We start from the raw sequence: 72089 nt of genomic DNA on the forward strand, positions 1-72089 counted from the left end.
TTTTTTAAACAAAGAGCCCGAACGGTAAAGAAATGCCTAATACCGTTCGGATGAAACTGACTCAAATGCATCTGATACCACCGAAGCAGATCAACTAAGTCGGTCTGAAATGGAATCCTAACACCAGAGTGAAGATGCTCCACACAAACAATTACATACCCCGGGTCTACAGGGGCATTTATGGTTATACCCGGGGGAGACAACTCTAAAGTGTAATCGTCCGGAATCCTAAGTTTCGATCCTAAATAGTCCAAATAATGTTGGTTAAGCTCGGCAAATGTAGTCTCCATCATCACCCTCCTAACAGCGGCAGTTTTGGACTTCCTAGGTCTAACACGCCTAGGCCGAGCATAAGAAGTCGCTTCCGAACACACCAAATCATCTAACCTATTTTCACCAACAATACCATCTTCGGTATCTTCAACAGGATCACTATTACTACTACTAAGGTCCTCATCAATATTCATATCTAGGTCTCGCTCGGATAGGTTCTGAGAATCTTCTTCGCCTGACATTTATTTCACTAAAGGCCAAAAAGAAAAAACAACTAATCAACAGAAATAAACCCTAAGTATACAAGATCAACAAACAAATAAGCAAAAACAAGGACAAACAAAGACACAAATTAAAAACAAATCAAAAGGAATAAAAACGGGAAAACTTACGAGTATATCTTGAAGAAAAGGAAGAACAATAAGAACAGCAAGAACAGCAAGAAAAGCAAAAGAACAGGTGAGAGAGCAAAAGAAAATCAAGAGAAAAGAAAATGAGAAAATAAACAAAGAAAGGTTTTTATAGAAACCGAACAAGGGCAACTGAAGAGTCACCTCAAAAAACGCACCAAAACCAAAGGACACATCAATAAATGTGCTAGTGGGGGACAACATCTGTGACACAAACAGCAAAAAAACGACACGTGTAACAAAAGCGCTAGCAATAAATACACACAATAAAAGCAAAACACACTCGGACATAAAATCCTTGGACATAAATATCCAACACGCCAGGGGGGGACTTGTGATAAACAGATAAACGGACCGAGAACAGCAAAGGCCAATCCACAGCACATCTCGGACCCACCGAGATAGGCCAATCCACAGCACATCTCGGACCCACCGAGATAGGTCAAACATAACAAATAGAGCACACCAGGGGCGACTCACAACACATCTCGGACTCACCGAAGTACACCAAACACAACTAATAAGAATAAACCGGAATGTCACGACATCACAAACCGATCAGAGCGACAACCTAAAAATGAGCATATCCTTGTAGTCACCGAACACAACCACTCCGAACACACGGGACAAATCTGTCAGAACGTACTCTGACATTCCAGACAAAACAGCTGCACAGACAAAGAGAATGAAGTCAGACCTGTCGGCCCAGACAAAGAGAAACAAAGAACTTAGTATAAAAGGCAAAAGGAAAGTAGGTAAAAAGGTTAATTCTCTTTCTCTCTCTAAAACTCTTAGCCTCTTTTCACTTCTTATTCTTTCTCTCACTAAAACAGTTATTAACTAGACCGTCGGAGTGGTTTGCCGGAATCCCCTTCCGGCACCCTTCTCACGGTTGTTTTGTACCTTGTAGGTACGGCCTTGAAGTATTCATCAGAGCTAGCTACGATTCAAGATTACAAGTTATCAATTAGTTTACTAATTAGTTTAAATTTAAGTCTTTAAGTATTTTAATTATTAGGCTAACTATTAGTTTATTAATTAATTAGGTCAATTAATTGTTTAATTAGAATAATTTGTTAAGTTGGTTAATTTTTTATTTAGTTAATTCATTTAATTGTCTAATTTGTTGGTTAAAGTATATAATTAGTTAATTAAAATATTTATTAGTGCTAATTTGGTTAATTAATTTTGTTGTAATTGGATTGTATTGTTGGATTGTGGTATGAAATTTGCTTGCAGGACTTCCCTGAAAAATGGGTGATGCTCATTTTTAGGGGAAGTGCTGCCGAATTTTTATTAGATTTTTTTTATTATAATAATACGTGTTTTTTAAATGTGATAGGTTTGTATTCTCTGACACTCGCTCTGCATAGTGGTTCCGACTTATCTGGGCTTTTCATCTTCTCTTTGCGGTTCTGCCCTTCAACAAGTAGGTTTTATTGCTTATTTTGATTTATTTTAGTTGAAATAGATTTTATTTACAACATTCAACCTATAAATAAATCTCGATTTTATTCCCACCGAATAAAATCGCAAACCTAGCCTTAGAGTTCCCGTCTCGTGTGTTCAAGAGATTGAACGACACAGGATTGTACAGTTTGTACAGTTTGCAAAACTGGTCCTCCCGTAACTCGGTCACGAAAACCATATATGTCTAGTAGCGGTAGAAAAATATTTGGTTGTTTTCCAGCGTTTGTTCTCCGGGTGGATGTATAGTATATGTTTTGTAACGCTTATTCCTCGCGGAATATATAATTAGCGTTACAGCGCATATACTAAATATCGCACTGAAGGAGAACGACGCCGGAAGGCTGCCGAATATTTTTCTCCGTTGCTAGGCATATATCGTGGCCGAGTTAAGGGGAGCCAGTTTTGCGAATGGGATAGGTCCATACCTTTAAAGCAGTCAATTACATTGACTTTGCTATTCTTGAGCGAAAACCCTCCTAATTATCCGTGCTACAGAAATGGATACAGACCGAAGTTGGATGTACAGGCGGCTCCAGGGCGGGTTGCTGTACCCTGGTTTTGAGGAGCGCGTCCAAGAGTTTGTAAATTTCGCTTTACGCCATCCAGCGTGTATGAGCGGCCCCGATATTAAATGCCCTTGCCCTAGGGTGGGATGTAAAAATACGAGTTACCGAGATGTCGAAACAGTGAAGCTCCACATTTTGCAGAAAGGGTTTGTTAAAGATTATCAAGTTCGGATTTTTCATGGGGAGGGAAATGTTTTAAATCCCCGTCCTGTTACACAACTGCCGGAGTATGACGTTGACATGGAATATGAGGGGGGTGACGAGTTCAGCTCAGTTCAGAGAATGGTTATTGATGCTGCGGGTCCAGAAGTAGTGTTCACGGAGGAGGAGCCGAATAATGAAGCTAAACATTTTTATGATATGATGCGTGCGGCCGAAGAACCTGTATGCCCCGGTAATAGCAAACATTCTCCCTTGTCTGAACCTGTATGCCCCGGTAATAGCAAACATTCTCCCTGTTTTCTTGTAGTGTTAATTATGCGTTTTTGCTATTTTTGGCACATTTTCTGATAAAATCTGAACTCGAGAGAAACCTAGAGTTATGTCGCCGCCCTCTGTTGCGGCGCCATAGCCATTGTGGACTCTGCTTTATAAGGTGTTAGATCGTGTCACGTGTCCTAATTTGGGGAATTTAATCGAGATAACCCAAATTAAATTTATTTAATAAGAATTTAGACCGAAGTGGGTTTAATTATTTATCGTGAATTAATAATATAAATTAGAATTTCTATTGAATAAGAGCGGGGTGAATAGATTAAAGAAATTTAACAAAAATAAAAAAGAAACATAGGTCTCGGGCTAATTTTAATTATGCCAAATTCCGTTAATTATTTTTACAATATTATCGTTAAAGTTCTGTAAATTTACCAAATCGTTTTAAATTGGTTCGGACAATAATCGATGAATCGAGTCTAAAGTGTTATTTAACGCTTGAGTTAAAGTGGACCTTTACCCACCACTATATAAACTCCATCATCACCTCCATTTTGCCATTTTCATTTCATTTGACATAAAACTGAAACCCTAACCCTAGGTATTATCATCCCCGTCATCACCATCTTCAACCTTCCTTTAGTTTTCTTTAAACACAAATCACGGCGGAGAGCGTACCTTTGGTTTCCGACAACCGATTTCACAAATTCAAACTCGGTTGTAAAGCTAACTCACAGGCGGTCAAGGTAATGTGTTCAATTTTGGATTCAGTTGTGATTTTGATTAGTTATGTTGCGATTAAAAAGTGGGTTTGTTGTTTTAACAATTAGAGTTTGAAGCTAAGGTTTTTGATATTCATTTTGGAGAGTTGTGTTGACGTTTGATTAAGAGAATTCGGTTGCATGTCGCGTGAGCACGTTGGGTTGAGCCCCACCGAGCTCAGTTTTTCTCCGAGGAGCAGAACTGATTCTGCTCGCCCGAGTAGAATTTTGCTCACTGAGCAGAATGGCTCTGCCCAGCGAGCAGAACCAACTCTACTCACCTGAGCAGAACTGGGTAGTCCTTTGGGGACTGCTGGGGCAGTCCCCATCCGGCTTGGGGGAGCGGTTTTTGGATGATTTTCCGACCGCAACGCATTTTGAGTTCCATCCGAGTTTAAATGTAGTGGTTTGACGGAGCTGTAAGGATTTAATTCTAAAGGTTTAATTATTGTTTTAGCTATATTAAATGGGTGGAATTAAGACATTTTTATGCATGAAAAGTTGATTATAGAAGTTGAGTTTTAAATTGATGACTTATTAAAATAGTTATTTGATTAATCAATCAAATGACATTTGAGCTAAGGTTATTAAAATAAGGGCTAATATAAAAAAATGGGTTAATTACATATAAAATCACCATCTTTACATAAAATTGTAAAAATAACACGACCTTTAAAACGTGGCAATTTAGGGCACCACCTTTTATTTCTTTTCAAAAATAACACAGGCACATTTTTAGTGGCGTTTTTGCTGACGTGGCATGACACGTGGCACTTTTTTCGAGTGTCCAAGTCAGGAAAATTTTATCTAAAAACGTGTCCATGTTGCTTTTGAAAAGAAATGAAAGGTGATACCCTGAATTGACACGTTTTAAAAGTCATATTATTTTTGAGAATTCGTATAAAGGTGGTGACTTTATATGTAATTAACCCTAAAAAAATCACGAATTATACATATTATTTTTCATTTTAATCACGTAGTTTAAATTTTGTAATTTTCATGCACGTGCTACCATTTTTTCAAATTCATACACGGCGTTAAGGTGGCACTCATTCATTGGTGTAAAATGACCTCCACCTCAGCGAATTACACCAATGGAGCCTAGACACCTCAGCACCGTGTATGAATTTGAAAAATGATAGTTCGTGCATGAAAATGACAAAATTTAAATTGCGTGATTAAAATGAAAAAACATTTAAAATTCGTAATTTTTTTTGACATTATCCTTTAAAATAAAGGGGAAAGTGAGTTAAGAATTTAAGTATTATGTTAGTTTTATAATTACTTTATTAAGCTAGTTTAGCTAATTAAATACATTTGAACTAATATTATTTAAAGAAAGGATATATATATTTAAAGGTTATCGATTAAACATCGAGATTAGTACGATTCGAGTACGATGGGACTATAATCTATACATTTTTGTGTTTTGTGTTTTAGCATGTCTCTAGATTAGGATTCATTATAATTATATTTTATTATTAAATTCTATTTAGATCCATCGAGACAACTACCGAAGGGACCTAGAGCTCAAGGAGCGTAAAGAAGTTGCTTTGCTTGTTTGTTTTTGGGATAGCGTTATATGTGAGTTTATATATTTGCTTTTAAGTATTTAAAATGCAGCTGTTTATTGAAATGCTTTATTAAATTGCATATGCACGATTATTTGAAACCAATATCGATCTGATGAAACGTGCCTTCCTATTAGATGATAATAGGACTGCGTGGTCACCACTTTTTATTTGAGCTCTTGATGGTTATGTTTGTGAAATGGAAAAGTGAATTATGTTTGATAGATACGAGGTTAATTCGGTGGAATTATCTCGAGACCCGTATCTAGTGGGTTAACTCGGATGAACTATCTCAGGACCACAACTTGGGATTAAGCGATGGTAGCGGTTAACTCAGTTGAACTATCTCGGGACCATACCATTTGGATTAATATGATTTGATCCAATATGAAATGGTTATAATGGAAATCAGAATATGAATTATACATTTGGGTTTAAGGTTTTAATAGGGATCAGTAATTGGCTGCATATAAATGAAATGTTTATCGCATTTGGTTTATGTTTTATAAATGCTTAGTAAATTATATGAACTCACTCAGTATAACTGATCCGTAGATTTCAAACATTTTAGGTGAATAGTGTTTTGAAGTGGCGGACTTCCATTCTTGTTCTGGAAGTCTGCGGTATTTTGAAGTATGTAAAGAAGTAACCTTATACTTCATAGCGTCGCGGTAGTCAGTAGACGTCAGACCTTGGCTTATAATTTTATATCAAACGGTGTTATGTTTGCAAACTCTGATAAGTTAGAATGCATGTATGTAGTTTTATAAACTGCGCTTTTCAACTGTTTGATAGTTATACTAGTTGCATATGTTTGGAATTAGTTAAGTGTTGTGGAATGTATGTTTGGAATAGGGCAGTGCTTGATTGTTTTATCGCATAATAAGACCCTGGTTCCTATGGTTTAAACATCAGTTTTTTAAAGAATGTTTTCGACGCTTGTGACTTACTATTCCAAGAAATTTTATGAAAACGTTTTATGCATGATTATATGTTCGATTTGCGAAATGTTTGTAGTGGTTTTTAGGCTTGCTACGAATTTCGAAGCAACCACTCCCGTTCCCTACGCCGGTCGCGGCCCCATGATTTTGGGTCGTGCCAGCATCGTCACTGGTCATTGTGGCGCCATGTTCCTCTTCTCTTCATTACTTCCAAATCTTTGATTCAGAACCCAAAACTTGTTTTCACATTATCGGGCTCATTTGGGCTCAGAATTGCTTCCCGTTTAAACTGTTTGTAATATAATTAGTTGTAGGATTATTCTCTGTAATTTCCCAAAACCATTCCTAGTCATCATACTCACGCCATGTCAGTATCAATGCCATATGCCATGTCATCATGGAGCTTGAAGCCCAATATTTGGCCCAACAGCTTCTAGCAAAGATTTCCGCTTTGTTCGGACTTGGAATCGACTCCAATTTTAACTACTGGACTCGTGTCGACCAGAAGAACAACTTCTATATTTGATCTGACTATATGACAGACGAACAATAGACAACCGCCAGGCATTCAAGAAAGAGGTTCAAACGTTTTTTTAACCTTATATGTATATCAACTGTTGTTTGGGTATGTCAATATTGTTTACTGCTTTGAATGTATGTCCAGTTCCATTGTTAACAAGACTATTCATATAATCATGTTAATTAGTTCCAAGCTAATCAAACCACATAGAAATCCTAGGACTGCCATGAAAACTATAATTAGTGGTTATATGGGCATTGCAAGACGGTAAATATAAATCAATCACTTTTGTATCTCGTTTTGGTTTTATGCATGTAATTGGAATAAACTCCACCTTTGTCTGTTACATATTAGAAACCCCATGGTTAGATTTCTATTTTGGAGTACTTGCTTCTTGTTCACCATGCCAGTCTAATAGAGTTATATGCGAGTCATAAATGTAATTCATGTTTATTTCTGCACTTACTTTCTAGCTATTTATTTTCTAATCATTTACTGTATAATATCTTATTTTTGGACTTCCTTCTTTGATGAAATGATTATTTTCATTTGGTATATGCCTAATAAATCGATAAAATTAATAAACCAAGTAGAAGAGTTAATTGTGTCCATAAACCTAGGTCTTTCAGTCTGATGCACGACGTCTCATCCATAGGCCCGTGGGACATCTAGTCGGTAGAAAAGGCATTTCCTAGCTTAACTAGGTGGCAAATCCATTTTTCAACTGAAATCCCTAAGGTTTCCATAAGCCTGGGCGAGCCCGCCTATCACTCCACTCACTGTGGCGACTCCACTGTGTACTTTTTTAAAAAACTGGTTTTAAACATTCGGAAGCAAAAAAATGTTTTTAAAATGTTTTTTCTGGACATGATTACTAATCTTATCGATTTACCAAACATATCCAACACATGTTGCATTGTATTAGAAACTTCTCTTTTCATCTTACTCTCTATGAGTTCTTTTTATCAGCACCGATGCTCAAAGCCGATCTTACGTCCTGGCATTGAACTCCACGCAGTGACCAGGATGTCTTATACGGGGTAGCATCACTCACAGCCTCGTACCTCAGTCCTTGATACTCGTGATTGAGGAGACACATCAAAGGTATTTTTATTGAGGGGACCTAGGTCGGTTACTACCATTACCCTCCGACTCAGCACACATGCATTTCATCCTAGTCATTCTCTTTAGGAAAATATCCAATATAATATTTATGTTTCAGGCATATTAATGTAAGGGGCCAAAGCCCATTTTTAAAAATCCAGTGTGCAAGCGTTCTCAAGAACTAGCTTTTTCAAAACAAATTTGGATTTTCAAAACTTTCACCTTTTAAGCCAGACCTAACAAATTTCAACCAATGTTCAAATTTTATTTCCAAAATCATGTTTTAAGGTCGGGCCTAACGACTTTTATTCAATTTTCAAAAATACACCAAGTTTTCTAACAACTATCTAGTCTTGGTTAGGTAAAGTCCATCTCGTAAGGCTCAATTACCTTTTTTTTCAAATGAAAGCTTAGACCTTTAAGGTCACACTCATTTCAAATTCTAGATTTTGACCTTTGAGGTCACACTTATATACTTGAAACTTTAAAACTTTGACCTTATGGTCACCCTTTTATTCTAGATTTCAAATTATAATCTCTATGGTCACTAATCCTTTTTGTACACCTTTAACTAAGGGTGAACAACTCTTACATCAATAATGTTGCTTGTTTGTATTAGAACTGTTAGAAGTGAGTTTGCTTGTACACGTCGATAATAGTATTTCATATTCGACAGTTTATACCGAAAATCCTAGGAATTATGCCTCGTCTAGAAACGTGTGTGGGAGTAATCAGATTTGAAGGAAAAATATATCTTTGTGATATAAATTGTTATACGTGCTATGTGTTAACTAACAATGCACATCATAAGCATGCATATCATTCATATCATGCATCCCGTATGTCATGCACCAAAATGCTGACCCTTTGTGGATGCAACAAATAGGAAAGTTCGTCTGACTGCTCTTTGACAAAGACGACGGGGAAGATTGTTTAAGTAGTCCAATCCTACCAAGTCTTCTGCGACTCAAGCTTTGGTAACCCAAGTAGCCAGACTGATCATCAAACAGTTAAACAATGCTTCCTTTAGCAAAAGCTCCAGATTAGTCAATTCAGCCAATATGCCTGAATTAGCCGAAGAGGTGCTAACGATAGTTTCAATATGGATCAGCTAAAGAATGAACTCCTAGAAGGAAACTGATAAGATGAAGAAGTGGCTCATCGAGCATTTAAAGCCCTAAGGCGAGTCGAAAGTCGACCGGGAGAATGATCTAGTATTTTTTGCAAAGAGAACAAACTTTGCCTCTATCAACAACTATACTAAAGAGATACAGAGAAGAGATTAAGCTAAAAAGAAAAATAGGGAAGAGTATGACAGACTTAGAACTAAAGCGACCAACCAGCAAGTCGGTGATCAAAGTTGGTTCACTAATGCTTGTATGAAGAGCAACACAAGGCAGAAACTGAGAGCGGTATGATCAAGAATGTAAAAACTGAACGATTCCTCAAGAACCTCAGGACAACACATTCTGATCCCAATTAATATTTGGCTAAGAAGATAGAGAAAATACAAGCAAACATGCTAGGCAAGGATGGGAATTAGATTATCAACTTGGAAGAGTATTTGTTGGGTGAGGATGAAAAGCTACCTACTAAGCAATGATCATTGTAAACAACGTTCCCCCACATTAGGTTTAACGTCTCGAGAAAATGAATCCTAAGACTTCTGATGACCTACGTGAAGATGGAATGTAAGTAGAGGTGGGTCTGAGAAGAAGAGAAGTACATCGACATGAGGTTATTGATCGAACTATTAATCTGGGGGCAAGAGAGCTAGCGTGAATTTTGTCCAAAGACAGGGATCGGGCATGAGAAAGTTTTCAGAGTTCCCTATACCACTTACCAAAATCTTGGTTAGGCTGTTAAATTAAGATCTCATACAGTCTAGACCGCCCAAAAACCCTCTAAGCCCGAACACACCTAATTACAACCCCAATGCCTACTGCAATTTCCACCAAACACTGGGACATCACACTCATTCGTGTATCACTCTGAAATACGCCATCCAAGACCTGGTAGATAATGTAAAGATTACTAATCCATTATTAAATCATCCTAGTACACAAAAAAACCCAATGCCAAAATACCATAAGGCACCAGCCCGAGAGATTATATACCGTGAATTCTGACCTAACTCATGATGAGGTAGTAATTACTTATCTAAAACCTGTTCCACAAACCCAGCAAAATCGGAATGCAAACCTGAACCACCAAGTGAAAAGGCTATTCTAAGCTTGTTTAGGTAGTTGAGATCACAAGGTTGATAACCTTTCCCCCATGGAATGATAAGCTCTGAATAGCATAGAGAATTTGGTCATTCAATAGAGGATTGCACGAAGCTTAATGGCGTAATCTTAGAACGATTGAACAAAGAAGGATTGAAAAGCTCTCATTCCAGATAATGATGATTAACGGAGATCATAAGAATGAGAAAACTGAGAAAAAGGTCATGAACTCTTTTTATGATGTTAATTCCGCTAGACAAATGGGCTTACTAGGACAGTCATAAGGTAAATGTGATTTTCATGTATTTTAGAACTCCTTAATTAAATATCCCGATTGAAGAGATTGAGCTGACCAGCTGGGGTCCAAAATTTGATGATGAGTCGTCAAGGCTTCATAGTGTAAATTAGTTTGTGGTTCCGGACAAGCAGTTAGACTTAGAGAACTAGAATGTAAGTGTAATACCCCATACCTCTATGACGTCAATTGTTGACGTATGGCGTGTGAATTGTCATCATATGTTTATGACACGTGCTATAAATGAAGAGTTATGTGAAATCAAAGTTATATGGATTACGGATTTAGTAATTTATTGGAAATGGAAATGGAAATGCTATATGTTAAGCAAAGCAAGGAAACAAAATGTGAAAACATGTCACTCAACGATTTGATCACGGATAGAATAGAATTCCCTACATTCTTAAGGTGAGATGAATATGTATGAATCATATATGAAGTGGCATAGTGAGTGTTCAATTGGAGTTGATTCGAAATCGTTTCGATGCATTTTGAAGGAGTTTTCAGGACAGTGCGCAGGTGCTGCCTGCACACTGACACTGTTTAGTAATACGCCGATCTCTCCCAATTGAACTGTTCGATCAAGATGAAATTGGAAAGAGGTGTTCCTAAGAGGTAAATTTATAAACCGACCATTGGAAATTTAAATTTGCCAAGTTTTGAGTAGTGTGCGAACACACACAATAGGTGTGCGAACGCACACCATGAAATTTAAGGAGTGTGCGAACACACACTTACTAGGTCGGCAGCCGGGGTATAAATAGCCCCAATTTCGTGAAAATCATATCAGCTCATCATTTTGCTCGACCTAAACGTATAAAACTTAGGGTTTCTTCATTCCTTCACCAAATTTATCGATTCTTTCTCCTATCTTTTAGAAATTTGATCCTCTATCATCTAAAAGCTTGAAATCAAGGTGAGGAATCTGATTTTGGGTTGGATTTTATTATGTTCATGGGCTGTTTTGTGTATATTAGTTAAGTTTGAATCGATCTAGTCAGAAGTAAGTTAATTTTGACGTCTATGATGTAATTTGGATTGATATGCATGTTAAACCCATTCTGATAGCGGAATTGGAAGTTGTAGTAGGACGGCTTTGGCCCGAGAGGAAGGATTTAGGGCTGTACGTTGCACAGAGAAGCTGTGCGAGCGCACAACCATTATGCGCGAACGTACAGTCTCCCTTGTGAGGACTGTGCGAACGCACAAGCAGACCGTGCGAGCGCACAGTCTGTTATGTCGACATATAAGTATCTTGTTTGAAAACTCCTTGACGTTCTTGACCCGTAGTGGCATCGTACACTCGAGGGTGATTTGAGTGGATTAAAAGGATAATCAAAGATGTCTTGGATTAAGAATAATTAGGGTTTTAAATCCTGAGAGTGTATAAAATCCTTAAAGCAAAGTGTAACAAGAAAAAATAATTTTGGTTAAGTCCTAGACATAGGGTTTCATAGTAAGTTTGCGTTTATGAATTAAACCCATTCTGATACTATGATGTAACAGTGGACTCAACGAACTACGAGATTGACAAGTTCAAGTATTCGGGGGGAATCAATCGACATATTTATATATAGCTATGGTGGATAGTGTTTACTGTGAGTACACTTTATAACTCGTAGATATTTATAAATCCAAGTATTTTCATATACTAAAGGCTATATGAATAATATACTTTATGTTTAGATCGTATGTTATTTGGTATGTTTGAAAAATATTATGCTATTTATGCTTTGAAATGTTTATTTACCAAAAATATGTCATTTTAAGAATACCATAATTATATGATAGATAATTCAAGTATTAAAAGTACGGGGAAAGGACGAAGTAAATATAATAATCGAATATCGATAAAGGATAAACCAAGCATAATATGTAATATACAATATTGAACAATAAACAAGTAAGTAGACATAGTATGTTCCTATACGTACTATTAATTATAATGAATATCCATACGTGCGTGTGTTATTGATGTATGCTTGTAGATTGTACTGTGCATGTCATGGTCCAGATACGGATCAATATAACTAGAAATAAAGTACCGGAACAGTCAACAAAAGTAACGAAAACGTTGTGCTATTATATACTCAATAATAAGTTCCGAGACACGAGGTAACTCGGTAGGATTATCCCAGAACCTATATCTCACTAGCATTCAATAAAAGTCCTTGGGACTCATGTGAAAATAAAAAGTCAAACATAAAGTATTGAGAACCAATTATATAAACAATAATCATGACAGGAGAAATAAGATACATCGGTTGGGATTGCTATCGATGTCAGGTGATTGTAATACATCGGTTGGCTTTGCTATCGAAGTCCGGTATACGAAAACATCGGTTGGCGTTGCTATCGATGTCAGGCAAATAAAGTTAAAGAAATGTAACTAGAAATGAAAGATATCAAACATGAATAGAGAACGAAATACATATGTGATAGTTTTGAAGGTATACAGTACGTGAGTCTAAACGAAGTAAGAGTTTTGATATAATTAATATTGAGTATGATTTCAGAAGACTTTATTTTATATGAAGCGGATTTAAAATGTTTTCACCCTTTATGTAATATTTACTTGTAATATTTTGTACTCGCTCAGTTTTATACTGACCCCGTTGTTCCTTCAATTTTTTTCAGGTTTAGTGAGTTATGATCTGAAGAAGTAAGCTTCCGAAGTTTTCATTCCTCGGGAGTCACTTTATACGAGATTTGAAATAAAGATCCTTGTTTTAGAAGTTCGCAGTAGACTAGAGTTTCTTTGACCATGTAATTATATTTAAGTGTTTTAACTCTAATGCTTTTATAAATGGGGTCACATGTATTATGAAATTATTTTATGAATAAAAGTAAATTTTGAAAAGCGACAAATTTATAGTAGTTTTAGGCTTGTTACGGGTTTTGGAGCTACCACTCACATTCCCTAGCGCCGGTTGCGGCTCAATAATTTAGGTCGTGACAGTAAGGGCCGTCAGGGCTATTAATACGTGGTGCGACTCATATGGGGACGACACTGAGGAAGAAACTATGTTCAAAAAAGACTTAGGAATAAATCTGATTATGTCAACAATGTCGCTCAAAGCGGGAAACCAGATTAGCCAGAGAATAAAGAGTCATCGACGATCCTTAAGAAGGATCGGGATAAGGGTGAGAAATACACTCAAGGAGATGACTTGAAGGTAGAACAGCTTGAAAAGGTCAAAGGAGACAATACCATTTGGGATTTACTAATGCATTCCAAGGACAATTAGTAAACGATGGTACAAGCACTGTCCTAGATGTCTGTTGAGCAGAATGTAACCACTAAGCTCATGGTTAGCCAGTTGACAGAGAAGAAAGTTGGCACTATTATGTTTACAGAAGATGACCTACCTTTGGAGGGAAGACAACATAAAAAAGTGTTATTCGTCACAGCTAAAATTCTGAAAAAACGCACCAACACTACTATAATTGACGATGGATTTGCCATCAATGTCTGCTCAGCTCTGATTTTTCCAAGACTTTGTATGACCCTGAAACACTGAAACCGTCTGAGTTGGCTATTAGCGCCCATGACGAGACAAAGAGAGGAGTAGAAGGAACCTTCAATGCCCTGGTGAAAACCGGACCCATCGAGGCAAGGTGGAGTTCAATGTACTGGACATACCAGTTACTTTCTCACTGCTATTAAAAAGGCCATGATTTCACGATTTAGGAGGAGTTCCTTCTACACTACACCAGAAGATAAAAGTTCCATACGAGGGCAGAATAGCCACAATCGAGGGCGAGTCGAGCGAAATGATAAAATCGAAACAGAACCAGCAAAAAATTTAGGTAAAAAAAGTTAGGTATTTCGGTTAAAAAAACTTCGATTCGGTCGAAGATTTAGAAAATTTTGACACCGTCGGTTTAGTGGATTTTGAATCGAACCGAACTAAACCGATTGATTCTCATCCATATGGAAGTGCACGGCTCAGGGGAATCCGTGGATTGGGAAATCTCTGAAACTGTATCAAATGTCGGGGATTTCTAAAATTAGATCTCCAAAATCATACCATAAATTGGTTCAATTTAGTCATGGATTTTATTTTTTGTAAGGTTCGGTTGGAGATTTTGGTCTAGTTATTCGGTACAATTCGGTTATGAGATCACTAGAACCACTGATATTATTTAAAATAATAATATGTATTATTTCTAGGGATGCATAATCAAAGTGAAATCGTAAGAATATTATAATTCAAAAAACTTAGATATTTACATTTATATTTTTCCACTTTAAAAATAAACATTGAAAAAAATAATGACATTTGTAGTCTGAAATTTTCATCAAATCTAATCAACATCTTTGAAATAGAGACTTCATTTCCACTACAATAATTGAAAGAGCACAAATTATTATTATAGTAAAAAATATGCAAAACTCCACTATAATAATTGAAAAAGTAAGAACTACTAAATAACTACTAGTGTCGCTTTACGTGTTTTATATATGACTCGTAGTGTGACTCGTCAAATTATCAAATAAAATAAAATTTAAAATAGTTTATCTTATTAAAAACTTTAGATGACTATTTTAATTTTTTTAAAAAAATTAATTGGTATCAAATTTTATAATTATAGATAATTTTAATAAAAAATACAAGGTAAAAATTAAAATAGTAGTTACAGTTAAAAAATAATTAAAATAGTAATCACTAAATAGTCAAAGTAGTTTATTTTAATTAATACTCTATATGATTATATCAATATAGTAGTTTATTTTGTTTAGTACTCTAACTTATCTTAATATAGTAGTTTATTTTAGTTAGCACTCTAATTTTAATGATTATTTTAATAATTTTAATTAATAGTTAAAGTTCTCGTGCTTCTTAGGGGATCTACAAAACCCATGCACAGCGTGTAACATTTTAGCAAGAAACTCATTGTACTATAACATTTAAACTATTTTAGGGAAATTGTAAGAAATACTCCGTTTTTAAAAATATTTGCAAAAATACTCCGGTTTTTGAAAAATTATTTTTTTACCTTTTTTTTTGAAAATTTATTTTTTACTCCAAATTTTTTTATAAAAATACTTTTTTTTAAACTGTTTTAAACTGTAGTATAAACGGTTTCAAAGATGTCAAATTTTTTTAAAAATTGAAACCTTTTGAAACTGTAATTGAAACAGTTTTTTTAAAAATACTCCGTTATAAACGGTTTGAAACTCTATTAGAAACTGTATTTGAACCGTTTGGAACTCTACTTTTATGAAACCGTTATAAACCGTTTGAAATTTTTATTAGAAACTGTATTTGAAACCGTTTGAAACTCTATTAAAACGTTTTTATAAAACAGTTTCAAATTGTGTTTTTTGAAACTCTTTGCAACTGTTTGAAACTGCAGAGTAAAAATATAAATTGTGGAGTAAATTTTTTTTTTAGATACGCTTGTAAACTTTCAGTTTTTGAGGTAAATTTACAATTATTTATAATTTTTTTAAATATTCTCTTAAACTTCCCTTTATTTTAGGGTTAGTTACAAAAGTATTCAAAAAAGTAGAGAAAATAACATGCGGTACAATCCTTATTAGAATAAATAACATGCAGTACACTTTTTCCCTAAAATATTACATAAAGTACGAACTGAGGTCAGCAGACCTGACGCGCGAACATGTGCACCAGCACTGCTGGTGCACATGCTACACTGACCCGCGGGTGACGCGGGTCAGGTTACCTATTTCTTTTTTTTAAATAAAATATTTTACTTACTTACTCACTTATTTAATATCTAAAATTTACCTCACTTTTAAAATAAATGGTTTATTTAATTTTTTTCATCTTACCTATTTATTTACTTATTTATTATTTAAAATTCAAAATACTAATATTTAGTATTTAGTATTAATTTTAAAATTATAAATATATTAAATTTTAAAAATATATAAATACACAAATAATATTTTTACCGTCTCATAAAAATAGAAAAAATAAATATTTTTGTATACTATAAAAAATAGAAAAAGTAGCCTCATTTATTATTAATATAAAATAAAATTATCGAAGTACCCTCTATTTAAAAAAAATGTATGTATCGTGTATAAATTATGTATCAACGATTTATTTATTTAATATATTTTAAAAATGTATCTATCTTATATAATTTTATAAATTACTTATCGAACACATTATTTTTACACACCAAAACACGGATTTGATGCATTAAAAATATATTTATTATGCATAAATTATGTATTTACTAAGTATATTTAAAAAATATATTTATTAAATATATTTAAAAATAAATATATTATGTATAAATTGTGTATCAATGATTTATCTATTTAATACATTTTTAAAATGTATTTATCATATATATATAAATAAATTATGTATTATGGATATATCAAATATATATACAAAATATATATACAAAATATATATGAAATACATCTATTAAATTTTTTGATAACTCTCTAAGATGTATAAAAATATTAGTAATATAACTTAAAAAGACATAAAAAGTAAGGAAAAAGTTTCGAACAACGAACACGTATCAATTATGTACTGTATATGTATCATAGATGTATCAATTATGTACACTATATGTATCGGAGATGTATCAAATATGTATCGGACATGCATCAAATATATTTTTTAAATACCTTTTGTATATATCAAATATACATCATTTGATTCAATTAAATTGATAAAAATAAAAAAATAACAATTTAAAAAATTAAAAAATTAATTAATTCAATTAATTAAACTTCAATTTACTACGTCTAAAAAAATGTATATAGTAAATATATATGTAAAGCATGTATTAAAAATTTTGATAAGTTTTTGAGACGTATATTAATAATAGAACTTAAAAAAGACATAAAAAGTAAGAAAAAGGTTTAAAATAACGAAAATGTATCTAATATGTATCAGATATGTATTTGATATTTATTGGAGATGTATCAAATATGTATCGGATATTCATCAAATATATTTTTCAAAATACCAATTGTATGTATCATATATGCATCGGTTGATTCAATTAAAATTTTGACAAGTGGCTGATATGTATAAAAAAATTAGTAGTAGAACTTAAAAAAAGACATCAAAAATAAAAAAAAAATCAAAAAGCGAATATGTATCAAATATGTGTTGGAAATATTTTAAATGTCCTTTGTATGTATCGAATTGATTAAACTTCAAATTACTACATATAATTCACTTCTTGATCCATTACGCGGGTCAGTTTGCTGTTTATTAATACTTGTCACTTTAAAATACTAAAAAAACATTTATTACTATTTTTCCATATATATCCATCATTCATTCATTGAAAGAACACAAAAATACAAATAAAGAATTATAGTATTTAATTAACAAGTTTTAAAAATGACTAATTTAATAAAAACACATATAAATTTAGACATATTTAGTGCCTTTTTAATTTGTGTAAAAATGGCAAAAACAATAACTATTTCAAAGTGAAGGTAGTATTTTTTTAATTAATTCAATTAATTTTAATATTTTTTTAATTAAAATCAAAGTTAATATTTTTAATTTTATTTAGAATAGTTTAATTTTTAGTATAATTTAAATAAGTAAATATATAAATAATTATTTTTAAAAAAAAAATATAAATATATATTTTATATATTTTATAAATATATTTAATATATTTTGAATTGTGAAGTTGAACAATTCAAAAGTGCAGACCTTTTGAATTGTTCAACTTGAACAATTAAACTAAGAGAAAATTAGGAAAAATACTCTCTTTTTAAAAATAATAGGATTTCCTACCTCAAGAAAGAAAAGATAGAGAAAATACATCACCCTTTTACTATAATTATTTTTTTACTCTAAGACATATTTATATTATAATTATACCGATTTTTTATTATTATTTTACTCTAATCGTATTTCTTTTACTCTAATCATATATATACCATCTGTCACTTTTTTTCCCTTTCTCTTTCCTTTCTCTTTCTTCTTCTTTCTCTTCTCTGCTTTCTTTTTTTTTTCGCCATTTTTCTTCTTCTTCTTCTTCTTCTTCTTCTTCTTCTTTATTCTTCTTTTATTCTCCATTTTTATTCTTTTTTTCGTCATCGTTCCTTCATCAATCCGTTGTCGCTCCGCCATCGTTTCGTCGTCGCTCCGCCGTTCTTTCATATTTGATTTTAGCGATTTTTTTCTTAATTCGTGGTGATAAATACAATTCATTTTAACTTTCAGATCTAAATAAATTAATCTTGATTTTTTTCAATTTTAGATCTAAAAAGCTGCATGAAAAACGATTTTATGATAAAAAAAAACGATTTTCTGCAAACAAAACAACATCTGATTATCATATGAGTATCACTGCATTATCATCACATTATCATAACACTGCAGAAAAAATTATTTTTTTTATAAAAAAACAGCCTCTGATTATCATATGAGTATCACTGTATTATCATGTAGTTATCATAACATTGCGGGGAAAAAAATTCTGCATAAAATAATGTTTGATTATAAAATCATTATCATATTTCGTTATCATAACATTATCATATGATACCGAGATGATGATATTTATGGTATCAAGATGATAATGTTATGATAATATCTATGATTACGTTATGATAAAACAATATTTGATTATCATGTCAGTATCAGTATATTATCATGTTGTTATCATAACACTGCAGTAAGATAACTAGATGATAATGAAATATGATAATGTTATGATAATATCTATGATTATGTTATGATAAAATAGTATCTGATTATCATCTCAATATCAGTATATTATCATGTTGTTATCATAACACTGCTGTAAGATACCTAGATGATAATGAAATATGATAAGATTATGATAATTAGATGATAACGTGCGCAAAAATATAATTACAGAAGGATTTATGATAACCAGATGATAACGGAGTAAAATCATAAATATTTTTAAACCCAGAGTAAAAACATAAATCTGAAAAAAACGTGAGGTATTTTCTGCAACTTTTCTGTGTTGAGGTAAAATGTACAAATATTTTCATTTTTGGAGTAAATACCTAAATTTCCCTTAAACTAACTGACCCACGCGGATCAGTGTACACAGCGCGTCAGTTGGCCTGACGCTGACGCGCACGCTGATGTCGCGCATAGTGATGCGCGCTGACATCAGCAAAATGGTATTTATTGTAATGTTTTAGCGTTTTTTAGTACACATGTAATTTTTTAGAGAGAAAAGATAACTATGTTATTTGGGCCTAAAAAAAGGCCTAGATCTGTAATTATTCCTTTATTTTACTGCTGAGCAGTGATGGGTTTAACTTCCTCCGGACGTTATATGGTTCAGCCCATACAATATGAGCCAAATCAAAGAAATTGAACTAACCATAAAACAAAGAAACGGAACTTCTTAGAATCATCATCTTCTTCAATTTCTATATATACTCAAAACCACCACATCTCTGGTTTAATCCGTCTCCTATCATCAACAACCTTCAATTTTACTTTTAGCACCCCAACAAATCCCCACCCAACAATGCAAATCCTCATCAAAATCCCCGCAGAACAAACCCTAACCCTAGAAGTAACACCAACAGACACAATCACCAATCTAAAATCCAAAATTGAAGCCAAAAAACGCATACCACCAGCCCAACAGCGCTTAGTTTTCGCCACCGCGCAGCTCGAAGACGATAAAACCCTATCGCACTACAACATCAAAGACGACTCCTTGCTTCACGTGCTGCTCCGCCTCTGCGGCGGGGCGAAAAAGCGGAAGAAGAAGGTATTTACGACTCCGAAGAAGGAGAAACATGAGAAGGAGAAGGAGAAACTTGGGGTTCTGAAGATGTATAAGGTTGATGATGAGAGTGGTCAAGTTGAAAAGCTGAGGGCAGAGTGTCCTAAATGTGGACCTGGGAATTTTATGGCTAATCATGTTGATAGAGATTGCTGTGGTAAGTGTGGATTTACTAGTTTTTTTTCTCATCAAGTGGATGATTCTGCTGTTGCTGCTAGAATTTAATGTTAAATTTTTTTATGAGTTTTCATCTTAAATTGAATGTTTATAGAGTGAGCAATTTAAATCTCACTGATTTTCTTCTCATCAATGATATTAAATTTAATTTTTACAATTATGTCTTATTTACTAAATAGATGATATTTTTTGATAATATGAGGAGGGGAAGCGCTTGTGGGAGGAAACGAAACCACGACTTGGTGCTTATATATTCAGTTTGTTGGGCTATCTTTTTAAGTGTTGCCAAATATATTTACATCTTGTTTAGAACTAACGTGGCACAATATTATATATAAATGTGTATACAATTTATCCTATTTGATACTATAGTATATACAGTATTTCGCCGCATGAGTTACAAATTAAGTGTGGATATATTTGGCGATACGTAAAAAAAATGATGACCAAACTTGCAAAATTTTAAAATTATAGCCTATTTGACAAATGAAGTATAATAGTGAGTAGATTACTATATTTGTCGAATAATTTTAGTGTGACGTTAATTGATAATTAGAGAATTTGATTAAAGATTTTGATGAGAAACAAGAAAAAGTTAGAAACTGTGGTGAAAATTTGGCCATGTAGTTATGTATAAATAATTTTGATCGGTGTTAGCATTACATTCAAACATTCTGATTATATTTGCAGGGAAGTAATTCTTGATTTATCTGAAACTGTTGAATATGCAGCTGTCATACAATTAAGTAGCCTTCACTTCCATTGCTTCCTTCTTCTGAAGTTGAATTTCCTCTCAGTAGGTCTACCTAGAGAGTGAAAATCATATATTATCACTAAATATTAAATTAATTATGAAAAACTGAATTCTTTTCTTTAATCATTGAGCTCGAAATGAGATTGACTCGAAACCTCAAAGCTATGTTGTATGAAAATTTATCGAGTACAATCTTAAACTTCAAAAATGTTTATAAAATTCTGGATTCTATACTGGTTATTTATATATGGTAAAAAAAAACTGTTTTCTATTACATTAGTTTCAATCCTACCGTGTCCGTTTTTTAGTAACATATATAGCTTCGAAGTGGTTGAGATAATTTCATTACGAATCGAGTCACACTTCTGAATAACTAAATTTAATGTTGGAGTAGCTTACTGGTGAAATGGGGAGGAGAAATAGCATGAAAATATCGATGAAAGAATCCTCTGTTCTCTTCGAGAAGCCCTCTCCATACCGTAAGAGTGACCACCGGCTGAATATGAGCGTGTTTTGCTAGAGCTTTGATGCACTCATCTCTACTCATGTGAAAAGTCAGGCACCTCTCTATCAAATGTTGAACCTACGAAATTCAATAATTTTAAATGTATTGATCATATTATAAAACAAGAAGCTAATAAAGAGGGTAGTCCAATAGCATACTCATAAAACAAAAAATTATTTACCATTCTAATGTATTCTTGAGGTTGGCAATGCAAACAAGGGAGTTGATGCTCATGAACATGATTCATTTCTTTTGGGTACGAGAGAGAAAAAAAAAAGAATAGTGTAAGAAAAGTGTAGATATTTTGGTAGCAAAATATTTAATTTTGTTGAGTTTTTTTTTTATATATTTTGGTTGCATGAAAGTGGTAAGTAATATAAGGGAGCTTGTTATCCATAAATATCCAAGTGAAGGGCTAAAAGTGCAAGAGGAATCTACCTCATCCTCTAGTGATAAGCCCCTCTTTTCTTGTGCTTCTGTTTTTTGATGGTGCAATATGGGATTTTCTTGAGATGGGCAATGAAGATTGTGACCTTACGTATGCATTTCCTAATTTGCTACTAAAATATCCCCTATGGGCAATGCATAAATATGTAATGCCCAACAAAAATATCTTGCTACTAAAATATCTAAAATTCACTTTTTTCCCTTTTTTTGGTAATGCTCTAGGTTTTTAAAACCGATTTGTAATAGTAAATTCAATTGGTTCGATTCAAAATAAGAGATCAATTTGATTTGATTTTTTAATTGAAAAAATGATTAAATCTCTTTTGGATTGAAAATAAAAACTTATAGGAGTATAACATAAAAGACTATTAAAACGGAAAAATGGTAAAAATTTCATTTTTAATAAAAAATTAAATGTAGCTTTTCCTAAAATTATTTACTAACAAAAAAATTGGCCTAATAAAAAAATAAATTGAAATATTTTTGGGTGGTTGTAAAATTATACAAAACCTTTAATCTTTATAATAATATCCCAATTTTATTATTTTGTAAAAATTCTATCCAAATATTTTCTAATGAATTTAATTGTTTTAATTTCTAGTTAAAATTATAAATGAACTCAGTAATTAGTAAAATTTATGTTTTAGAATTTTAAAATTTAAATTCTAATATCAAAACAACCAAATAAAATGTTAAAATATAATTTATTTTTTAGAACTCAGTTTCAAACATTTTATAAAGGTTTGAAACAGTTTATAAAGATTTCCAAAAAACAGTTTCAAACAGTTCTAAACAATAATGATTTCAAACAAACAGTTTTAAGCAGTATATAAATGTTTCAAACAGTTTTAAAAATTTCAAAAAATAATTTTAAATAGTCTCAAAAATAGCAGTTTAACAAAAAAATGATTTCAACGGTTTATAAAGTTTTTAAACAGTTTTAAATAATTTCTAAAAAATAATTTCAAATTGTTTCTAAAATTAATTTAAAAACATTTAAAAACTAGGTCAAAACATCATTAATGATGAAAATGACGATTTCATTAAGAGAAATTAAAGAAATTGTCAGAAAATAATAATAAAATAATTCAAAACAATATAGAAAGAGGAAAAAAAAGATTCTGAATAATAGGATTTGTGATGGCATGGTAGAAATTTTTGTTATTTCAATTTTTTGAGATGAAACCGATCGAATTCTTCATCGCAAATTCTTCTTTATTTTGTATTTTTTGTTTCTTGTGTTATAGGTCAAAAATATTAGATGAATTTTAAAAATAAGAAATTTTATTGGAATGGGATAAAGAAAAAAAAACAGTAAAAAAAAGAAGAAAAACAAGATGAGAAAAAAGAAAAGGAGAAAAAAAAAAAGAGAAGAGAGAAAATGTTATATAGATGTTAAAAAAGAAGAAGAGTAAAATTTTAACACGTTAAATTTAATTAGAAATACAATTAAAAAGAATAGAAAAATAAAATAAAAAATACATTTTTAAAGTAAGGTATCCATAACAAATAAGTTATAAAAGGGAATTTGTTTTTTTGTAAATTTCTCTTCTTTTAATTCAGTTTTTAATTATAATTGTACATGTGTTTAATTCTTATGGTAACTCAGCTATCCACATATCTAGTTTGATTTCTAAATTAGTTTTTATCGTCCACTTTTTTGTCATTAATAGACCTACTTAATAGTCAAATTTTATTTATGATGAATATTTTTAAAATATCTCTTTTTGAAATATCTGTTTTAGAGTTTTAGTTTTAAAAATATCCTTTTTTTTTGTATTTTTTGATGGTATTTTTATAGTGTTTTTATAGTATTTTTATGATATTTTTTCTATAATGTTTTTATGATATTTTTTATAATATATTTATGGTGTAGTTCTATGATTTTTTTTGCTGAATACATAATTTGACCCCTGAACTTATACCTGTTTATCTATCTAACCCCTAAACTTAACGTCTCACCTATCGAACCTCTAAACTTGTTAAATAATCCGATTTGATCCCTAAACTTGATGAATACGTAAACATTGAACCCCTTCGTACACAATTTCTTCTAAAATGTTTCAAGTTTAACCGCTCTAGCTAGCATCGATGCTGACTTGCCTGCCTTTTCTTTTCTATGGATTCAATATTTACGTATTTATCAAGTTCATGGGTCAAATTGGATTATTTAACATATTCAGAGATTCGATAGATAAAACGTTAAGTTTAAATGTTAGATGGATAAAAGAGTACAAGTTCAAGGGTCAAACTATATATTAAGCTATGATTTTTTTTAATGTAAATACACTGTAAAAACATAAATCAATTCATTGTGTACGAACCAGTAGGATGACACCATAAAACACCACAAAAATAAATCAATTCGTTATGTACGAAATCAGTAGCAAAACCACAAAAAAAACACAATAAAAACACCACAAAATATAAATCAATTCATTGGTTACGAAATCAGTAGCTAAAAATAAAAGAATGAAGAAGAGAACAACATAATAATTATATTAACAAGAGATCAATAAATCTATAATAATTCATGTATAAAAAATCATAAAAACCTAAAAAAATCTTAAAATAACGTCGAGAGATCTATCGGAAAAAACGCGGCGACGAAAAAATCAATGGAAAAATGCGACGAAAAGAAATCAACTGAAAATAGTACACGATAGCGAGAACACCACGACGAGAAGTTCACCAAAAGACACGTTACAGCGAAACGCAAAAAACGTGACGGTCAGATAAGATATTCCCAATCATATTCTCCACATTAGAATTTAACTGAACTTTAAAAATACAATTATCTAAATTTTAATTTGAGTTCAAAAGATAAAAATTAGAGATGTAGGTTAAACAATTTGAAAAATAAAAATAGAGAATTGGAAAAGAAATTTGAAATTAGGTAAGATGAATATGAGTTTGGGACAAAAACGGAGTATCGTTTTAAGTCTATTTAAGCAAGGGCTATTATGGTCCTTTTAAACTGAAAAAAGAAGGTTTTTTTTTTATCTTCTTGCTACTCAGCTCAGTCAAACTCAGCTCCACAACGCCGCCATCTGAGCACCTCCGACTTCCAAATTTCCGACGCAAGCTCGTCCTTCACACTTCTCCGGCGAGGAGCCGTTTGTTTGTCCATTGCAGGTTACTAAACTCTCCTCAAACTATTTTGTTCTTAAATATAATTAGGTATCAAGTTTCAAAGTAAGGGTTATTCCAATCAACAGTTATTGCAGAGATTTTTCGTAGCTCGCGTTAAGTTTTTTGGGTGATCGGTTCTTTAACATAATAGAATTATTAGTTTTCTTATTTCAAAATTTAAATTGGGATTGCACTGTCTATATGTTTGATTGTAATTAAATTTAGCTTCATGAGAACATAAGTGTAGCACCATTGATAAACCCGAAAGTAAACCAATCCCGAGGCCCCTGGAAATTCTAATTGGAAGAGTTCATATGTTCGTTTTAGAAAGAAAAATGTATTAACTTTATCACGCTGTATTTTAATTCTTTAATTGGTTTTCATTTTATTAGTTACTCTGCTTATCAGATTGGACAATGTAACTCATACGTACTTTGCTTTCGTACATTATTTGAAGCTTTCCTTTTTTGTTGTGTGTTGTGTCTTGTATGCTGAATAACCTCTATATCTTAATTTGGCATGCTGGTACTGGTTATATGCGTTTTGAATGCACAGTTATAGCAGATAATTATTATAGCTTGCATAAAGTTTGGCCCTTTTCTTAAAGTTCGGTTCTTTAACATAATTTAATGGGGGAAAGCATTTTTCTTAGTTTCCTTATTCGGAATTTCAAATTGGGTTTGCACCGTCTATAGGTTTGTGTAAATTTAGCTTCAGGAATACAAAAGTGTAGCATCATTTTAAACCCGGACGTAAAGCTAATGTTGGGCTCTATGGAAATTTTAATTGGAAGGGTTCATATATTGATTTACATTTGATATAGAAACAAAAATGTAGTAACTTTGTCGCAGAATATCTTACTTGTTCCAATCTGTTTGCTTTTTATCACACAAATTAAGCATTATATGTTAAATATAGCTTTTCAAGCTACCGTGCTTACTCTTTGATTTATTTTGCATATGATAGGGTTTTACATCAATAGCTTCAATATTTAAAGATGTTGCTTGTTGATCCAACAAAAAAGTTGTCCTTTACGCGATGTATTCAAGACGGAGATTTGGTTATTGTCTACGAGAAGCACGATTCAATGAAGGCCGTCAACGTATGTGAACCTTCAGTGCTGCAGAATCGTTTTGGTGTATTTAAACATTCAGATTGGATTGGAAAGCCTTTTGGGTCCAAGGTGTTCAGTAACAAGGGTGGATTTGTTTATTTATTAGCTCCAACTCCTGAACTATGGACTCTGGTTTTAAGCCACAGGACTCAGATTCTCTACATTGCTGACATTTCGTTTTTAATTACATACTTGGAGATAGTTCCTGGTTGTGTGGTACTAGAGTCTGGGACTGGTAGTGGATCGTTAACAACTTCACTTGCTAGGGCTGTTGCTCCTACAGGACATGTTTATACCTTTGACTTCCATGAACAAAGGGCTGCCTCAGCAAGGTAAGACATTGACTTTCTCCTGTTATAATGCTTTATTTGATATTTGCTGTTTTGATATCTCGTAGTTAGTATGTAGGTTGATATTAAGTTGAGTATTTTTTGACTCTCATGGACAATGATGGTTCGATCGATTCTCCAGTTAAAAGCTCAGCTTTAACTTGATCATTCATCTAATTGAAATTTTTGATTTAGTTAAATATGATGACTATAATTATATTCATTTGAATGAAATCAGAAGCAGTTATTCATCTGCTTGTACAATAGAAGAGTTTATGATGAAACAAATTATAATTTTGCAAAAAAAAAAGCATGTTTAAGTTTATGAAACTGCACCCATACTACACAAAGGAAAAGGGGAGACCAGTGAAGATTTTGTAACCTCCTTCTCGCTTTTTCTATTTTGATTCTGATTTTTTTTTGACTTGTATGTACACAGAGAAGATTTTGAAAAGACTGGCATAAGCAGCTTAGTCACAGTTGGAGTTCGAGACATCCAGGGTGAGGGATTTCCAGATGAATATTTAGGGTTGGCTGATTCTATATTTCTGGATCTGCCCCAACCGTGGCTGGCCATTTCTTCAGCTGGGAAGATGTTGAAACAAGATGGTATTTTGTGTTCCTTCTCACCGTGCATTGAGCAAGTACAACGCTCCTGTGAAACTCTTAGATCAAACTTTACAGGTCAGCTGTGGTATCCTTTTTACCAGAGTAATTCCATAGGATTTACTTTGTCTAGTCTTTATATAGTGTTTCTTTCTTTTTGTCTATTCTTGTGTAACCAGTTGATTTAATCACATCCAATGCTGAGTTATCGATGCTAATATGTGTAACTTGTGCTGTTATGCTAGACATACGGACATTTGAAGTGTTACTTCGGAGTTACGAAGTTCGTGAAGTGAAGATGGATTGTGGCCAGGGGGAAATTGGTGATTTTCTTGGGTCACCTCCTCACAAGAGAAGGCAACGGTCAAGTGGAAGTACTGATGTGCAGAACAATTCCAGTCCGCCTGTAATTATGGCTAAGCCATGTGGTGAGGCTAGGGGTCACACTGGTTATTTGACATTTGCAAGACTCAAATGTCTATCATGAAGATTTTGGTCGATCATCCACCTATTGTAGGTTAGACGAGTTATTTGGTTACGTATGTGCATCATTCATTATACAATCTTTTCAACACCTTGAAGCTTAAGGCTGTGTTTGTTTTAAATGATGGATAAGTAGAGGGCTTTGAATTTTGGAAGTTATTAAGACTAATAAATTTCAAAACTCAAATCCTCTTTCCTTTCCATCCTTCCAAACATACATACCCTAAAAGTTTTAAGATGAATTTTTGATCGGTAATGCTCTGTTGTAAACTTTCCACCCGCTTCTAAATATGAAGGAAAGATATTCTATCGCTGGCTTAATGATGGACGAGCCATATGACTGTAGGAAGATTAAGTATCTACCTCTTTAATTTTGGGATCATTTCTTGGACCAAATGCTTGCCATGGATTTAAATTCCATAGTAGGTTTGGAAGTATAAATTGCTTGGATAATGCAGTCAGGACATCTTCCATTAATGTCTGAAACATGTAGGTCCTTTTGCCTCCACCTTAACAATTTCAAACCATACATTCATTTTCCACACTCTTCTATCAATTAATTCTACCATAATATCTAACTAATAAAATGACTAGTCACTAATTTACAATTATTAACTATTAGGTTTCTTGTTTTAATTTTACTTTTAGTGCTACAGCCCTATGACAGTAACAGCAAGCGCATTGCAGTGAATTTATCCATGTGTTTTTGCTACATCTCTTCATCTCCCATGGCAATGTGATCTGCTGAATACAGGCTTTTAGTTCCGAAAACGACGGAGGAAGATTGACGCGGGCGTTTGTTTCCGCATGTTTTGTCTCGAGAGTTTTATATTTGAATTTCTTCTTACTATTGTAATCAAAAAATTGAAAAATAATAATAAAAAGAACGAGATCCGGGTTCTTGAACCTGCAATACGTATATTAACAACATTTTCTTAATTATAACTACCGAGTTTTTCACATCTTCACTGTGAAATACAATGATAAATCAGATTAACTATTAACTAGTAGGAAGCAGGAACAACCTGGACCACATGCCCACATATTGTGTACCATTCATGCAAAGTTTAAAGAAATAAAATGAAAAAAATATCTTGAATTTCTGGCTTTCTTACCTTTTTTTTTCAGCCTAAAAATGCAAGCAGCATTAGTTCTGTCTCTTTCAATTCCATTTCTCAAACCACACAAACTTCTTTATGCAAATTCCGACTCCAACCAAACTTTTATAAAACCTCTTAAACTCGATTATAGTCATTCTAATGGCGTTTCGTGCCGAAAAGCTTCGTTGTCATTGGATTCCTTCAGGACTAGTCGAGTTTCTACTTCATTTCTATGTTCATATCGCAGTAAATGCATCAGTTTCAAGGTCTGTGCTGCTTCGGTACCTGATAGCTCGAGCGAAACAACGAGTGAATTGGGTCAGATTGCTGAACTTGGTGCTATGTTTGGAATTTGGTATGTTTTGAACATCTACTACAATATTTTGAACAAGCAGGTTCTGAAGGTATATCCATATCCAGCAACAGTAACAGCATTTCAACTGGGGTGTGGAAGTTTGATGATTATTACAATGTGGGCATTCAATCTTTATGAGAAGCCAAAGCTGAGTCGCTCACAGGTATTAATTGACCATTTCTTGAATTTTTTATTTTTTTATAATTGGGGAGGGGGAGCGCTTGTAAGAGGATTTGAACATACGACCTAGCAGTTTGCTGTGCGGCGTTTATACCATTTGAGCTATAACTCACTGGTCCTTTTCTCGAATGTTTTTGATTATTAAGAATTAAGTTTCAGTTTGCAGCAATATTGCCATTGGCTTTAGCACACACAATGGGGAACATATTAACAAATGTGAGTCTAGGCAAAGTTTCAGTTTCATTCACTCATACTATCAAAGCAATGGAGCCCTTCTTCACTGTCTTATTTGCTTCCCTCTATTTTGGTCAGGTATGAAATTTAATTCCATTACCTAATGTTAGTTCAATTCCATTACTTAACTTTTGTGCATATCATTTGTTTCATTTAAATTGTTACATTCTCATGTTAAAAATAAGGCAATAGGGCATGAGCTGCACAATTAAAACAGACTTTTTTTATTATAAAAGTGTCGCATTAAAATTCCGTAAAAGTTCAATATAAATACCAACCAGATCACGTCCTGATTGTAGGTCGCACTAATCTGTCGATGCTTAATACTTTGAACCGAATGCACATCCGTAACAGTAGTTAACTTACGAGTTACGACTTGTTAACATAATTCTTATCTTCTCTGTGTATGCACAGAGGCCATCTTTGTGGATTGTTGGTTCCTTAGTACCAATAGTAGGTGGAGTGGCATTGGCATCATTCACTGAGGCCTCTTTTAACTGGTAATTAACACAAGCTTCATTATTTGAGTCGCGTTATAAATGCTCTGGCTAAACGTATTGATGGTCGGGGTGAAATTTCAGCTATAAAAATTTGGAGGGTTTAAATTCCGCAATTGTCTACTTTTCTTTTCCCTTTTTTAAAACTTACAATCTAACTCTATATACACTATTGTGTTGTAAACCAGGATTGGCTTCTCTACTGCAATGGCTTCTAATGTAACTAACCAATCTCGCAATGTACTTAGCAAAAACTTCATGCTTAACCAAGAGGTATCTACATTTATTCAACTTCTACGGAAATTCTAAAAAACCACACCATTTGATATAAGAGTTTCGAATCGAAACAAAGGGTCGTCCGGATCCTTAAATTAATATGACATGTCTATATAAATTAAAGTTCATTTACGTTGATCATTTAGTTCATAACTTTTTAAAATCAGTTATGTCAACTCATGCAATTTAATTTTCAGAACACGTTTCGAAACAATTGTAAAGATATTAAATGCAAATTTTTTAATATTGACATGCGGTATTGAACAGAATATCGTGACGGATTTAGAGAGTTGTAGACTAAATTGTTAAAATTGGTTAAACTTTACTTTAAGTCCAACCTAGAAGTTAAAGGACCAGAATAACTCTTTTTTTAGTTTAATCTCAAACCTCATCTTTAAAAGAAGGTTCAAGACCATCTTTTCCGTATTCTAATTTGGAATTCTTTAGAAACTCAGATTGTATTCTTCTCGGATGTTGTTTTTTGTTGCATTTCTTAAATCTCTTTCCGGCTTCTGAGTTTGGTTGTTTTTTCAGTAATCCTAGTTTATCATACACAATAATCAAATTTTAAGTTAGAAATTTGGTCGCAATTGACGGTTGGATGAATATAATTTTAAATTATCCCACTAATTAAATTTCGAGAATATTAATTAGAGCATGATATGGATTAATGTTGACAGGAAGCTTTGGAGAACATCAATTTGTTTTCAGTAATAACAATAATTTCATTTATCCTGCTAGCTCCCACAGCTATTTTAATAGACGGCTTCAAGTTTAGTCCTTCGTTTTTCCAGTCCGCTGTAAGTATTATTATCCAGAAAAAATAAATAAAAAAATAACCTACTGCCTCATATATATTTAACTAAAATCCTCTTTTATAAGGAGATTTCAATTTCACAAAATCATTAAAATCAAGAGAGAAATACTTATTTTTTAAAATTGAGAGTATAAAATCATAGAAATAATTAATTACAGATTAATGAGTTAATCATGGTTGTCAAAACCGAGCCGGCCGGTTCAACCAAAAACTTGAGAACCGGTGCTTTGGCCAGGCCGGAATAAATAACCCGGCTCATACCCGGCCAAAATCCGTTCGACCCTGTCAAAGTTTAATGGGTATTACGGGTTTTTTTATAATTTAATTTAGCTTAATTTTTTCACTTTAAATCAAAATAATAATTTATTTCAAACTTAATTACCGAATAACGGACGTTAAAAGACATATACGTCCTATTTTCTAATCAAATTATTCGATTAAATAGAAATTTATATTATTTTATAGAGATTGTTTGAGATGCTGGGCTAAACTGATAAAATATTTTTTTTAATTTTTTAATTTTTTTTATTTAATATAAATTACGTAATATATAATTATATTTTTCAATAATTTTATTATATAAAATATTTATTTTTCATAGAATTACATAAATAATTATTAGATATATTATTATTTTCTATTCCCTGTTCAATCCTGATTGAATCTCTAATCCTTTATTCTTTGCCGTCACCGGTTTAGTGACCGGACCGGGTTTGACAATATTGGAGTTAATTAATCTAAAAAAGCTCTAAATAATTGCAGGTCAATGAGTTAATTAATTACAGTCTTTCATTTTTTGCCTTGATTGTGTTTAGGCAAATCAAGGTTTGAATGTGAGAGAGCTATGTGTAAGAGCTCTTCTAGCTGGCTTCTGCTTCCACTCTTATCAACAAGTAAAGCTTCTTCATTACATATTTAATGGAATGATTAATTTTTTTATTTTCAACCAAAATATTTCAAATCAAAATAAGTGTGATAATCAGTAACAGAATATTTTTAAAATATATTGTTATTTAAGATGTCGCGTTATATGACGACCGACAAAACTGTATATTCTAAAAAATAAAAGTATACTATATATTAGATCAAAAATTAAGTAACAATGTACCTATCGCTTTAAAAAAAATTACTTTAATATTGAATTGAAACATGGTATTGAATTGAAATATGTCTAATATTTCAATATCACATTGTCATTATAAAAACGTCAATTGTATCAAAATTTACACCTTTCACTTTTGATTGCTCCTTTTAACAAGAAAAAACTTCCAATTACACTTACAAGTACTAAATTGACCTCTTTATCATTGAAAAAAGGTTCAAATAAGTTATTTATTTTGAATTTTTCAAATAGAAAAGAGTTCAAATAATCATTATAAGAACTTTTTCTTTTGAATTTTTTTTCGAATGAGAAAGAATCCAATTTACAAAAATGAGTACGATTGAAATCCAAAAGTTTAAATTGGGTATAATTGACGATTTTACAATGTTGGTGTGAAATTAAAAAGAGGCTAAAATGTCGAAGTTTTTTTGGGACAGTAAGCCATTGAAATATAAGATAAAAATCTAGATATTTTTATTACTTTTTATATGTTAACTCTTCTTGTTGTTTTAGGTGTCGTATATGATATTACAAATGGTAAATCCAGTAACTCATGCAGTAGGAAATTGTGTAAAGCGTGTGGTCGTAATAATCTCCTCAGTAATTTTCTTCCAGACGCCAATATCACCTATGAATTCACTCGGTAAATTTTAAATTTTTTAAACATTGTTATTAGGATTAATTACAAATCAAATCACGAACTTTATCTTAATTTGCAATTATAACAAGAATTTTAAAATTTGCCAATGTCAGTAGCCAACTTTCATTTTTTTAGCTATTAATACACCGAACAATCATGTAACGACAGGTGGTGGTATATTACAATGTCCACGTCAGTGTTTTTTTTAGATCGGTGTATCAATTTGCCAAAAAATAAAAGTTGGTTACTGACATTTTTAAGTTTTAAAGTTCGTATTGTAATTATAAATTAATGTAAAATTCGTGATTTTAATTTGCAATTAACACTTGTTATTAATTAGTGAATTTTCACATGTTTTGGACATGAGACTGAGTTTTTAACTACAGGAACTGCTGTGGCTCTTGCCGGGGTGTTCCTGTACTCAAGAGCCAAAAGGATAAAGCCAATGCCAACACAGACTTCATAATTAATTCAATGAATCATACAAATATGTACTTAAAGAAACCTCATTTTGCAATTGTTCATAGGCCTGCTTTCTAACACTCGAGACATATGACATTTTTTTATGTATTCTTTTATTAGTTTGATACTAATTTAATTCAAATTGTTTAATTCTATGTAGTGTTGGATGAATTTAATATGGTTCAAAACTTTCAAATTTCTTCGATTTCTTGCAAATCTAATTCGACTTTTTATTTTTTGAAATTTTAATTCAATTTACAAGAGTAATATAGTAAGTTTTTTTTATGGCTCTGCCTATTCTCGCTTTCTCTTGTAGTTTGAGGCACTCCAACTTTCGAAGGGCTAGATTTATTCTCTTTTACCATTAGTTATAACTTCAATATGGAATAACTAGACAACGTAACTGTTGTGCCACGTCATTCGTGCACTAATGTAATAAAGTGTTTGTCATGTTGAAATATATTTTTTCGATAAAAGATATTTGTATGAGCTCAACCACAATGAATGGATGGCAAAGAAACTAATACAATCAAGATTGGAAAAGGAATTTCAAACTTCAATTCTAGAATATGAAAAAGCCGTGTGGTATGTATGACTTATAAAACATAACCGACTTGCTAATGCTATCAAAAATTAAAATCTCTATCTTACTTGTTTTGAACTTAAAACCCGCCTATTTTTCGCTTTTCATAAAGTCCAAATGATGAAAAAACCAATGAAATTACAAAGGACCCTATACTTCTTCTTGGTAAGATAAGACGTATGACAAAAGAAATGTTGCAAAGAATAGGTATTACCCACAAATTTCTACTCAAGTTGGACAAATGCGAACAACTTTTTCAAGCAAAATGGCAATGGAAAATAATATGAAGCGATGTCTCCTTATCCAAACAAAGCAAACAACCACTATTTTCTTGAAACTCCTCACCAAAATCAAGTTTGATGAAATTCGATCATGAGCCGAAAGCCAAAAAAAAGAATTGCATTCTATGCGGTAATCTTGTACCGCAAATCAATCGAATTACCTGAGTTGTGTCCAAATTCAAGATGAACGAATCAGTTGAAATGCCCCTCAACAGCCCAGAAAATTCATCCTGCTGCTGCCCAAAGAGAGGACCCGATTGCGAAAAGAAAGAGATCGGGTCTTGCAGACAAACCAGAGATACAGGGTTGTCTGTTCCAATTTAAGCTAGCAAGCCCATGTTGATTCCAATCAATAATATCCGAGATTAAGCAATTCTGATTTCTGGAAACTCGAAAAAGAGATGGGTATAAAGGAGTTGAATTCAGCCAACTATCCTTCCAAAGATGGACCTTAAAACCATTCCCCACGACAGCCTTTATATGAGTGAAAAATAAATTACCAACTTCCGAATTAGCAATACAAGCTGAAAAAATGCTTTTTCAAAGATGAGATAACTGCTGAAAATTAACCGAAAGAATAACAAATCAACTAATTATGTTCAAGCTATTTGTAACAACGGAGAACCAAAGACTATCACTAGCTGCTGCATCACAAAAAAGGGTAATATTCAAACCACCTTTTGAAAAAGGAAGGCAAGTTCAGAGACAGTCTATAAACATTAATTCCAATTAATTTGAAGACGAGAAGCCAATTCAAAACATTGAAGAATTTTCGGAAAATTTCTTATTTGATATAAGTCATTTGGAATATAAAAAAGAGTGTCATCAGCAAACCGTAAGATAGAGACTAGAGTACCATAACCATCAAAATATATTCATCTAAGTGGAGGGTTCGGTTAAGAGTTTGTGTCGATAATCTAAACATATATATCACTCTTTGATTAACCAATTCTTCTTTCCAAGCCCTAGAAGTTTTAATAATTGAAATTCTTTATAATATTATCTAGGAAATTACATTATAAATGATTTTACCATTCAAATTCTATGCATCATCATTTCAAAATACCAAAATTAACATGATTAAAGATTATTATTTAGAGCTACATTGGTTTCTAATTCCAACTTAGTAAGTTATAATCTAATTCTTCTCACAAATTCAGTTGCAAACAATCTAAGTTTAATCTGGCATTCGTCAATTTGCATGCGAATATGTTCTGAACTTCGTAAAGAAAAATAATTAATAAGGTAAGCACTCATAAACTTTACTAAACGTGTCAATAAACAAATGATAAAACAACAAAAAACCGCCAATAGGAGAACATGCTGATTTATATATATGCCTTAATCGTCAAAAAAATCCCACCTTTTAGCCCCTTTTCAAATGCATCCTGACGTTGCAATTTTGTCAGTTACACCCTAATTCGCATCTTTGGTTTTCAATTCCACTTTCAAGTGCTTAATTGATCTCTTCTCCATTTGAAAAAAAATTAAAATAAGTCATCCATTTTTAGCTTTTTGTGTGGAAAAGAGTTCAAACGAGTACTTTATAAGGGTTTTTATGAATTTTTCTCGAGTGAAAAAGAGTCCAATTTGATTTTGAGGGTGGAATTAAAACTCAAATGTGCAAATTAGGGTGCAACTGACAAAATTGCAAAGTCAGGGTGCAAATGATAAGGGGCTAAAATGTGGAGGTTTTTTTGGTGACTAAGATATATATATATGCTCATAGTATTTCCATAAATTGAGATTTATAAATGGAAGTCTTGAGCTTGAATTTTGATAGGACCACATTTATATTTATTTAGATGAAAATTTATCATTTTGACGACAAGTATAAAGATATAAAAAATAATTAGTAAAATTCCAATATAATCATAAGTATACATATGATATATGTGTTGATCATGTAATTATTAAAGAAAAGTTTTGCATATTTAAATCAATAACAATGGAAAAAAATAAAATAATAGAAATAGTGAAAAAAGGGCAAGAAATTAATAACACTCAAAAACTTTTTTTTGGATCAAACACTCAAAAACTTTACTAAACGCATTTAGAAACAAATGATAAAACGACAAAAATCCGCCAATATGAACAGACTGATTTATATTCTTATAGCATTCTCATAAAGAGGAAATTTTAAATGAAAATCTCGAACTTGAATTTTGACAGGACCACATTTTTATTTATTTAGATGGAAGTTTATTATTTTGACGATAAATATAAGAACATAAAAAATTATTAATAAAAATCCAATGTAATCATAACTATACATATAATATACGTGTTAATCATGTAATTTTTTTTTTTTTGCCAAAGATAACAATATATAAATTAGAAGAAAGGCCATCTCATGAAGATGATGAGCCTTCTTGAAATAAAAGAGCTAACAGTGGACTTCGCGGCTACTAATTGAGCCATCCAATTACACATTCGTTTAAAAAATTAAATACCAGTGGGTAATTTGCTAAACGAACGGTAGCAATATTAAACGACAATCAAAAATAATAACAGACAAATTGAAGACATTACTTACCGTTGGTAACGGCTACTGTGATATAAGTATTACCTTGAATTTGCAGATAAGGAAAAAATGAAATGTCGAGATCATCCAAATCGATAATCACCAGAAAAGTTTGCATATTTAAATCTCATAAAAATGGAAAAGAGAAAAATATAGAAATAGTAAAAAAGGGTGGGGGATGAAAAACGCCCATAAATTTTACTAAACGCGTCAACAAAAAATGATAAAACAACAAAAAATCCAAAGTAACCATAAGTATACATATAATATACATGTTAATCATGTAATTAATCAAGAAAAGTTTTGCATATTTAAATCTCATAAAAATGGAAAAGGGAAAAATATAGAAATAGTAAAAAGGGTCATAAACCTTACTAAACACGTCAACAAACAAATGATAAAATGATAAAAATCTGAAAATGCAGGATTCCATCACTGAGTCATTCAAACTCGGGCAGCGAGTCCACTTAGCAAAAGATCCTAGACGAGTTGGCACAGTGAAGTACATTGGAGCCGTAGAAGGATATTCAGGCACATGGGTTGGCGTCGATTGGGACAATGGAACAATGGATCGCTTAACGGAGTTCAATATTTTCAGGCCAACTCGGAACGATCCGGGTCATTCGTTCGGGCCCAGAATCTAAGTCCAGGAGTTTCGCTTACAGATGGTCTGTATATCAGATACAAAGGGGAAGAAGAGGGTATGTTTCATTTTTAGTAACTCGGTCGTAAGAATTTTGGAATTTGAATTATCTTTGTTGGTTTGTAGATGAAATGTGTGTGCTTTCAGCAAGTAACAGAAGGGTATCTGTGGAATTTGTTGGAAAGGAGAAAATCAACTAATTTGGTGCCAAGTTAGTTTTTTTACTATTATTAATTTATTATAATGTTAGCATTGTTCTGAAGTCTAAGTTCAGAAATCAGCAATTTGGTGCGAAGTTAGTTGTATTTCTAGTACTTGAAAAAAAAATGGATGTTGGTTAGGGTCCCGATTACAACGTATAACATGAATTAACTCGTTTTATTGTAGATTTGAAGGAGCTATACCTGACAGGAAATTTACTTTCCGATGGAAGGTACATTCTGCATTTATTGTTTGTTGTCAAGCCGCACGATTTTGTAATTAAAAAGATTGTCGATGATGCACCTTATATTTTGTTACTGCCTTCTGCCATTTTTACTGATAGCTAGTCTTTTGTTTCTTATTTTACAACATTATGTTTATCGAGTTAGTTGTAAAGAAATTAACATGTGATGTAATATTTCTAGATACATCAGATTCAAATCCATGTAATTTATTGTATTGGGCATAAATCAGATTTGTTTATCCGAGTGGTTCATGAACTAAATGGTTGATAATGATAACTTGATTCTTCTAACACGAGTCTTCGAAAGAGGACTATAAAATAGAGCTACAATAGCTTGCGCTTAATTAAGTTTCATCTCTGGCTGTAGTGGTATCGAACTATCAAGATGGAGAGAACTGACAAAGGAGAATGGTAAAGTGGCCAACTTGGAGAAGTTCACACAACATTGCATGGAATATCATTTTATTGTAAATACTGTTTTGGTAGATTGCACAGCAGACTCTAGGGTTGCAAGCTATTACCACGGATGGTAATGAAAAAGGAATTCATGCGATTACCTCAAACAAAAAGGCAAATTCAGGGCCAGTCGATCAGGTAATATGGGTCATATAATTTCGAGCTTTCACTGAGTTTTGCAGGAGTTGTAGCTCCAACATTATCTTCTTTTCCTTGAGTTAGTAACTTAAAATGTTTTCTTGAGTAAAATGAATCAGTCATTATGTTTTCTTGAGTTCTTTGTTTTTGGATTGCAATTTAGCTGTTTAGTTCATTGAATTAGTGTTTCTTATTGCTATCAGATCCTCATATTATTTATGCTTCTCCATGCCAAATTTAGCAGATGCTTGTCTACACATAGATGAACGTTTATGTATCTTCTGGACTTTGTGTTTTACCTTCTAGAGTATTTGGGTCTGGAATAACTGAAATCTCCAGTCCAGAGAAATGTTTATTCTGGACTTGATGTTTTACTTTCTACAGTTTATGTCAAATCTGTAGCGATATATTTTGTTATTAATTGTTACTGAAACAAATCCTGGAGTCTGGGATAACTGATTCATCAGTTAGCATTTTAAACGAGGATGATCATAAGCATCATATTTTATTAGCTGATAGTCCTTTACACTGATCATTATTTTCTTCTTGTCATTATCATCTCTTCTTCATGCATTATGATGGGTTTTATCATTTTTCCCCCATATATTTCAGTATCTAAAGCTGAGAGCTCTTCATCGTCTATCCTAAACATGTTACTTCTATGAAGCAACTGTTGAGCTGGTCTTCCAACAATCAGAACTTTATGAGATCTTCTTGAAACTGGAGATAAAATGTTGCAAATTGAAGGAATTTTTAGGTAAGTCCTGCTTGTTTGTTGGCCCAAAAACTTATGCAAGGACTTCTGAAGTACTTTCTCAAAGTGTAAAATTTGGAGTTTAGCAAAAGTTTCAAATTTGGAAATTTGCGCCTTTGCGGAAAGCTGTCAGTAGAGTAGTTGAAGGAATCTATCTGTGAATAATCCATTTAGGAGATCGACACGTAAAAAACAGAATACAATGCACATTCCCCTCCTTTTCTCTTTCTCAGAGACACACACCACTATGTACAAGGTTCAATCTTGATAAAATTTGAAAATGCATGCAGTCTTGTCTTTTCAAGTATCACCCTCTAAGGCATACTGTTGCCGGTAAACATTATTTCTTTTAGAGAACTGCATTCATCTTTACCAAATGCCTCTTAAAGACTATAGAATGACAACATATTTCTATCGTTCCTCTGATGATTGTTTGATATGCAAGAAAAAGTTTACTGAAAATATGGCTATGTAACTTGTGATGAGCATCTGAAATGAATTTAGATTAGAAAACAAAGAATGAAGATGATTTCTACCTCACTGTCTTATATCTATATTTGTAATATGCTCTCTGTCCAGGTATGTAATCTGAAGGCGTTGATATATGCTGGAGTGGTGAGACAAGAAGGGCATGTTGAGTTGCGAAGGTATAAGAAAGATCGTTCATTTGCACAGCTCTCAGGATTTGACAACATCATGCATTCACCACTATGAGGTACAAGGAACAACAGCCTTTAGTAGTTCACGGACCTGGTGCTGGTGCTCAAGCCACAGCTAGTGGAGTATTCAGCAACATGGCGATTAGCCTCATATCCAGGCGCTCCATTGTAATAACCTCACTATCATAATTATCGTGTATTCACTTTAGATTTTATTTTTCCTTTCATTTGGCCTATTGATTTTGTGCTCCTGAGAGCTATGCAGCGTAGAGTAGTTTTTGCAACCATGTACTTGGCTCGGTGGTTCTTTGAATCCATTACAATGAAATTTAAATAGATGAATTGATGATGAAGAATGTGGACTTGAAATTTCTTTCTTTTGAATCCATCAACAGGTTAATTGATTATGAAGAATTTAGATATGAATATTCTTTGGTGAATCCGACTTTTATCACTGATATAATGCCATATAAAAGAACTAAAAAAGAACCAAGTCATATTGAATAAAAGTTGAATAATAACTTATATTATTCACACTTTTTACAGTAACAATTGAACATGAACAAGTGAACTATTACACAAGGATTCATCCGTTAACAAAATATGTCAATTAAAAATCAAAACCTAAACATTCAAAATATAAAAACTGTCAGTTCACAGAATGCATTAATCATTAGATCCCCTCAAATAGTAGAGAAGCAACTACTGATCTCCATGACATATAACCAAAATGTAGTGAATCATAAATCATCCATCAAATTCTAGCTACTGACCCAAATTTGAACAAAAAATTGAATTATAACAAGAATTAAATGTTTGTTTCATTCAAATAATCCTTAAATTTACATAATTTCTCAATTGAAAAACAAAACCTAAATATAAAAAACACAGACGATCTGACATTAAAAGACAATCGACGGATCCCTTGTTTCTTGAACCTAACCGCAGAGCACGGCTTCAATAGACAGCAGCCTTCTTTTGTGAGAGGTGCAGTTGACCTTGTACTCATATGATCTCGAGCATAGCTTTCCATGTTCCCTCTCCATCTTGCATCTTGAAGTTGTTGTTGTTTCCTCACATATTCAGTAGTAGCAACCCTCGAACCTTGTTTTGTTTGAGGTGCAATTGACCTTGTATTCCTATGATCTCGAGCAAAGCAGTTTTGGCCATGTGGTAAGCCGCATTTGGGTCGTTGGCCAAGAAGAAATCCTCGGCCATCTGAAGCAGAACATGAGTCATGGTTGTATCGGCAGACAGAAAAGATTGAAAAATGTTAATGAATTGAATGAAGAAAGCCGCAAGTAAAAGTGAAGAAGAAGAAGAATGGGAAAAAGGGGTGAATGGGTGTAAGTAGGATTTATATATCTTTTCCCAAGTCTTGATTAGGGTTCATTGTTGCTTGCATGTAAAGCAACAACAAGTAGATCAGTATTAATATTCCTATTCCCAACTTCATTAGGAAACTTATTAAATCTTTAACTCAAACATTTCATTCCTCGCATTAAATGTTTTAAGATATTGTTGATAAATACTAAAACTATACAACACGAAAATATTATCAAATTTAGATATGCATATCCAGCTTCAAATACTGCAACACAATTTTAAAAAAATTTATACGCTGTATCATTCCTTAATTCGAAATATTTACACCCTTCATCAATCAAAATTGAATTTGTGGCAAAAACTTATATTAAAAATTGTTGTACGATATTTCAACTCATATATGAAATAATTCATAAATTCAAATAATTTTGTTTTTTTAAATTATGACAAAGTTTTGAATATTTAAATTATTGTTTAATTATTATACATGTATCTTATCCCCCATTTGAATTATTAAAAAAAGTTAACATTTAATGTTTTTTCTATCAAATTATGTGTTGCATGATACAAACTAAAAAATATAGTATCATTTTTTGGACAACCATAATTATTATAAAATTACTAATAATTAACTATTTTATTAAATAATAATTAATTTTGTCGACAAATTGGTAAAACTTTAAAAAATTCCAACATGTTTTAAAAAATTCATAAATTTATAAAAAAATGATAATTTTCTTCATATTATGACAATTTTGTTTTTAAATTTTAAACTGAGTACTGCTTGTTTTTGAACATAAATAGATTTTTTTTTATAATTTTGTATTATAATTACTTATGTAATTTATATATAAGTAATTTAAATTTTATGAAAATGAATAAGTGTGTGAGAAGTTTAATTTAGTAAAACAGTATAAAATTTAGAAAAAACCACAAAAATATTACTATTTAAATAGAAAATAACAAAAATAACACACCAATCTAATAATTTACATTGATACCAAAAAAAGATAAAAGTTTACATATTCTAACCAAACCACTAAATAGGAGACGCATGGCACACACAAAGCAAAAAAAAAAGGAAAAAAACGTGTCATAACTGGTCAAAAACGCGTCTGACATGCGTCAGAATCGCGTCTGACACGCGCGTCAGTCACACGTCAGCGCGTGTCAGCGAATTTCAGCAAGTCAAAATAATTTAAACATGTATTAAATATGTATCCGCTATGTATCTGTTATGTATCTGGAATGTGTCACTGATTCATTTTCTCGTATGTTTAAAAATAAATATAAATAAATAATATGTGTGTGTATATATATACACATACATATTATTTTATGTACTATTTATGTGTATATGTATAATATATTTTAAATTTAAAGATATATGTATCGCATGTTTTAAAAACGCATAAATTACGTTATAAAAAAGTATATATATTATATATTATGTAATTAAAAATATATGTATTTATCATATATATATATATATATATTGCTTCTAATATGTATTCGATATATGTATTTAAGCAACATGTCTTCCTATTAAATATGTGATGTTTGCTCTGTCCTTTTATTTTTCCATGTTGCACGAAGTTTTGCATTTTAGCTCAATTTATTGTTTATATTTATTATATATTTACGATGTATCGGCCATGTATTTACAATGTATTGCAAGATATAGATGATACATCGGTAATGTATTAAAATTTTATTATTAATTTTTCTCCTCTATATCTATGATGTATCGATGATGTATTCACGATGTATCGATAATGTATTACGATGTATTGATAATGTACATGTCATTTTAAAATTTATTTCGTTAAAATAATCTAAAATTTTTAAACATGTATCATCTATGTATCTGCTACATATCAGAAATGTATCATCTATATATCACTAATACACACATGTATCAATCATTTTGAAATTTATTTTGTTGAAAATAATAATTTTGAATTGGAGATGGATTCTAAAAATTGTAATCAATAGTGTATCAACTAAATTTATTTCCTTGAAATAATAATAAAAAAAGAACATGTATTTACAATGTATTAATGGTGTATTTTATGATGTGTCGACAATATGTATTTACGATGTATCAAAAATGTATTTAGAATGTATCAGTGATTAACCTACAATGTATCAGTAGTGTATATATGATGTATTGTTAATGTATCAAATATGTATATACATAATAAATTGACCAGTAACTATATAATGTCTTTATTAAATTTATCATCAGTTGAAGTTAAATTTACACATACAATTTTATATCAAAAACGTAAATATTTATATTTTTCTACTTTACATAACAAATAAAAATAATTCAGATAAATCTCAAAAATAACCAGTCCAACCTAAAAATTTAAACCGTTCGGCTAGGATTGCCACAAATTCTTGATCATATCCTTCCCTTCAAATTCTGAATCAATGAAATCACCATTAAAAACAACACAAAATATACAAACATAAAATTGATTATAGCCTGACTACATTAGCTATATTTGGATTTGCTTCAGACTCCATGTCCATACAAGAAGAAGGCAATAATCTTTAACATCATCACGCAACAATACCTTAATTAAAATGATCAAATCCATAGATCTACCACTACAGTAGCTAAAAGAAAATCACTAGAATCACAAATCAAAACCCATAAAATAGATAGCTATAGTTATAGCTCCTAAATGCATCTGTAGTTTCTAATTGAATCATTCCTTTCTTTTGACTAACAAAATAAAGCCATTAAATTACTCATTAAAAACCTCCATAACAAAGAGGTCAAAAGTCACACACTAAATCATTCATGTACTGCAAACATTAAGCATGCTCCCACACATCAATGCCCATAAAAGGAAGCAGAGTTGGTCCTTTAGTCATTAACAGATCCTAATTCATCACCGTCACCACCAGCAACTTGTTCTGTTCCTTCTCCAACCTCAGACACACCCACCCAAATTCGTTGACGGCTCCGCCTTCTTTATTCATTTTCTAAACCAGCTTCTCCAAAGACAAGAAGGAGTTACTATGGTGGATGAGTCGCCGTTTCCAATAGCTGGTGAAGAAGTTCGAGAGATTTGTTGTAGTTTCTCACATAGGCTTTGTGGTGCTTCTGATGATGAAGCATCTTGATCTCACTGCTGATTTATGGCTTAAGAGTAGAGGTGTAAATGAACCGAGCCGTTCGCGAGCAGCTCGGTGTTTGACTCGACAAGAGCTCGGTTCATGTTCGTTCGTATTCTAAACGAACCGAGCTTGAACTTGATTTTATGCTCGTTTAGATAAACGAGCCGAACATGAACATAGTGGTGTTCGGCTCGTTTATGTTCGCGAACAACTCGAATAAGAGTTCATGAACAAGCTCGTGAACGAGCTCGATTAAGAGTTCGTAAACAAGTTCGTGAACGAGCTCGTATCTAGTTCACGAACATTCTCGTTTAGAAACTCGATTAGGTGTTCGCGAACTAATTCATATTTAGATTAATTTGTATAATTATGTTTCTAATTTATTCATCTTATATTCGTGAACGAGTTCGATTAGATTGTTTTTAATTTATCCAGCTCATATTCGTATTTGTTTGTTTAAAAGTTCGTGTTCGTTCGTTTATCCGCTAAACGAGCGAGCTCACGAACGAGCTTGTTTAGTACTTATCGAGTTCGTTCGTGAGCTTGTTCGTGAACGAGCTCGTTTAGTACTTATCGAGCTCGTTCGTGAGCTCGTTCGCGAACTTGTTCGTTTAGCGGCTAAACGAACGAACACGAGCTGAACACGAACCGAACATGAACACTATAAAATTTAAACGAACCGAACATGAACACTCTGTTCAAATCTCGACTGAACATGAACACCTTGTTCGCTAAACGAGCCGAACATGAACACTTCAAAGCTCGTCTCGGCTCGGTTCGTTTACACCCCTACTTATGAGCATCGTAGGGGAACAGGAGATCGGGGAGAGTTAAGGTCTTCAGTTCCGCCATGGAAATTACTCATTGGGTAATAGTGAAGAATCCAAAAGCAAAAATTAAAAGAAAAAGACAAGAAATTAGAAACCCAAAAGCAAGCCATGGCAGAAAATGAAGAAGTTGAGTGTTTGACAGATCTGTATAAAGAAAAGAAAAGTTATATGGGTATGAAATGTAATAATTATGCCAACTCAGCTATTTAGTGTAAAACCTATTGGATAGAAGAGAAAACTTAACAAAGTGTTGGTATTTGAGAAAGAAACTACCGCAATAGTAATTATTGTGTAATTTTCTCTAAAATTTATTATCGAAAAGTTAACACAAACCTCAGGAGATTTATTCAAAAAGTTAAGTACACAAAATTCAGGGGCTTTTCACCCAATATATTGAAAATTGGCCCAAATTTAATTTTATACAGTCCAAAGCCAAAGTTTACATTTCATACCATCCAAAATTAAAATTGTAACCTTATTTCTTTAATTCTTATTTTTCTACTGTTTCTTCTTTTTCTCTTAAATTTTGGCGGCTCCTTCTTCTTCTCCACTAGTCCAGCAGAGTTTCTCCACGTTCTTATTCCTTCGCTTCCGCCGTTTCATTTTTGCTGTTCCATCTCCGTCGTTCCACTTTTGTCTCGCCGCGCCATCTTTCTTTTCTCGTTTTGATTTTAGATCTGAAATTTTTTGTTCTTTTTTTTTCATTTTAAGATCTGTAATTTGTTTATCTTTTACTGTTTATTCACCACCATTAAACATGTATAAAGAGTATCTTTAAAGAATCTAATACTTATTTCATGTTATTTAAAATAATTTTGTGATGTAATAAAATCCTGTTAACTCTGTATTTTTTGTGTTTTGTTGTATTTCTGCGTTTTTTTTATTCTGTAGAACGATTTGTAGATGATGATTGATTGCTGAATTATTATAATGTTACAGTGTTGTTGATTTTTTATGTTGACTTTATGTTGATATCAACTATTTTTTTTTATTTTAACATTGACAAATAAGATAATATTGTCTGTAAAATAAATGCCTCCTGTAAGTTTGCAGAATATATGTTTATTTGAAAAGCAGCAAGATGGAATGTGGAGTGCACATATTTGTTTGAATGATTGATCTCTTTGTGTTTTTTTCTCGATAAACGTTCTGGAATTCCCTACATAAACATAGGGGTGTCAAAATGGGTCATGACACGATAACACGATTCGTCTAACCCGTAAGTTTGGCGAATCCGGGTTGAGGCTTAGCGGGTTCGTGTCGAAAACGTGTCAACCCGTTTATGACACGAAATAAATGGGTTGTGTCACGGGTTGACTCGCGAACCCATCTAACCCGTTTATAAATTCTATTATTTATAATAATATAAAAATAAAATAGTTATAATCATATAAAGTATATAATAAAATTACTAAATTAATTATATTAATATAAAAATAAATTAATTATATTAAAATTTTACAATTTGAAAATTAATTGATAAATTTAAGGTTAAAATTATATTTATATGATTTAAAAAATTCTTAAATGTTAAATGGGTCGTGTTAGTCGTGTCGTATTAGCCGTGTAATTGTGTTAATCGTGTTACTCATTTATCTTAACGTGTTAATCGTGTCATGTCGTGTCACTCGTTTAAAATTCGTGTCGTGTTAGGGTTGGGAATTTTGACACGATTAGTTAAATGGGTCGTGTTCGTGTTGACCCTAATCGTGTCACCAGAGTGGGTCGACACGACACGAACACGACCCGCCAACCCATTTTGACACCCCTACATAAACATATGCTATTAGTATTCAGCCATTGTTTTATAACTTTCATTTTCTAGAGTGTTAATTTATTAGAATATACTAAATTCATTTCGGCATTTTCGAAATTTGGTTGGATTTTTTGCTCCTTATATTATGTTCTACGTATAAATTTTATTATAAAATCAATATTGAATTCTATTGATGTACAATTATTTAAGCTATATTAATCAAAATCAACGGAAAATTAACTCGATGTCAAGCTAAAATCAACCTAAAATTAACATGCACATATCCCTAAAATTAATTGAAGATCAACACAAAATTAACATAAAATCAACATGTGTATACTATTTGTCATTAAAATTAATCAAATATCAACTCAAAATCAACATAAAATCAATATAAAATCAACATGTGTACATTATTTATTGTTGACATTTTTATCAGTTTTAATATCAACACAATATCAACAACATTTAATAAATTGGATAGTATTAATTTTGTAAATCTTTTTTAACACTAATTTTTATTTTTAATATTTATTTACCTTTATTTTTGCTAATAAATAACCAAAATTTATTATTTATCATATATTTAATTTTTTTTATATATATCAATATGAAATAACATTAAATTAACCAAAGATTAATAAATTATTTTTTAAATTTAAAATACCAACACAAGATCAACATAATATCAGCATAAATTCAAATTTGTAATATTATAATAATTCAAAATCATTATTTATATTTATTACCAATACCAAAATCAACACTATGTCAACACTATATCAAAATAAGATCAACATTGTAACATTACAATAATTTAATATCATTATTGTCTTCTTCACTGATGCTAAAATCAACAAAATATCAACCGAAAATCAACACCATATCAACATTGTAACATTACAATAATGCAACATCATTATATTTCTTCTTCTCCGATGTTATCATATCATTATCTAGTCTCACTTTAATTTAATTTAATTTTTTTAGTTTATTTCACAGACAATATTATCTTAGTTGTCAATGTAAAAAAAATAAAAATCAGTTGATATCAACATAAAGTCAACATAAAATCAACAACACTGTAACATTACAGTAATTCAGCAATCAATCGTCATCAACAAATCGTTCTGCAGAATAAAAAAACGCAGAAACACAAGAAAAATGCAAAAATAACAGAATTTTATTCCATAAAATCACAAAATTATTCTACATTACATGAAATGAGTATTAGATTCTTTAAAAATAATCTTTATACATGTTTAATGGTGAAAACAACAGTAAAAAATAAACAAATTACAGATCTGAAAATGAAAAAAAGAATTAAAAACTTCAGATCTGAAATCAAAATGATAAAAGAAAGATGGCGGAACAGCGGAGGCAAAACGGCGGAGGCAAAACGGCAAAAATAGAACGGCGGAGGCGGATTGGTGCGAAGAACAAATATGAGATTTGTGTGAAAGGTGAATTAAAAGAGAAAGGAGAGAGAAATTTGAGGAGAGAGAAAATAATTGTAATTATGAGGATTTGTGTTATTAGGGTTCTATTTATATAGATGGTATAAAAATAATATTTTAAAATGTCAAATATGTGTTGGTATAAAAGTAAATCAAACATGAATGTTGGTTATTTGAGTAAAAAGCTCAAAATTCAAGAGGTTGAAGAAAATGTTTTCATGGCCCATAACAAATCAAAACCTACTCAGGACAAGTTTTCATAAGATGGAACACAAAATTGAATAACGGATCACTTTACCCCCTCATCTTGGCATAAAGTATTAAAAATATCTAAATTAAAAAAACTGGATCACTTTTATCTTGAACTTGTCAAAACCGGTAAAAAAAAAACACCCCTTATGCTGACGTGGCACTTAATTGGAGAGTGGGTTTCTAATTAAACTTAATTTACTCTAATTAATCACACTTAAACACTAATTAATCACAATTACACTCTAAATAATCTAGGGGGCCTTTTTGAACTTTTATCCAAAAAAATTCAATTTTTTTTTCACTCTCCGGCGAGGAGGACCTCCTTCTTGCCGGAAGTCTGTTCTGGAGAGAACAGACCATCGCGGTCTGTTTTTGAGAGAACGACCATCGCGGTCTGTTCTTGAGAGAACGACCATCGCGGTCTGTTCTTCTAGTCCCATGGATCAAGAATAGACCCATGGGTCTGATTTAATTTATAAAAAAATTTAATTTTTTATTAACAATATAAATTTTAGGGATTAATTTGGTATATATGTAAAAGTTGGAGGATTAATTTGTAATTTTAAGTTTGAAATTAAAAGGATGAAATTGTCTTTTTTAAAAATTATTAGATATTAATTTAAAATGTTTTTAAAAAAATAGGACCATTTTAAACTTTTTTCAATCAAAAACCATCTTAAAAAACCAAAACCACTATTAAAACCAGAGAGTGAGGTACACTCTCTAGGCTGAGAGTGGGAAGGGGGTTTTTTATACTAAATTTGATAAGTTCAGAATAAAAGTGATCCCCTTTTATTAATTTGGACGTTAGAAGGATAAATTATAACCCCTGTGAGCGGAAAAAAAAACACAAACATAAAAAACTTTCATAAAATTGCATGGAAAGTTTTAAATGCGTAACTTAAAGTCATATAATGTGAAAGACGATTTTAAATAAAGTTTGAAGACAGAAAACATGGATAGTTGAAATTTAAGTGGTTGTAAGCTTTCATCAAGAAGTTTTTAAGCAACCGCAAGGAGTTTAAAGAGGTTTCAACTATCATCACATTTTCTATAAAGAAAAACACTTCGTTATTTGGTGTCCCCGAACAAATTTCCAAAAACCCCGCCCAATGGCAAAAAAATGCTTCCAAACACTTATATTTTCTTATTTTTATTCTTGTAAACATATTTACCAATTCAATTTAATCTACTTTCAACATTTTTATTCTCGATCACTTAACATAATTTAGAATACTTATTATAAAGTTAATCAAGTTCACAATCGCTTGTTACGGAGTCAAGATCACAGACAAATTGAAACCCATTTTCTAACATTGCACGCAATTCGCAATTCACTGTTCGGTTTCTTTGCTAAAATTGAAAGACGCCTAATAGGAAATAATTAGATTAATCAGAATTTAATTAAATTAGGCTTTTTTAATTAGGGTTAATTAATTAGAGTTTTATGTTTAATTAAGATTAATTAGAAACCCACATTCTTTTTACATTTCAGAAGGGTGTTTTGCCAAAGGGGTGAATTGATCCTTTGTTCATCTTCTAATTAAAATCATAACCCATAACCGCTAAAAAGAATGAGTAATCTGAGACCCGGTTATTCAAACTGACAAACCAGTAGACACGGTAACAGCTACATTTTCAGGTGCCAATAGGAGAACATGCTGATTTATATATATGGCTTAATCGTCAAAAAAATCCCACCTTTTAGCCCCTTTTCAAATGCACCTTGACGTTGCAATTTTGTCAGTTACACCCTAATTCGCACCTTTGGTTTTAAATTTCACTTTCAAGTGCTTAATTGATCTCTTCTCCATTTGAAAAAAAAATTAAAATAAGTCATTCATTTTTAGCTTTTTGTGTGGAAAAGAGTTCAAACGAGTACTTTATAAGGGTTTTTATGAATTTTTCTCGAGTGAAAAAGAGTCCAATTTGATTTTGAGGGTGGAATTGAAACTCAAATGTGCAAATTAGGGTGCAACTGACAAAATTGCAAAGTTAGAGTGCAAATGATAAGGGGCTAAAATGTGGAGGTTTTTTTGGTGACTAAGCCTCTATATATATATATATATATATATATATATATATATATATATATATATATATATATATATATATATATATATATATATATATATGCTCATGGTATTTCCATAAATTGAGATTTATAAATGGAAGTCTTGAGCTTGAATTTTGATAGGATCACATTTATATTTATTTAGATGAAAATTTATCATTTTGACGACAAGTATAAAGATATCAAAAATAATTAGTAAAATTCCAATATAATCATAAGTATACATATGATATATGTGTTGATCATGTAATTATTAAAGAAAAGTTTTGCATATTTAAATCAATAACAATGGAAAAAAATAAAATAATAGAAATAGTGAAAAAAGGGCAAGAAATTAATAACACTCAAAAACTTTTTTTTTTGGATCAAACACTCAAAAACTTTACTAAACGCATTTAGAAACAAATGATAAAACGACAAATATCCGCCAATATGAACAGACTGATTTATATTCTTATAGCATTCTCATAAAGAGGAAATTTTAAATGGAAATCTCGAACTTGAATTTTGACAGGACCACATTTTTATTTATTTAGATGGAAGTTTATTATTTTGACGATAAATATAAGAACATAAAAAATTATTAATAAAAATCCAATGTAATCATAACTATACATATAATATACGTGTTAATCATGTAATTAATCAAGAAAAGTTTGCATATTTAAATCTCATAAAAATGGAAAAGAGAAAAATATAGAAATAGTAAAAAAGGGTGGGGGATGAAAAACGCCCATAAATTTTACTAAACGCGTCAACAAAAAAATGATAAAACAACAGTAACCATAAGTATACATATAATATACATGTTAATCATGTAATTAATCAAGAAAAGTTTTGCATATTTAAATCTCATAAAAATGGAAAAGGAAAAATATAGAAATAGTAAAAAGGGTGGGGGAGGAAAAACACTCATAAACCTTACTAAACACGTCAACAAACACATAATAAAATGATAAAAATCTGTCAATTAGGAGAACAGTCTGATTTATATGCTCATAATATTCCCATAAATTGAAATTTATAAATAGAAATCTCGAGTTTGAATTTTGATAGGACCACATTTGTATTTATTTAGATGAAAGTTTATCATTTTAACGATAAAGATAAGAATATCAAAAATTATTAATACAAAACCAATGTAACCATAAATATACATATAGTATAGGCTTAATTACTTAAAACACCCCCACCTTAAACTTTTTTTTTGTTTATACCTGACTTTTTAAAAAAGTCATTTGTACCCAATTTTGAGTTTTTAGGTTTCATCTCTACCCAATAGAAAAATATAATTGACAATTTAATGAATTAAAGGATGAAAAAATAAGAAAAAAATAAATAAAAGGTGATATTATACGTCGAATTAGTATATAAACATAAATTAAAGGATTATTTTAAACTTTTTTTTAAGTGAAAAGAGACAATTTTAGTACTTTTGGGTAGAGATGAAACCCAAAAACCCAAAATTGGATACAAATGGAAAAAGGAAAAATGGAAAAAGGAAAGTTTTGCATATTTAAATCAATTAAAATGGAAAAAGGAAAAATATAGAAATAGTAAACAAAAAACGGGAAAAAATGAAAAACACTCATAAACTTTACTAACACGTCAACAAACAAATGATAAAACGATAAAAATCCGCCAATTAGGAGAGCAGTCTGATTTATATACTCACAAAGTTGAAATTATATATAGAAATCTCAAGTTGAATTTTCATACTACCACATTCACATTTATTTAGATGAAATTTTATTATTTTAACGATAAATATAAAGATATAGAAAATTAATAAGTAAAAATTCAATGTAACCATAAGTATACATATGATATATGTGTGTTGATCATGTAATTAATCAAGAAAAGTTTTGTATATTGAAATCAATGAAAATGGAAAAAAATAAGAAGAAAAAAAATAGAAATAGAGACAGTAAAAGAAGGGGAAGTAAAAGAAGGGGAAGAAGTGAAAAACCTTGATATCTGGCTTCAAATGGTTATGCCATCGTTCTCTACATTGTTTCCCTGCTCTTCATTGCAGCACCTTTGGTTTTTGTGACAATTTCTTTATTCCATACTCTTTCACCAGCTCCACTAATACACTGTAAAACCATTTTTTATTTTTTTATTTTTTTAAAAACCAAATCTATCTGATCCAAATTCTAAGGAGGAAGACCACTACTCACTTCGCCCATGTCAAAAGATATATCAACTACAAAATCAGCAAGAAGATAATCGAAAAAATAGACATCCTACAAATAAAAAAATGAATAAAAAAAAGTTACCAACGGAAAAACTCGCCGATGGCGAAACACAGCAATTCAAAAAACTCTCGAATAAAACACTATACTTAAACTTATTAACCTTACAATCGGACAATAGAAATTTCGCGAAATCAATCCCTTCTCCAGTTAAAAGAGGAAGAGAAGAAAGGGGCACCTTACCACCTGAAAAGCCCGAGCAAAAAAAAAGAAAAAAATTGATGTTTCACCAAGAAAAGTTCAGGGGTCCAACCCTTTAAAAAACTGGGAAGAACAAAAAGAGACCGACCAGGCATATCGCCAGCATAAATAAAAGCTTCATCTTTTCGGCGATAAAAAAAATAGAAAAAATTAAATAAACTCAACGAGGGAACTTGATCGCGAGCCTTACAAGACTCAAGAAATAAAGGAATAATCCGAACAATATTGGGATGAAGCTGCTCAGGCGGAATCCGCAAGTTTTCACAAATATCTTTTAAAAACAGCTCGAGGGATAATCTCAAGCTGGAAAGGAGATGCTCTGCGAAAATAATAAGTTTTTATGGCGAATTAGGAACATGATTCGCCCTAAATTTTGAAGTAGGTTTTAAAACCTCGTACGTTGGGAAAATCATAGTCTAAAGCCAATTGAATAATCTGATCAAACAACAGGGAACTAGAGGTATGTTTCACATCCTGCCGAACTCCCCCAGTCCTTTCAACTTTTTCAGGCATTTTGAAATTTAAATTACGGGGGGGGGGGGGGGGGGGGATTGAAAACTTGAAATTGCAAACATCAAAAATAGCAAAAAATGACAAAATCTTAAGAACGACAAGAACAAGAAAGACACAGAAATAAAAATAAAAAAAAATCAAAGAAAAATCTAAAAATAGACTCAAAATTTCTAAAAATTAGATAAGCAGGGTCGTTGGAAAAATATGAAGCAACTCTATAGCGAGTAATCTTGAAACAATTAGCCAAGAAGGAAAAATGACAGAATTTGGAGTTTTCAAGAAGATAGAGAATTCAAAAAAGTGAGAAAAAAGACGAAGGCAAAAACAATATATATAGATGTTCACAAATTCTAAAAAGACGGTTAAAAAACCGAAGAGTTGAAACCCTAAACAATACAACGGATGAAGGACACATGTCAAACAAAAATGACATTTGGCCCAAATTGAAAAAAAGTAACGAACCGAATTCCAGTATAAATATAGTGGAACCGAGTCACACGGAATTCACTCTTCCAAGTGAATATTAGGACTCGCCTAAGGCGAAAGGGCAATAATATCAATAGAGTCCATAGGACTTCGCCAAGCGTAAAGGCTGAATATGGATTTGCCTGAATCCCTAGTAAGACCGAATCCTCAATAAATATCTAAAATCAAGTCAAAAGCGCGTTGTCAGAGACCTAATTACGTGGAAAAATAATAATATCTAGAATACCATATATACAAAACCACTTTTCTATTTGGAGATAAACTCCTATCTCGGAAAATAAATTTTGAATGAGGAATTCTTTTCCTATTCAATCACACTCTACTACATAGGAATCACCTTCCTATTCAAACTCTAAAAGGTATTATCTCACTACTATATAAGAAGTTGGAGATATGCCTAAACACATAATTACATGCAATACGCAAATAAGCTGCTCAAAGTTCAATACTGACTTTAGAATCGAAGAGTTAATCGGACAACTACTGTCCGATTGACAGTCTATCCTGTTTTGCAGGTATAATCAGAGATTCAGAAAACAGACTCAATCAATAACATTGACAAATATATCATTTATGAAGAAATTTGATGGTCTGGTAAAACAATTTTACGTTTCAAGTAACTATAACCTTATAAATAAAAACTTAAAGGGTCTATATAATAAATAAAAATATAATTTAGTTTAATATTTTAAATTGTTTACTATAAAATTAATCTAGAATTTTCTTTATCAATTTTAATAAAAAAGTATACAGCTTTCGATAAAATTAGATAGATGAAGTTTTCTAAAATTCATAAATTTTTGTTTATTTATGGACTAAATTTTTTTAGAAACAAGTTAAGCGATTAAAAATATTTTATTATTATAAACCCGCGCAGTAGTGCTGAATCACTATAATTTGTTTTTCTATAAAATCTGATTTATAGTTAATAAATTCAAATACAGTTGATTACTTATTATTAATAGCTATATTTTAAATTAATCTTAAATTAAGTATTTTTTAATATAATAATTCAATAAATATTTATATATTAAGAACTCATAAAAGGTTCATGAATTTAAATAAAGTTTTACTTTTATTTCAATAATACTTTAGAAATAATAAAATTTTCAATATAATTTTTATAATAAAAATTAAATAAATAACTTATAAAAATTGAAAAGTATGTATATATAAATTAATTTTAAAATATACATACTTGAAATACTAAATTTTATAATTAAATAAGTAATTTTGAAAAAAAAATAACATACTTGGAATTTTTTAAGAATATTATGTGAATGATAATTTTTTGAAATAATTTTTTTATAATATAAATAAAATAATTTACAAAAATACCATATTTTATAATAATAAAGTAAAAATTAAAACTAATAAATAGATTATACAAATTGTGAAGTCGTTAAATTTAATAAGTATTTAATTTAAATTTGAAACTCATATGAATGTTTATTTGTTACGAGTATTTTTCAAGTTAAAAAATTATAACAATTAGGAATAATTAGTAATAGCTCTTATGGATGAAAATACCCCTTATGTTTTGGCGCCTGTAATTCTAAAAAAAAAAAAAAATATGGCGGCGCCACGTGTCAATTGACACGTCACCTAATATAAAAAAAAAATAACACCCAAAATACCCCTAAAACAAATTAATCCAACCACACTCAAACAAATCTAACCACTCAATTAAATTCAACCACACTCAGTAAACTCAACCCATCCGATCAACCTATCGCCGTCGACCCAACTCATTCGCTGTCGCCGTCGCCACCGACGGCGGTCGTCATCCAGTCATGAATCTGTTCTTGGAAGAACATATTCAAATTTGTTCTTAGAAGAACAGTTCAAGTTCTTGAAGTGTTCTTCAAGAACATAATCAAATATGTTTTTGAAGAACAGATCCATATATGTTCGCTAAGAGTAGAAGTGGAACTGTTCGCCAAGAAGAGAAGTGGATCTGTTCTTGGCGAATAGACCCACTGAGAAGACAACCCAACTGGGTCATCTTCTTCTTCTGATGACCGGAAATTTTTTCGGTCATCTTCAAATCGGAGAAGATGACCGGAATATTTTCCAGCGTGTTTGGGTGGGGTGGTGGTCGGATTGGTTATTGGGTTAATTGAATGGTTTATATTAGATTGGGTTGATTCGGTTTTTTTATTTTTTTTTCCCTAAATTAAATTAGGATATTTTGGGCGTTTGAAATTTTTAAGTATTTTGTTGACGTGGCAGCGTCAGTTTTTTTAGACTAACAGCTGACTGAAAAAACGGCGCCATGGGTATTTTAGTCATATTTACAGTTTAGGGGTTTTGTGAACACCGCCACAAAATTCAAAGGGTTTTGTGCCCGTTTTTAAATATCAGGGGGTGTTGTGCACGAACCCCCTCAAGATCAGAGGCCATGGGTGATTAATAGCCATGAAATCCTAAAAGCAAAATAGGTCTTAATTAAATTTTGGACATCTAACCACTAATATTCACTAACGAGCTGTAATTCAAATGATATAAACATTGGAAAAAAATTTATCAAGGTTGTGGGTTCAATAACTCCCACACAAGTACTCCTCCTCTCCAATTATCAAAAAAAAAAATCACTAACATTCGAATTTTTAAAATGATCAAAATTACTCGAATAAACTTTTTTCTTGTAATTGATAAGTAATTTGTCATATAGGAATGTTTGTTATAAAGTTGGAAAGCTAATAAAACTTATTTATTAATTCATAAAAAAAAACTTATCTATAAATAACTATTTCTAAAACTAATTAAGTTTTTTATTTAAATTAAAAACTCATAAAAATGCTCATTTGGTTCTCTTAATTATATAAGTATATATATATAAATTATCAATTAAATCTTTAATTTTTATTATTTGCTGTTAAGATGTAATTGATGCAAATTATATAATTATTGTACCACTTTGTTAATGTATTTTATTCAGAATATAATTGGCAATTCCGTTGTAAATTTGGATTTAAAATTTTATTTTCCTTTTTAAATTTAACATTCAATGCATCAAGGTACAAGACTATTAAATTAAGTGTTTTATATTTTTAAAAACTAATTAAATATTTTATCTAAATTAAGAACTAATGAAAATGCTCATTGAATTCCTCTCAATTATATAAGTATATATAATTAATTAGACCTTTAATTTTTATTATTTGCTGTTAGGATATAATTGATGCAAATTATAAAATTATTGTACCACATACATTGTCAATATATTTTATTCAGGATATGATTGGCAATACCGTTATAGATTTGGATTTAAAATTTTATTTTCCTTTTTAAATTTAACGTTTAATGCATCAAGTTACATGACCATTAAATAATTTATGAAAATGGATTAGAATGGCTAACTTTTTTGAACTTGGCTAATTAATTTAGGCTTAATACATCATTTGACCCCTAAACTATACATTTTTATTCTCTGAGATTTTTAAACTAATTTTATATTTTATTAGACATCTAAACTTTTTTTTTGTTTTATTTAACCCCTCAACTGCAATTTTTTTGCCGATCTGACCTTTTTCGTCCAGCATGGCAAAAACGCGTGTTTTTAAACGCTTTGAAGCGCGTGAAGGATAATTAAATGCATAAATTGTTCTATTTAACCTCTGATCTACACTATTTTATTCTATTTGACCCCTGAACTTATTTTATTTTCCTACTGCACCTTCAAACTTTTAATTTTTATCCATTTAACCTTCTCGAAAATATAATTATTTAATTTTCAACCATTTTATGTCTAGAATGAATGATTAGAAGTATATAAATTAATTTATGTACGATCACATATAAAAGTTTTAAAAATAAATTTATTTTAAATTTTAATAATATTTTTTTAAATTGTTAACGACAATAAAAATAGAAAATATAGAAAAATAAAAAATATTAAAATTTAGTCAAATAATCACATGATATAACTTCTTGTACATATAAATATTTATTTACATTTTAATAATGATAAAGGGAGTTTATATATTTTTAACGATATTATAAAATATATAAATTTACTATACCGTGATAATATTAAATAAAAACTTAATTATTTAAAAAATTATAATTTTAAGTGTGTTCCACAAATTTCCAATCTTAAAAATTTGAATATACCAGCTTTTAATTTTTTCCAGTTTCAAACTTTTCAAATCAATTCTGAATTTTTAAAATTTGTGTTAAAATTAAAAAACTTGCTAAATTTCATGATTTTTAAAGTACTTAAGCCTTAAATGATTTTTTCAAATAATATTTTAAATTAAACAATATATTTAAGTTTAATATATTTTTTGACCCCTAAACTTTATTTTTTGTTCCTTATGACCTCTAAACTATTTTAGTGTTACATTGGACCTCTTAACTATTTTTGTGTTCTATTTAACCCCATGTCAGCAAAGCCATGTCAGCAATTTTATCCACGTGAGCGCGCGTGGTGTGCACGTTTCGAATGAGGGGTTAAATAGAATAAAAAAAGAGTTAAGAGGTCCAATATAACACGAAATTAATTTAGAGGTTGCAGAGAATAAAATGGTATAATTTAGAGATCAAATAATGTATTAAACCATTAATTTAAAACTTTATGTACAGGTGCACTATTTTTCAAATAAGAAACTACAGAATTCAATAAATATCCGCGGAATTAAATTCTTAATATTTAAGTTTGATATGTGTACCTGTTGACCTCATAGAGAAATTTGAGCCTTCAAATTGTAAAGACGTTTTCTAGGCTATAAACATGCTAGACAAATACTGCTAATTGATGATACCCAAAATAATAGTAGATTTAAGAAAAACTTCAAAATTCAACTCAAAACAAGTCTAAGAAAATTAATTAATATTAATTAAATCCTTAATTAATTTAAACTGAAAGTAACATTATCATAAAAAAAACATAGACTAAACCAATTTAAATTCTCTATAGAATGAAACCACTACTTACATATAAACCCTAATTTTGCATCAGAGAGATATATAATTAGGGTTTCCTTAGTTGTAACGAGTTTGCTGGATAATCATTTCCAGCAAATCCAGCTCCTTTTTTGATTCAAATGAAGAACCCTTCATCATCATCATCAAACTATTATCCATCTCCATTGGCATCTCATAGCTCTCATTAATGGCAGAAGCACGAGGCATGAAATCTTGATGATCAAGCAATGATACCAAACTACTCTCATCAAATACCAACTCCTGATGATCATGATCATCATAATAAGTTGAAATCACTTGTGATGAGGAAACTGATGGGCTCTCTTTCATTATAATCTGTGGATTGATATTGCTCATCGCGTGATCTTCTTGTTCGTTGTTCATTTCTTGACGGGCTGTTGCTGACGTTAATGGCGATGATGATGACGACGACGACGACGATGAAGTTAAAGATTTGATGTAGGTTTGTAAGAGGGTGGTTCTTGAAATCGAGTCTTTGCCTTTTCTCCTTGAAAATTGCCTTCTTTTAGTAGCATTCCAATGATTCTTTATAGTGTTTTCTGTTCTTCCCGGTATTCTCTTTGCTATTTCTGCCCATTTGTTTCCTATTTCTTTATGTGCTTTGATTAGTATTTCATCTTCTTCATCACTCCATGCTTCTTTCTGCACAACAAATTAATGTCAAGTAACCATTAAAATAAGTAATTATGACAATGAGAAATACTAATGAATTAATCTTAATTTCAAATGACTAGTCAACTAACCATTACAATAAGTAATTATGACTATTAATTTTAGGCAAAATGTATTTATAAACCTACAATTTTAGCATGTTTGTCAAATATACCATGAGCTTTCAACTTTGTACCATCATCTTTTTGATTATACGTCATATAGAATTAATTTTATATATATGGACGTAACATCGTGTCACATCAGCTTCAAATGAGTTGTGAGTATATTTGACAAAGATCGAAAAGATGATGCTATATATAATAAAATTTAAAAATCATGATATATATAGCAAAAGGATGATGCTATATATAATAAAATGAGTTGTGGATAAATACATATTTTTTGTCTTTATTTTAACTTAAAGTCCTTAAACTTATCTATGGATGCATAGTCTAGCATAGAAACATCATAATTCAATCTGAAATTCTAAACTTCACTTTTGTCTTCCTTATTGTAATACCATAACACCTTAAAGTTGTTAGTTTCTCTACCTCCAACAATATTCATGTAAGTGAAGGGTTCGATTATGAGTTTCAAATGAGCCTATCTAATATAAACATATTATCACTCTTTAATTAATCATTTCTTCTTTTCAAGCCCTAGAAGTTATAACAGTTGAAATTCTTTATAACATTTTTTCGGAATCTACATTATAAATGATTTTAACATTCAAATTATATGTATCATCATTTCAAAATACCAAAATTAACATGATTAAATATTATAACTTTAAAAGACTTTCTTACTCCAACTTTAGTAAGTTATAATCTAAATATATATTCTTCTGACAAATTCGGTTGCAAACAATCTAAGTTCAATCTGGCACTCGTCAATTTGCATGTCAATATGTTGTCAACTTCGTAAAGACAAATAATTAATAAGGTAAGAATCATAAACTTTACTACACGCGTCGACAACAAATGATAAAACGACAAAAATCCGCCAATCAGGAGAGCAGTCTGATTTATAATTCCATAACATTCTCATAAAGTGGAAATTATATATGGAAATATCGAGTTTGAATTTTCACACTACCATATTCATATTTATTTAGATGAAAATTTATCATTTTGATGATAAATATAAAGACATAAAAATTAATAAGTAAAAATCCAATGTAACCATAAGTATACATATGATACATGTGTGTTGATCATGTAATTAATCAAGAAAAGTTTTGTATATTTAAATCAATAAAAATGGGAAAAATAAAATAATAGAAGAAGAAATAGTAAAACAAGGGGAAGAAATGAAAAACACTCATAAACTTTATTAAACGCGTCAAGAAATAAAAGATAAAACAACAAAAATTTGCTAATCAGAAGAGCAGTCTGATTTATATTATCATAGTATTCTCATAAAGTGGAAATTATAAATGAAAATCTCGAGCTTGAGTTTTGATAGGACCACATTTGTATTTATTTAGATGAAAAATTATCATTTTGAAGATAAATATAAGAATATCAATTTTTTTTAATAAGAATCCAATGTAACCATAAATATATATATATACATATAATATATGTGTGTTAATCAGAAAAGTTTTGCATATTTAAATTAATGAAAATAGAAAAGGGAAAAATATAAAAATAGTAAAAAAAAGTTAAGAAATAAAAAACACTCATAAACTTTACTAAACATGTCAACAAACAAATGATAAAACGACAAAAATCCGCCAATCAGGAGAGTAGTCTGATTTATATTTCCATAGTATTCTCATAAAGTGGAAATTATATATGGAAATATCGAGTTTGAATTTTCACAGTACCACATTCACATTTATTTAGATGAAAGTTTATTATTTTGACGATAAATATAAAGACATAAAACTTAATAAGTAAAAATCCAATGTAACTATAAGTATACATTTGATATATGTGTTGATCATGTAATTAATCAATAAAAATGAAAAAGAATAAAATAATAGAAGAAGAAATAGTAAAAACAAGGGGAAGAAATGAAAAATACTCATAAACTTTATTAAACGCGTTAAGAAATAAATGATAAAATAATAAAAATTTGCCAATCAAAAGAACAGTCTGATTTATATTCTCACAGTATTCTCATAAAGTGGAAATTATATATGAAAATCTCGAGTTTGAGTTTTGATAGGACCACATTTGTATTTATTTAGATGAAAAATTATAATTTTGAAGATAAATATAAGAATATCAAAAATTATTAATAAAAATTCTATGTAACCATAAGTATACATATAATATATGTGTGTTAATCATGTAATTAATCAAGAAAAGTTTTGCATATTTAAATCAATGAAAATAGAAAAAGAGAAAATAGTAAAATAGTAAAAAAAAGTTAAAAAATAAAAAACACTCATAAACTTTACTAAATATGTCAACAAACAAATGATAAAACGACAAAAATCCGCCAATCAGGAGAGCAGTCTGATTTATATTTCCATAGTATTCTCACAAAGTGAAAATTATATATGTAAATCTCAAGTTTGAATTTTCACACTATCACATTCACATCTATTTAGATGAAAGTTTATCATTTTGATGATAAGTATAAAGACATGAAAATTAAAAAGTAAAATTCCAATGTAACCATAAGTATACATATGATATATATGTATTAATCATGTAATTAATCAAGAAATTAAAATCAATGAAAATGGGAAAAAAATAGAAATAGTAAAAGAAGGGGAAGAAATGAAAAACCTTGATATCTGGCCTCAAATGATTATGCCATCTTTCTCTACATTGTTTGCCAACTCTTCCTTGCAGCACCTTTGCTATTTGTGACCATTTCTTTATCCCATACTCTTTCACCAGCTCCATTAATACACTGTAAAACCATTTTTTATTTCCTTTTTTTTAAAGAACAAATCTATAAAACCCTAATTCTAATAATCAACAAAAAAATAATATATGCAAACCTGTCTTCTTGAGGAGTCCATTGGCCTTTGATCACTTGAGTTTTCTTATGAACTCTGCCATCTAATTTCTTCATCTTCTTTTGATTCCTTTTATTATATTCTATATCTGCAGTTATGCATGACACCTCATCACCACCTTGTATCACCATTGATTCCATTTGATGATCTTCAAAATTCAGAGACTGATCAAAAAATGGTATTGCATTTGTTCTCTGAATATGATCAAAAGAATTATCAAGAACTTGAAGAGGATTAATGCATGAATTAATCCCCAGAAATGGATTTTTTGATGACCCTTCAATGGTAAAATGATCAAGATTCATGGGTTGGAGATGATTTTGGTGATGAGTATTTGAAGAAAAAGTGTAGTGATTATGAGAATTAAACCCTAAAAAATCTTGTTTTAAAGGACTTTCAGAAAGAAGGCTTGAAAGGTAAGGGAATTCATCTCTTAACATGCTATCAAACTCCATGCATAAACAGATTTACACAAGAAAAATAAAAGAATTCTAGAGAGAGAGAGAGAGAGAGAGAGAGTGATTAGTAGTGAGCATAAGAAAGGAAGGGAGGGTTAAATATTTTTTTCCATAGGTGGATTAATATATGCAAGAAAAATTAAATAAAAAAATTGTGGTGCATACTTGGCAAATTCTTAGCCGTTGATGATAATTAGAGTCAATGGTTAATATTTCTTGTTGTTAGTGATGCTTGAGCTTCCATTTTTTTTTTCAGTAATAGGCCTTGAGATTAATAAAATTTCATGTAAAAAATTAGGATAAAATTGTACGAGCTTGTGTAAATAATGATTAGATCGTTATCGGGTAGTACATTTTAGGAAATTTTGGGTCAGGCGAATTGAGAAAATGAGACGTGGCAAACATGGCCAGTCATTTTCCTTTCTCTTTGATAGAAGAAAGTAAAAAAGGATCAAATCACCCCTGGAATTGGTACAAAATATAAAAAAGATCAATTTTACAAGAACCGGACAAAAGAATCCTAACTTTTGATAAAACGGGTCAAAAATTCCCTCCGAAAGTGAAATAAACTCTCTAACAAGTATAGGAAAAAAAATTAAAAATCTTACAATTTATTTTATTTTTTAAATTGACATTTAATGTTGTTAAAATATCAATTACTACTTTATAATTTAAAAAGCTTAATTATTTTAATTACACATAATAAATTAGGACTTTTTCTTCTTTTTTCTCATAACTTTTTCTACCACTTTTTCGTTTAACCATTTTTTTCTTCGTTTAGGTTTAATATCGTCAGAAACTGTCACCTTCTTCTTCAACGAATGCCGAAAACCGCTACTATAATCTACTGAAACGAAAAAAAACTAGTCGTCTTTTTCTAAGACGAACACTGTTGGATTCGTCTCATACGAAGAGAGTAGCACTACTGTTGGTGGTGGAGGAAGAGCGAAGCAGCTGGTGATGGTGGAGACGGAACGGCAATAGGTGGTGGTGGAAGTGTTAATTAAATTTAAATATGGTTAATTAGGATTTAATTAGAATATTAATTAAAAAAATTATTAGAATTAATTAGAATTAATTTTTTTTTATTAGGTAAATCACTACTCTTTTTTGTCATAAGGGTGTGCTTTATCCGGTTTATCAAATGTTGGAGTTAATTTGAGGGGGCAAATTGATCATTTGTTCAAAAATATATTTTTTCAATACAAACTTTAAATCAAAGCCGTCTGATTGACTCGCAGCAACAAAAAACACACACAAAGCTTTAGTGGTAATCATATGGTCAAAATATTGAGGATGTAGTCTTAGGTGGGGTCAGGTAGATTTTAGTGGGGTCTCAAAATTAGGGTGTAGTCTTAAATTGGTAAGAGTAATATGAACTTGCCAATTAATTTGTTTTAAAAGAAATTTTAGGGCAAAAAATTATAAATATGTGTTAATAAATCTTGCTTTAAATGCTATTTTCTTTCTTAATTTGGAGAGTCAAAGTTTTAAGTAGAATTTTTGGTCAAATTTTTCATGTAATAAGAGTTTTATTGTAAAATTGTTGGCCAAAAAAGGTACTTAGTTTACTCCAACCAAATATGAAAGTTGTTTTGTAAATTCTTTATTTGACCAAATATTTTTCCACATTCATGAAGCTTCTAAATCTATATGTTTTAGTTTATCATCAAATATTCCTAAAGAATTTGTTTTTTAATAATTAGAGAATGAGGAGCGTTTGTAGAAAGAATCGATTACACGACCTAATTACAGATTGCTGCTCAATATATATACCATTTGAACTATAATTCATTGGTTATTCCGAAGAATTTTTTTACATATATTTTGTACACCACGTCATTTTAATACAACTTATTATATTTCGCTATATTATTATGAGGTAATGTTATAAAAAAATCACCAATTTTAAATGTTTTTTTATTTTAATCATGTCGTTAAATAATCGTCATTTTCATACACCAACTGTCAACTTTTTTTCAAATCCATACGAAAATTGATGACGTGTCACTATCCGATTCGTTATGACATGTCACTATTCGGTTGTCAACTTGGCAATTTTCACTGAAGTTTTGAACAGTGTATGAATTTGAACAAATGATAGTTCGTGTATGAATGACGATTTTTAAAATGCGTGATTAAAATGAGAAAACGTGTAAAATTGGTGAATTTTTATTACATTAACTCTATTATTAAGGATTAATTCTAATAAAATATCAAATGTTTGTGAATTTTGTCAAACCGTTCAAAATCGGCTAATTTAATCCATTTTAGATGAGACTTTTCATTTTGTCTTAGGCAGGGTGCTGTTATGGGCGAAGCTTTTTTGTCATTTCTTATCTTCTCTTTTCCCCTCAAGGTGATTCATTCAAATTAGATCTATATCTATCTTTTTTTGTGAGGACTTTATATATTTTTTTTTTTGAATTTTCCGAGTTAAATTTAAACTCTATGTTATTATGAACCCTATTTCATTCTCTTATATGGATGAATCTCTGAGAGTCAACATAAATTTTTGTATTTTAAGGTTAATTTAAGGGTCAATTACATATAAAATTATGACCTTTGCGCCAAATTTCAAAAATAACATAACCTTTGAAACGTGTAAATTATAGACACCACCTTTCATTTTTTTTCAAAAATAACATCGGCGATTTTTAGTGGCATTTTTGCTGACGTGGCATGACACGTGGCAGACCCATCGGCTGTCCAAGTCAACAAAATTTCACCAAAGAATGTGCCCATGATGAAATTGAAAAAAATAAAAGGTGGTGTCTATAATTGCCACGTTTTAAAGATAATGTTATTTTTGCAACTTGGTGCAAAGGTCATGATTTTATATGTAATTAACGCTTAATTTAAAGTTTTTATTTCCCTTTTTGATCAAGTTTTTTAGAATTAATCGAAACTCTAAATTGTTAAGGTTAATTTAAATCTTTTATTCTATTTTTGGGGATTTTATTCAAATTTTTGAAAAATTTATCTCTTTTTCTCTTTTGGAATTTTAATTTAAGATTCAGAAAAACCTATCTCTTTTTTTCTTTTTAGGATTTTAATTTAAAAATTCGGGAGAAACTATCTCTCTTTTTCCTTTTAGAGTTCTAATTTTAAAGTTCACGAGTATCTGAAAGACCCTATAGGGTATGGAAAACCGTGGTTTTTGAATGTGAATCGAAAGATTAAAATTCTTTAAAGCGGAACTAAAAATTTAGAAAGAGTCTAAGGGATAGAGGATCGACACAAGAGATTTAGAGTGGTTCGGATCACAAATCGATCCTACTCCACTACTCAATCAAAGATTGAGATTTAAAATCCACTAAAAGGAATTCATAAAAAGTTTTCTAAGCTAATTCCAAACTTAGTGCTTTTTAGCTAAACACCAACTATGAGATTTTTCAAAGCTAATCTCTAACTTATAAGGGTTGAGTTTTCTCAAAGTTAAACTCTAACTTACACTTGATTTTTCAAGGCTAATCAAGAACCCACAAATGGAAAACAATTAATGTTCTAATAATTAGAACAACAAGCAATCAATATAAGAAATTGATGCACAAGAGTAATTGAGATTGTTTTTGGTAGTTGAGAGGTTTGATGCTTGCAATAATTGTTCTAACCACACCAAATGAGTTAGAACAATTCTTTATAGGCTTCTTGATGATGTGCCAAAGTCCCATTGGTTCAAGCCTTTTTTTCCCGTTATAATTCCTTAGAAAACTTCTGAAAATCAGCTCACACACATTTTGCACGATCGTTTAAATACGTGCATGATCGTTTATGTCCAACGGCTATGAAAAAATTTGAAATCTGAGAATTTACATGATCGTGTAACTCTTTGAAGCATTTTGATTATAGTCAAGTCCAAATTTTATGGTTGGGCATCTTTGAGATACAAGAATTGTATCCAAAGTCTCCTCCCTTTTTGAAATCTTGAAAATGAATCTTTTAATTCAAAAATTTCATTCTTTAGTTGTTCATTTTCCTTAAATAAGTTATCAATATTCAAACCTTGCTTAGGGATAGATTCTAAACATGACTTGAGAGCTTCATTAGACAATTTAAGCTCATGAAATTCTTTAGTTAAAATAAGCATTTCATTTTTAGCTTTAGAAGCTTTATTTTTAAAAGATAGCATCTTGGCTTTATAATCACCACATTTAATTACTAGTTCATCAAGCATGCTATAAACATCATCATCATCATCATGAGCATCATCATCAACAATATCATTAACAATATCATTTTTAACATTTAAGCATACATCATGTGATTCAACTCCAATACCATCCCAAGATATAAAAGATTGGGGTTTACCTCTAGTGTTGGTTTCTCCTCAAAAGACATGAGGCACAAGTTGGCATCATGGTGGCTATCACAATCAGATTGAGAATCATCATCCCAAACCCTTTTGAAGTCTTCCTTGAAGAGGAGGATCTCCCATGCTTGCCATTTCCCTTCATCTTGAGCTCTTTCACTCTCTTTATGAGCCTTAAGAGTTCTTCCTCATTGCTTTCTTTCGTGTTCTCTTCTTGAAGAGCACTTGTTGAAACTTTGAAAGAAATGTTCTTCTCCTTTGCCATTTCCATTTGAATGCTCTTGATGTAAGATATTTCATGGAGAAGAAGCTTTCCAATCAACTCATCCATCCTCAAGGTGGACAAATCATGAGTTTCAATGACGGCGGTGTTCTTAGGTTTCCATAAAAGAATAGGAAGGGATCTTAGAATTTTACCATTGATTTCATTGAGTTTGAAGGATTTTCCAAGTTGCTCAAGACTTTGAACAATCCTAAAAAGCCTTGAGAACATAGAAGAAACATCTTCATTGGGCAATCCTTTGAAGCCTTCATACTCTCCAAGAAGCAACTCAAGCTTCTTACCCTTCACTTGATGTGTACCTTCATAGTAGCTCTCTAGAGTCTCCCACATTTGCTTGGCACAATTCAAGTGTATAATTCTACCTTGTTCTTCTCTAGAAATTCAGGAGAGGAGAGTAGTGATGGCTTTTCTATTCATGCCATTTTCCTTCTCTTGCTCTTTAAATCATTCAACTCTCTTCAAAAGGACTCCATCCTTGTCACATGGAGGTGTCCATCCCCTTAGAAATACACTCCATAGATCAACCCCTTGCATATCAAGATAATTTTTCCTTCATATATTTCTAAATTTTGTAATTTAGACCATCAAGAAAAGGTTTGAGAGATGAAAAAAAATTCGGTTGCCATTTTTGATTGAAAACTCTAGCAATTAAGCAAAAAGAAGAGCACCTTACTCTGATACCAATTGAAAGACCCTATGGGGTATGACAAACCGTGGTTTTTGAATGTGAATCGAAAGATTAAAATTCTTTAAAGCGGAATTAAGAATTTAGAAAGAGTTTAAGGGATAGAGGATTGACACAAGAGATTTAGAGTGGTTCTGATCACAAATCAATCCTACTTCACTACTCAATCAAAGATTGAGATTTAGAATCCAATAAAAACAATTCACAAAGACTTTTCTAAGCTAACTCCAAACTTAGTTCTTTTTAGCTAAACATCAACTATGAGATTTTCCAAAGATAATCTCTAACTTACAAGGGTTGAGTTTTCTCAAAGCTAAACTCTAACGTACACTTGATTTTTCAAGGCTAATCAAGAACCTGCAAATGAAAATAATTAATGTTCTAATAACTAGAAAAACAAGCAATCAATGTAAGAAATTGATGCACAAGTGAGTTAGAACAACTCTTTATAGGCTTCTTGATGATTTGTCAAAGTCCCATTGGTTCAAGCCTTTTTCTTCCCGTTATAATTCCTTTGAAAACTTCTGAAAATCAGCTCACAGACATTTTGCACGATCGTTTAAATATATGCACGATCGTTTATGTCCAATGGCTATGAAGAAATTTGAAATCTAGGGATTTACATTATCGTATAACTCTTTGCAGGATCGTGAAAATGGTTTGCACGATCGTGCATTGATTGTTTACACGATCATTTAGCTCGCAGTATCTGAAGAAATGCTGAAAAATGATTTGCACGATCGTGCACTCATTTGCACGATCATACAAAAGTCTAGATTCATAAAATCAATTAGAATCTGCATGAAAACTTAAGCGAAACGTTAGAAAACGATAAATGCCAATTGATTGAATATATCAAAATAAAGGGTATAAAAACACATGGTCCAACAATATCTATCTCTTTTTTTTTTCCTTTAGAGTTTTAATGTCAAGGTTCAGAAGAATATATCTCTTTTTTTCCTCTTAAATTTAATTTTAAGGTTCCGAATAACCTATCTCTTTTTTTATAGGGTTTTAATTTCAAGATTCAGTAGAACTTTTTTCTTTTTCCTCTTGGAATATTAATTTTAAGGTTCGAAAGAAAATATTAATATTTTTCTCTTGAAGATTTAATATCAAGGTTCGGGAGAACCTATCTCTTTTTTTTTCTTTTTGGGGTTTTAAATATCAAGATTTAAGAGAATCTCTCTCTTTTTCCCTCTTAAGATTTTTATTCTTTAGACGAGTCTTCCTTAGCTGATTCATCTTGGTTGAGGCTTATTAGGCCGAGCCCTTTCTAGTTGAGCCTTCGAGCTTATTCTTCTTGGTGAGTCTTATTAGGCCGAGTCCTTTCTTAGTTAAGTATATGGCTTATACTTATTTGTTGTGGTCTTATTAGATCGAGTTTCTTCTTCCGTTTGTGCTTTTAATTTTGGAACTTATCTGGTTTCATCTTATCCAAATAATGGAACGATGAGACTCTTTTCATGATGTTTCTCCTAATTTATTTTCATACTTGTTGTAGGGGAAAACTCTTATTATCCTCTTGCCTATGGATCTTCTCTTCAACTTTTCTTTCTCTTTAGTCTTTTCTTGTTTTGATTCATTAGCCTTCATCTCCTTTCCTCGTAAGACTTTTCTCCTCTTTAATCCAAATATTTTTTACCATTAAATTTGAGTTGTTCATCCACTAATTTGCTGAATCTATACCCTTTTTGAAGAGGTTCGGTTGCTATATCCATGTTTAGATTATCAATCGTCATGGCTTTTTTGTTAAAACTTTTCATATTACTTTGGAAAGTCTCTCTTTCCTTTTATTTGCACGTCTGAAGGATGCTTGTCGTTGATTTTGCTGGTACGTTAGTCAAATACCTAGCCAAGAATTTGTTAGATAATGCAATATAATTTTTGATTGAACTAGCTTTCAGATAATTAAACCATCTTTCAGCAGTGCTCATTAATGTAGTTTGGAAGACTCGGTCACATGGTTGCATCTGTTGTATTGAGTATCTTCATTGTTGTGTAGAATCGTGAGATGTGGTCCTTTGAATCACCTTCTCTATTGAATGTTGGTAGAGTTGGCAATTTCATATTTAGGGGATTGTTCCTCCATTATTTAGGCTGATAGGGTTGATCCCTTCAGTTTTAAATCGTTTAGGTTTTAGTTTTTTTGAGCCTTTTCTATTTCTCCTTCAAATCATCTTCAACCATAAATGTAGTTTTTCTTATGGGTGGAGACTCTGAGGACTATCTTTTGTCTTCTTCCTAGTCTTTTATTTTTTTTAATTGCGATTTTTGTGGTCCTTTCTCCGCTCTTTTACTTCTTATATGAGTCTCTTTTTCATCTATTTGTTCGTTTCATCTGAAGTTTTCCCTTTTATATTTTTCATCGTTTTGCTCTTCATTATTTCGAGTGATACTCCGTCTATTTTCTTAATTTCTTTCTCCATCTTTATTGTTGTTCTAGATAAAATTTCTTTCATTTATTGATTTTTTATTCCTTTGCTCTCCATAAAGAGTTTTTCAAAAAGGCCTTTTTATCATATTTCTTACTTTTCCTGTTAGCTGGATCTTTTCTCCTATCTGGCTTGTTAGCTTATTTAGGAATAAATCTCCTAATTAGAATTATCTTCTTGATTAGGAATATGATTTCGAATAAGAATATATTCCTTGTTCTTTTAGAAAATATGGGTCTTCTAAAATTTCCTTTATTATCGATATTGTAGTTGAGTTGCATTTGGATTTTATATCTTTGAGTATCCGTGTTCGGATATGATTACTAAATCTTATGGAATTCGGTCTCTTTCTTATTTGGGCGAATTCTCATGAATTCTTCTTTAGACAGGCGAGCCTCGTAGGACTCGATCTTCTTTAGTTTGAACATGGTTCTTTAATTTTATCATTTTTCGGGACGGGCGAATCTCATAAGATCCGGTTTGTAATTATATACGAAATGTGTTTCCATCAATAAACATAGGAAAAACTGCATTATTGTTATCTATTTAAAAAAAACTGACGTATATATTTATGGTTTTGTTCATTTAAATGTTTGAACTTATTTATTTATATTAAATGAGTGTTTGTGACATGTTATAACAGATTTTTCAAATTAAAATGAAAACTATTTGAAATATTCTTTAAAACCGTTTAAAAAATGGGTTAAATGCAAATTCATACACCAACTTTAACCTAATTTGTAATTACAACATAAACTTTGAAACTTGGCAATGTCCGTAACCAACTTTACACTTTTGGCAAATCGATACACCAAACTTAAAAAACACTAATGTGGACATTGTAATAAACCGACATTTGTCGTTTTATGATTGGTCGGTGTACCAATTTGCCAAAAAATGAAAGTTGGTTACCGACATTGCCAAGTTTAAAAGTTTATGTTGTAATTGCAAATTAGGTCAAAGTTGGTGTATGAATTTGCATTTAACCCTTAAAAAGTTAAAATTAATTTCTAATATTTATTAATTCATTCTTTTAATTTTATCAATTGAT

General features: G+C 31.0%; 6 protein-coding genes across 10 annotated transcripts; 4 read left to right on the forward strand and 2 right to left on the reverse strand.

Moving 5' to 3' along the window:
* The first annotated feature begins 19866 nt into the window (after positions 1–19866).
* Positions 19867–20643, forward strand: LOC126675192 (ubiquitin-40S ribosomal protein S27a-like). The gene has a single exon (XM_050369798.2). It carries the CDS (start codon positions 20046–20048, stop codon positions 20532–20534), a length of 489 nt encoding a protein of 162 aa, XP_050225755.1. The 5' UTR covers positions 19867–20045; the 3' UTR covers positions 20535–20643.
* Positions 20644–21089: 446 nt separating this feature from the next.
* On the reverse strand, positions 21090–22196 carry LOC126675193 (uncharacterized). Its single transcript, XM_050369800.2, has 3 exons — positions 21927–22196; positions 21640–21823; positions 21090–21292 (listed from the first exon to the last, which is right to left on the reverse strand). Exons 1-3 carry the CDS (start codon positions 21990–21992, stop codon positions 21240–21242), a joined length of 303 nt encoding a protein of 100 aa, XP_050225757.1. The 5' UTR covers positions 21993–22196; the 3' UTR covers positions 21090–21239.
* A 2971-nt stretch (positions 22197–25167) lies between these two features.
* Positions 25168–28177, forward strand: LOC126673631 (uncharacterized). The gene is made up of 4 exons (XM_050367847.1): positions 25168–25327; positions 26291–26770; positions 27207–27451; positions 27619–28177. Exons 2-4 carry the CDS (start codon positions 26322–26324, stop codon positions 27858–27860), a joined length of 936 nt encoding a protein of 311 aa, XP_050223804.1. The 5' UTR covers positions 25168–25327; positions 26291–26321; the 3' UTR covers positions 27861–28177.
* Positions 28178–28862: 685 nt separating this feature from the next.
* LOC126673629 (phosphoenolpyruvate/phosphate translocator 2, chloroplastic-like) lies at positions 28863–33672 on the forward strand. Of its 3 annotated transcripts, XM_050367846.2 has the most exons (9): positions 28991–29274; positions 29352–29474; positions 29651–29803; positions 30140–30225; positions 30411–30495; positions 31179–31298; positions 32131–32208; positions 32931–33060; positions 33444–33672. In XM_050367846.2, the coding sequence occupies exons 1-9, from the start codon at positions 29116–29118 to the stop codon at positions 33521–33523; spliced, it is 1014 nt and encodes a 337-aa protein (XP_050223803.1). In that variant the 5' UTR covers positions 28991–29115; the 3' UTR covers positions 33524–33672. The 3 variants fall into 3 exon arrangements, with proteins under 3 accessions (XP_055961100.1, XP_050223801.1, XP_050223803.1); XM_050367844.2 differs by having other exon boundaries at positions 28864–29474; XM_056105125.1 differs by lacking the exon at positions 31179–31298 and having other exon boundaries at positions 28863–29474.
* A 3609-nt stretch (positions 33673–37281) lies between these two features.
* LOC126671219 (bifunctional aspartokinase/homoserine dehydrogenase, chloroplastic-like) lies at positions 37282–40371 on the forward strand. Of its 3 annotated transcripts, XR_008790490.1 has the most exons (6): positions 37285–37608; positions 37677–37761; positions 37938–37983; positions 38363–38589; positions 39202–39346; positions 39923–40371. XR_008790490.1 is itself a non-coding variant. In XM_056105312.1 (4 exons), the coding sequence occupies exons 1-4, from the start codon at positions 37573–37575 to the stop codon at positions 38526–38528; spliced, it is 333 nt and encodes a 110-aa protein (XP_055961287.1). In that variant the 5' UTR covers positions 37282–37572; the 3' UTR covers positions 38529–38725. The 3 variants fall into 3 exon arrangements, 1 of the variants encoding a protein (XP_055961287.1); XR_008790491.1 differs by lacking the exon at positions 39202–39346 and having other exon boundaries at positions 37282–37608; XM_056105312.1 differs by lacking the exons at positions 39202–39346; positions 39923–40371 and having other exon boundaries at positions 37282–37608; positions 38363–38725.
* Positions 40372–59270: 18899 nt separating this feature from the next.
* On the reverse strand, positions 59271–63320 carry LOC126672324 (transcription factor MYB98-like). Its single transcript, XM_050366270.1, has 3 exons — positions 62848–63320; positions 62630–62756; positions 59271–59876 (listed from the first exon to the last, which is right to left on the reverse strand). Exons 1-3 carry the CDS (start codon positions 63318–63320, stop codon positions 59271–59273), a joined length of 1206 nt encoding a protein of 401 aa, XP_050222227.1.
* Positions 63321–72089: the final 8769 nt, after the last annotated feature.

The sequence above is a fragment of the Mercurialis annua genome, linkage group LG3, assembly GCF_937616625.2.
Source record: "Mercurialis annua linkage group LG3, ddMerAnnu1.2, whole genome shotgun sequence".
In the NCBI taxonomy this organism is placed as follows: Eukaryota; Viridiplantae; Streptophyta; class Magnoliopsida; order Malpighiales; family Euphorbiaceae; genus Mercurialis; species Mercurialis annua.

Bases quoted from the DNA above. Each gene is read 5' to 3' on its own strand.
- LOC126675192 (XM_050369798.2), top strand. From the start codon at position 20,046: ATGCAAATCCTCATCAAAATCCCCGCAGAACAAACCCTAACCCTAGAA.
- LOC126675193 (XM_050369800.2), bottom strand. From the start codon at position 21,992: ATGAATCATGTTCATGAGCATCAACTCCCTTGTTTGCATTGCCAACCT. The intron at 21,824-21,926 runs GTAAATAATTTT...TGAATTTCGTAG, and splicing joins CTCAAGAATACATTAGAATG to GTTCAACATTTGATAGAGAG. The intron at 21,293-21,639 runs GTAAGCTACTCC...TTCACTCTCTAG, and splicing joins TTCTCCTCCCCATTTCACCA to GTAGACCTACTGAGAGGAAA.
- LOC126673631 (XM_050367847.1), top strand. From the start codon at position 26,322: ATGTTGCTTGTTGATCCAACAAAAAAGTTGTCCTTTACGCGATGTATT. The intron at 26,771-27,206 runs GTAAGACATTGA...GTATGTACACAG, and splicing joins CAAAGGGCTGCCTCAGCAAG to AGAAGATTTTGAAAAGACTG. The intron at 27,452-27,618 runs GTCAGCTGTGGT...CTGTTATGCTAG, and splicing joins TCTTAGATCAAACTTTACAG to ACATACGGACATTTGAAGTG.
- LOC126673629 (XM_050367844.2), top strand. From the start codon at position 28,992: ATGCAAGCAGCATTAGTTCTGTCTCTTTCAATTCCATTTCTCAAACCA. The intron at 29,804-30,139 runs GTATGAAATTTA...GTGTATGCACAG, and splicing joins CTTCCCTCTATTTTGGTCAG to AGGCCATCTTTGTGGATTGT. The intron at 31,299-32,130 runs GTAAGTATTATT...GATTGTGTTTAG, and splicing joins CTTCGTTTTTCCAGTCCGCT to GCAAATCAAGGTTTGAATGT.
- LOC126671219 (XM_056105312.1), top strand. From the start codon at position 37,573: ATGGTCTGTATATCAGATACAAAGGGGAAGAAGAGG. The intron at 37,609-37,676 runs GTATGTTTCATT...GTTGGTTTGTAG, and splicing joins ATACAAAGGGGAAGAAGAGG to ATGAAATGTGTGTGCTTTCA. The intron at 37,984-38,362 runs GTACATTCTGCA...CTCTGGCTGTAG, and splicing joins AATTTACTTTCCGATGGAAG to TGGTATCGAACTATCAAGAT.
- LOC126672324 (XM_050366270.1), bottom strand. From the start codon at position 63,320: ATGGAGTTTGATAGCATGTTAAGAGATGAATTCCCTTACCTTTCAAGC. The intron at 62,757-62,847 runs GTTTGCATATAT...ATGGTTTTACAG, and splicing joins TGGACTCCTCAAGAAGACAG to TGTATTAATGGAGCTGGTGA. The intron at 59,877-62,629 runs GTTTTTCATTTC...TTTGTTGTGCAG, and splicing joins ATTTGAGGCCAGATATCAAG to AAAGAAGCATGGAGTGATGA.